At 51.5% G+C, this 66415-nt stretch overlaps 4 protein-coding genes across 4 annotated transcripts in view; 2 read left to right on the top strand and 2 right to left on the bottom strand.

Moving 5' to 3' along the window:
* Positions 1-5860: 5860 nt before the first annotated feature.
* On the bottom strand, positions 5861-10214 carry SLC16A6 (solute carrier family 16 member 6; the record flags this gene model as incomplete). The annotated part of the gene is made up of 5 exons (XM_079544431.1): positions 5861-6156; positions 6747-7574; positions 8614-8742; positions 9298-9441; positions 9980-10214. The coding sequence occupies 5 exons, from the start codon at positions 10212-10214 to the stop codon at positions 5915-5917; spliced, it is 1578 nt and encodes a 525-aa protein (XP_079400557.1). The 3' UTR covers positions 5861-5914.
* Positions 10215-10495: 281 nt separating this feature from the next.
* ARSG (arylsulfatase G) lies at positions 10496-32217 on the top strand (the record flags this gene model as incomplete). Its single annotated transcript, XM_079544255.1, has 13 exons — positions 10496-10899; positions 11087-11115; positions 11756-12028; positions 17533-17659; positions 17830-18017; positions 18987-19098; positions 19424-19561; positions 22075-22259; positions 22867-22947; positions 25658-25766; positions 28900-29020; positions 31542-31632; positions 31883-32217. 13 exons carry the CDS (start codon positions 10496-10498, stop codon positions 32215-32217), a joined length of 2193 nt encoding a protein of 730 aa, XP_079400381.1.
* A 1413-nt stretch (positions 32218-33630) lies between these two features.
* Positions 33631-50796, bottom strand: WIPI1 (WD repeat domain, phosphoinositide interacting 1; the record flags this gene model as incomplete). The annotated part of the gene is made up of 13 exons (XM_079544358.1): positions 33631-33769; positions 37165-37265; positions 37661-37782; positions 39114-39221; positions 39398-39562; positions 39646-39753; positions 40241-40311; positions 40603-40695; positions 41644-41741; positions 45644-45740; positions 48973-49142; positions 49931-50013; positions 50726-50796. 13 exons carry the CDS (start codon positions 50794-50796, stop codon positions 33722-33724), a joined length of 1335 nt encoding a protein of 444 aa, XP_079400484.1. The 3' UTR covers positions 33631-33721.
* An 11095-nt stretch (positions 50797-61891) lies between these two features.
* Positions 61892-66415, top strand: part of PRKAR1A (protein kinase cAMP-dependent type I regulatory subunit alpha) — a gene marked incomplete at its 5' end in the record, with an annotated part of 11620 nt that continues 7096 nt past the window's right edge. Inside the window, one exon of the mRNA XM_079544383.1 lies at positions 61892-62068. Within this exon, the coding sequence (XP_079400509.1) occupies positions 61892-62068 (177 nt within the window). The remainder of the gene's footprint in view (positions 62069-66415) is intronic.

Raw genomic sequence — 66415 nt, forward strand, 5'->3', positions numbered from 1 at the left:
TGATAAAGCCTGGGGTGCATGAGGGAGGGAGATACAAGTGCAGGCAGCATTTTGGTGACTAATGTGTTGCGGTGAGGGCGAGCTCAAAGCCTGAAGGCATGGGCTATTGCAGGAGGAGGGTGAGGGATGTTTCCCAGCAGTCAGGGAGCCTTGCAGTGTTTGGGAAGGGGCAGAGTGCTCAGATCCTAGCAGGGTATGGTCCTCCTGCTCCACATGTGTTGCCAAATGCCAAGTTTCTTGGCATGCACGATGCACAGTTCAGCAAAAGCTGGCTTGTAGCACGCAGCTGCCTTAGTAGAGCAGAGGAGTCCTGCTGTGGGTGCACCCCAACTTCAGCCCAGTCTTTGCTGCTGGATCCTGCCCTGCTCTCCTCTCCGTGCAAACCAAGCAGTCTCTTCCCTTACACCTGCTGCTGGCTTTCTAGGAGAACGCAGAGTGCAGCATTTACTGTGCTAGCTCCTGGCTGCCAGTGCTGAGCCATGAATAACAGTGCCCATGAGAATTGAGGTGTCCCCAGAGCACTGCTGTCTGCAGCCAGGATGTGTGCCCAGGGTGTGCTGACACCAACAGAAAAAGCAGGCATGCGAGGGGAAGGTTTTAAGTGACTTTGCTCAAATGTTGTGTCTGGAAGTGGCTGAAACTCAAACTGGCCTCAGCAGTGGATTTGTCCAGGGGACAGTGTCAGAAATGGATCAGAGGTGACTGAAATGTCTGTGTATTCTTCAGGTGACCTGGGCACCCATCCCTGTGTTACTTAGTCATCAATTTACAGTAACCCCACCGCAGGAAACCTTCCCCCATTGCACACAATGGGGATAAGCAGGGGCTGTGCTGGGGTTGGGGCACCTGCTCAGTGCCCAGGGCAGAGCTGGAGAGTGCTTTGCTCCAGCAGCAGCATTGCATGGGGAGCAATGAGAACCAAAACTCCTCTCCCTGCTGGGGTTGGTTCCCTGTGCCCAACTCCCAAGGTCCTTAGACAAACCATGGCTGTAATTTCTCTGCTTATTCCAGGTCTTTGGATCATTCTGCAGCAGATTATCTCCATGTTGGTGAGCCCTCACCTGGAGCACTGCATCCAGATGTGGAGTCCTCAGCACAGGAGAGACATCAATGGCCAAATGCAAAGCAGCCTTACCTTGTGGTAACTTCACGTGCCCTGTGCTAACTTGTTGTGGTGCTCAAAGCAAAGGGCCGTGGTGAGGGGTGCCAGGCTCTGGCACGAGCTCCCAGCAATGCTCACAGTGCCCAAGGGCTGGGCAGCCCGCAGCAAGCAGCCAGCAGCAGCTGAAGGAGCAAAAGCCATTCACAGCATTAGTGAAAGCTTTGACAAAAAGGAAGCAGGGGGAACTATTGTCTTGTTGGCCTTCTTCTCATAATGTCTGCGTGTAATAAGTCTTTTGGTTACGCTTGTGGCTTCTGTGACAAAGCAGTGATTTAGGGGGCTGTCTTTACAGAGGCAGAGCTTCTCACACAGGCCAAAATGCTGGTGAGTAATATTTTACCACAAATTGTCGTAACTGGGGCTTGACAACTGCTGTAGGAAAGAGGGTGGGGGGTTGTATTTGATTTATTGCATGACTTGCTGCAATTTGCAGGGAAAAAAAAAAAAAAGAGCTTTATGCTAGCGTAGGCTATGGGTTTGCACATCTTGCAAATAAAAGTCTGTGTGAGTGCAGTGGGGAGGGAAAAACTCTGTATATCTGTGCCAGGAACCCCGGAGTTTGCCTCGACCCATAGGAGGTACATAAACTTCAGCTGCCAACAGGGTTCTTTAATTGAGAGCATCTTTGGATGCCTCCTGCAGCAGCACTGCACTAAAGGGAACCGTTCCCTCTCCAGCCCAGAGTCCCCAGGCCCCTGTGGGTCTGTGCTCACAGTGCTGATGGGCAGCGGGCAGATTTCTGTGCAAAGCATCTCTGGCCAAAGGGAAACACGTGCTCTTGGTGCGGTGTTCCAGTGCAAAGGAGGGGTTCTGCCTTTCCGTGTTACCCACTGGTCACCAAGTAGAAAGTAATTCCTCTGCAAACAGCGCTTTTCTCTTTGTTGCTCTTTAAACAAAGCCAGCAGTTACTTGAGCCTCTCTAAAACTGAACTCTGAGACATCTTCAGGGTGAGCTCTAAGGAGGGAGAAGGATTGCTTTTTGTGCTTGCATCAGTGTGAAAATTCAGGTCATGTTTACTATGGGCAGCTGGAAAACAATGATCTCACATGCTAACAACTAACATCTGAAGGGAATCATTAAAACACTTGTGTTGTTTTGTAAGCACCTACTTCACTTTTTTTTTTTCCTCCCCAAACCAGTTTAGCTGTTTTTAAAGACATTTTTCCCTCTGAGTACCTGATGTTAGCTCATCTAAAGCAAGGCCAACAGGTTGCTGTTCCTTTTAGTTTTCAATGGGGGGAAAAAAAGAAAGGGGCTTTCTTTTTAAAGACCTCTATTCCCCCAGATAAGGAACAAGACAGCTTTCTGCTTTAGGATGGACAGACACCTATGGCTGGTGTTTTTTGCCCTCTGCAAGCTGCCCTTGTGTAATTTCCTGTGCTTACATTTGGTTGGCATTGCCCTCGTTGGCAAGATGACTACAGAGCTTATACAATCCCTTCTGAAGGGAGTGTGGAGGCTTGCAGAAGGGAGCTCTTCTCACCCACGCTGTCCTCCTATTTACTGGTTCAAATTGGATATACAGTTACTGAGCAGAAGTGTTTTTGCTCTATTTTACTCTGGTATTAATGCCTTCAGACCAGGATAACAGAGGAGGTCATGGGCCATTAATTTAAACCAGGTGGGAAGAATGACTCAAAATTGTGTGCTGGGAGACGTGTGATAGTGTTACAGCTTTATGTGCTCTTATACCTAAGAGCAGCCTTTGTAAAGCTCTTCTGTTGTTCTTTTGTGGAAGTTGTTGCAAATAATGTTTGTTCACTGCTGTAAACGAGCCAGAGTCAGATCTGGAGACTGATGATCTTCCTGGCACTCTGGTATCTGTGCCGTCTGCTCTGCTTGCACATATTATCATCTCTGCTCTAGAACTTTTGCAACTGGAATGAAAGCAAATTGCAATTAGTGTGTATCAGTGGTGTGATGAGTCTTTCAGCAAGTCGTTAATTTGCAAATTGAATATATGCACTCATTGAAATGATGCAGCATGGCTGTAGTGCTCTTTACAGGGGTTGGCGGTTCTGGGAGCTACAGACTAAGCGAGGGAGGACATAACCTCAACTGGTATAAAGAGAAGTGAGGTTTGAGGGGGAGAAAATTGTCACTTAGTGCAACCACCCTGAAGTTTTTTAGCTTGGTTTCTGATACACAAGCTGTCCAGCCTGGCAAGTAGAAAGCATTCTGCAATTGAGAGAGATGATATAATAATGACATGATTGCCTGCTTCTTGAAGACATGCAGATCACCTCTCTGAGTAGCACCAATTCAATTCCCACTCACACCCAGCAGCAGCAGCAGGAGCGGCTGCTTACAATCAGGCCTGTGCTATAAGGGTTGACAAGAGTACCCTTGAGGTCAGCACTAAGCTACCAGCTTCCAGGCAGCCCATATAGAACGTGGGATTGCCCAAGCTGCAGGGCAGACACACTGCTTCAGCCCCAGGAACAATGTGCAGCAGCACAGCCCTCCTGGTAGGGGAAGCAGCAGCAGCCCTGGGGGGAGAGGGAGGTTCAAAATGAATTCAAAATGAAAAGAAAAAAAAAAAAAAAAAGGTTAAAAAAAAAAAACAAGTTTATTGCAAAAACTCAGTGTTTAGAGTATTTCCAGAGACCAGTAGATACATTACAAACAAATCAGTAAATCCTGCTTTGAGCTCGTTGGCACCTGCCGGGCCGGCACAGCCGTGCTGCCCTGCTGGAGCCGGGACAGAAACGTGCTGTGAGGTCAGTGACAAATGTAGGATTTGAGCTGTATTGGAAACGGTTGTAAAAAACAAACAAACAAACAATAATAATAATAATACAGTAGAACCTCGTAAATCTGCAGAACGGAGAACTTCCACACACACACACAGAACCTGGAGGCCTTATTCCACTTTCAAGCAGAGTTGTAATAGCAAAGTGCTGTAGTGAGGTCTCGTATTACAAAGACTTCAATAACCTTACAATTATAGGCTACAGAACATTTACCAACGTGCTTGAAGTATCATAAATTAACAATAAATAAAAGCACATCGAAACGCGACACATTTGATCATTGACTCACTGACTCACAATGCATGAGTCCTCTGTGAGGGGTCTTCCAGTCCTTGGCGTGAGGTTCTGCTGGGGATGATAAAGTGCTGAGGCACAGAAAGGACACGAGATGCAGCGTGGACGTGACAGCTGCCAGGCAATGGCAATGGGCTGCTGCAGCCAACTGGTTGCACGAGTGCCTGTCTCATTTTTGGACATCTAAGACAGAAAAACAAATCAAGCACCTTCCCAAAGAGGAGTTTAACAGATTGTCCCACATATCTATGGCTGGTAGAACGCACAGACGTGTCAGTGTAGCAGTTAATGCATGATGCCACTTCCACTTAAATGCACAGAAATGCTTTTTTTTCCAAAGCATCGAACCGAAGCAGACTTGTTTTATTGATCCCCCTGAGTTGCCTAGAGGCATTAAGATGCATATAGGTGGGGTAAGCAAGCTTGTGTCACCGTGAGCGGGAGCCTCTCCCCCTAAGACTACATGAACAGCTACTACTTTGTCTTGCACTCCCTTTCACAGATTAAATGCACATGGGCTCCAGTTCGTTTCTCCCTGAAGGCAGCAGCAAAGAAGCCTCTCACCGAGTGTGGGAGGAAGGGGCGCCGCTGGCACCAACCTGCCTTTGCTCAGTGATGTGGCACAGAGCTCTGTGCCCCTAGAGGGGAAATTTTGGGGTACATTCAGACATGGTTGAACACATGCTGGGCCGGATCTTCCCTGCGCAGCGATCTGATCGTGGCAGCACAGCCAGATCTGCTGCCAGCAGCTGAGGCCTTACAGAAAGAGATGCTGAATCTGTAGTTTATTATTATTATCCATCGTCATCTTTTAAATAATTGGGCTACCTAAGAGCTACCTATTAAAAACAACTACGCTGTAAAATTAAGTTTCCTAATGATTTCACAAGCGAGCAATACAATATAGGTATTGAAGAGACTAACGTAAAGACAGCTTCCCACTATGCAGAAGATAATTTTTCCTCTCCAGTTATTTAAAATAACGTCCTTTAACTATCAGAATAAATTAATAAATAGTTAAATTATAAACAGAAAACGAATAGAAAATAGTTAAGAAAAATCAATCAGGAGAAGAAAAATGACCTTATTGTGATACATGTGCAGTAATAACTGGCCATAAAGACATATGGAACCTCCAATTTCCCAGCATTTGTGACATTCAAGTTAATTAGAAGAATAATTGCAACGTTTTAAGCCGCTATCCAGCCTGGCCTCCTCCTCAAATCTGAAACATCAGTCCATATTCTTCCGCAAGAAAATGCAGTTGGCTACTGGTATTGCATGAAATACTCTTCTCTCGTTAGTGTAATTGGTTTCTGGACTGCACAGGGCTTGCAGCATGGGATGGAGACAGTCAGACTGCTCCGCTGGCTTGAGCTGCATGGGCTGGTTCTGCTCTTCAGTTTTTCCACATGGAATCGGTCAAGACAAGCTACAGGTGGTACTGGAAAGCAGGAGTGTGCATCACATCTTCATGCTAGGCAGGAGCTGCTCTTTTGTGGCTTTCTATGGAGCTTTCAGTTGGTTTTAAAAAAAGTTTTTTCTAAGAATAAAAAAAAAAAAAAAAAAAAAAAGTTGTTGATAGCAACTGTTCTGTTCACATTTAAAATTTCACATTCCCTTCAGAATGCAGTTTTAAAATGTGGAGCAGAGTTGACATTTTCCGTAGTCTTACACCAAGGATGCTTGGTAGAGGAGTGGTTTTTAAGCCACGCTGTCAGAGCCTTTTCCTGAATGATCTGCCTTTCCAATGTCCATGTCTATGAAGTCCTCTGGTGAGTCCTGTGTGCCTTCCACCACGCTTCCCTCTGCGCCCGGTGGCTGCTGGTGGCACATCCCAACCTTGCACGGTCTCACCAAGGACAGAAACACAGCACCCATGACCGTGCCAGCAGCACAGGAGTAGAAGGCTGAGCTGTAGTTTTGTGTTCTGTCCACTATGACACCTACAGAAAATAAGTCAGTTAGCCACAGCCTGCCCCCACGCTCTTGCCCATCCCTCCCATAGCGCTTCTAACCCAGGTACCACAGCATCATAATTTGCAAGGAAAGGACACTTAATGACAAATAGATGTTACTTTAAAATTAGCAGTAAAAATGTGTTCTGCAAGTCACTGCTAGGCAAGTCAGAGCATTAGTCACTGCAGTCACTCTAGGACTGCAATACTTTAGGCATCTCTGTCTTATGAGAGAGTCTGTCTTTTGGCTGAGTATGGTAAAAACATGGACAGGGCAAGTCGTGTGCTTCTACCATTCAGTACAGCCTGAAGTGATGCCAGCAGTAGGTGCCTGACAAGATCAGGGTTGCACTGCAGTATTTTTCTCTGCTCTGAGGTTCCTCGGTGGAGACTGCCTCATCTGTGGGACTCTGCAGAGCTGCATTGCAGCAGCCTTCTGGCTCCGAGTCTCCTCATGCTAGCTGCAGGTCTTCAGGGCAGTTCTATGATTAGGGCTGGCAGAAAGCTTTCTAGATGAGCCAGCACCAATATCTGTCAAACACACACACAAAAAAACCACCCCACAATGAAAGTGTTACCTGCAAGGGGTGGCCCAGCCAACCCAGAGAAGCTCTGAATGAAGACATAGACTCCAGCTGCAGAAGACATTCTTGCAATGCCAACCACATCGTCTTCTGCCAGCAGTGGGATGTGTGTGCCCGCCACTGTTCCGAGCATGAACCCAAAAAATATGCTACATGTCATCAACCCCCAGAATTCAGAGGCAAAAGGGAAGGCAAACAGTGCTACGGACAGCAGAACGACACAGATGAGTTCGATGTGGATCTTGCGGATAGGCTCTTTGTTGAGCACCCAGCCAGCTGAAATTCTGCCCAAGACCTCTGCAATCGCCATTGCAGACAGTATGTATGCAGAATGGTCTTTGCTGATGCCAAGGCTGCGGCTCAGGGGAATGACATACAGGGAGGGAGCGAAGAATCCCAGGGTAGCAAACAGGCCAAAGAATGCATAACAGATAAAGCTATAGTCTCTCATCACAGAGAAGTCCAGTAGTTTGGTTTTTGGTTCTGTAGGGGTGCTGTTATTTTCAACAATTATCTGTACATGGTCCTTTGGTTCGTCACTTTTCGGCTCTGCTTTGGTGTTTCCAGGCACATTTTTGGGTGAGGTAGTTATTTCTACTCCTGAGTCAATGGACTCTATTGAGGTGCGTGTTTGCTCATTTTCAAGCATGTACTTTGTCTCTGCAGGCTCTTCTGGAGGCTGCGCCTTCACTGCTTCTTCTTCTTGCTCTCTGATTATCATGGGTCGCAGCAGCGATCCACAGATGACAATGCTCAGCTGCAGTGCCCCAACGAAAAGGAGGCTGTATCTCCAGCCAATCTGCTCCTTCAGATGAGTGTTTACTGAGGAAAGAAAGCAGAAAAAGAGCATCGTTAGAAATCCCTGCAGTTGCACCAAGCAGCTATTTGAGTTTACAGCTAAGGAAGGCTCTGAGCAACCTGACTGAGCTGTAGACGTCCCTGGTCATTGCAGGGGAGTTGGACTAGATGACTTTTAAGGGTCCCTTCCAACTCCAAACACCTTCTGGGTTGTCACTGGGCTGAGGCTATCTTCTGAGGTCCCAGCTAGCTGGGGATGCGCAAGGACAGAGGTGGTGCTATTTTTAGTGAATGAAAGTGAACTCAACATTTGAGTTTCCTCTTACAGCTGACCCCACCCTGAAACCAGCTACTAGAGGAAGCCTGTTAGCCTCGCTCTAAGGTGCATGTAACTGCTTAATTGCAAGCCTTCATCTGCAATCAGCTAAGCTTTGTGATGGGTATTAGCTGGAAGCAAGCATGCACATCAGAAACCCGTCAGAAGTGGGGGGGAAATGACTTCTGAAGCTGTGACACGCTGGTGGGGAGCAGGTGGTGATGGGGACGTGTCACTTTCCTGTGCTTAGGACTGCTCCTAAAGGTTAGTGGGCTTGTGATTCGTACTGCCTTATGTTTTAAATAGCTGAAGTTTCTCGGTCTTATTTTTAGCCTGCGAGATCTATATAGGGAAGCAGCAGGTTGTGTATCAGTGTAGCATGTCCTGTTCTGCCTGGTGATGCTGGGTGAGCTCAGCCCTTTTCCCAGCCCTTGCCAGCACCTGGCTGTGCCTCTTCCCCTCTCCCTGCTGCGGCCTAAGACAGCTGCGAGCTCCCTGCTGTGTCCCCTGTGCTGGGGACGTGGGTATCCTGCAGCACAGCTCCTTGGGACAGGAAAGGGTGTCAGATATGGTTCTCAGCTCTGCAGGATTACTTGCAACCCTGCCTGCAGGACATGAGTACACGAGAACCACCCATGGGCTGCAGCAGCTCACGGGGAGGCCAGCATGCACCGTTTTGTTGGGAGAAAGATCAGAGTAGTGCTGTGCTTTAGGCATGCATGAATTGGTGGTGTTCCGGCACTGTACCTGGTGCAAAGAGGAAGACAGCAAAACATTCCCCTGTAGATGCCACTGCTGTGACCAGCGAACGTCTTTTGTCAAAATACTGTGATAAAATGGTGACAGTCGGGAGGAAAGAGAGGCAGTACCCGAGGCCTGTGAATAAATGCCAAAAATTGCCATAACAACAAGTAAGGGAGGGGGAAACACCGATGCGAGAACACGTTAAGTCAGCTTTCCCCATGGCGAGATTACACAGTATCATTTCGGCCAACTCAGCAAGTCACCCTGGAAAAAAAATCATTGGGGAAACCAGAATGTTATTTTTTTTTAAATTGGAAGAGAGAAAAATAACAAAAGCAAAACCCAAGAAAAAACAAAACGCCCAAAACCCCAAACCTGTTCCCAAACAGCCAGCAGCGTCACTTGGAGGACCCCATCTGCTCAAGGACTCAGCCTGTAGCAATCGCTCCCGTAAGCGAGGCAAGCTCACTGACAGCAGATGTGAGCAGGACACCCAGGCCAGATGGGAACAAGGGAAAAATAACAGGGAGAAAAAGGAGAAGAGAGAACGTGATCCCACGAAGGGCGTTCCTCTGAGCCCAGCAGTCACAGCTCCTGCCCGAGCGTGGCAGCGTTCCCCAGCACAGCTCGCTGGAAGCAGCGGGAGCAAGCCAAGCGTATGGCGGATCTGAGAAGAGGGGAACTCACCAGAAATGATGCCGATGGTGATGTACATGTGAACGACACTGTGGGCAAAGGAGGCTGTGATCATGCCCGTGCTGACCAGCACCCCTCCAGCCATCACGACGAAGCGGTGACCGAAGCGGTTGCTGAGCACCGTCGACAGAGGAGCTGGATGGGAAGAGAGCTGCGGTCAGCACAGGTCAGCAACAACACAACCAGCAGCTCCACCACCAGCCACCTCCTGCAGGCACCCCCATCCCCTCCATGTGACACCTCCCCATCTGCTCGCATAGCGGAGCATCGCTCCTGCAGCAGCACGCAGCTCGTGGCACTGGGATAAGAACCAGCATGGGTGGACAGCCTGGAACAAACCAGCAGGAGCAAATGGGTTTTGGTGAAGCTCGGGTTATATTTTGATCTTTTTCCACCACTGAGTCAGGTTTTGATGTTCTGCTGTCAGAGTTTCGTCTCCTTTGAGAGCTGAGCAGCTGGGCCAAGGGCCACGTCCTTGTGCCATGCAGGAGCTGTAGCTCAGGGAGACCAGGGGGCTGGGACAGCCATTTGGTTGTGTCTCAGAAAACAGCCACAAAGCCTGGAGGCTGCAATTTAACATGGAGCCATTGGGACACAAGTCCCTGATCTCTGGCCTCCACGTGCTGAGTCAGCAGCAGAACTGTACCTTCTGGCTCTTGCCCTTTACTCTTACCTGTGAAGGTCTGCACAAACACACAGATGGATATGATCCACGATATCCTGCTGTTGGTTTCATCAAAGCTTTCCATCAGGTCGTTGAAGAAAACTCCAAATGATTTTATAACGCCGTATGTAAGAGCTTCCACAAAGAAGAAAGCCACAGCAATTGCCCAGCCCCATCCTCCATCAGGCACTTTAGTATAAACATTTGGAGTGGTGCACGGCATTTTTACAGCTTTGACAGTCATTTTTTATCTGGAAAAGAGGAGAGAACAAACCATGCATCAGCTCGAGATGAGTTTTGCTTACCAAGGCACGGCTGAGCAGCTGGCCGGAGCTGCTAGGCAGTCCCCGTGCTGCTGAGGAATTAAATCCAGGAGTTGGGCTGAAGTCCCTCCCCCGACAGTCCCAGAGGGACCATTTCTACCCGCGCCCTTTGAACCAAGGACCAGAAACTCTCCGCTCAGCACCGGGTTGAGCCGTTCCCATCAGCAAAACCCAGCGATCAGCTGCGTTCCAGCACAGCAGGATGGATGCAGTTCGTGAAAGATCCACCGCGGCACCCAGAGGGCTGCCGGGGCTGCACGGCTTCCCGACGGCGCCCGACCTCCCCATCCGCAGCCCTTCGCTGGGCAGTGACGGCCCGCGGCCGCCCGCACCTCGGGGTGCCTCTCGTTCCCCGCAGCGTCGATCAATGACACCGGCACACCGCAGCAAGCCGCTGCTCCTTAAAGCCCTCAAACGTCGCATCGAGCGGCTGTCGGCATTCGGCAACTCCTCGGGAGCACACCTGTACCCCAAAAGCACCGCTGCGGTGCTTTTCAGCACGGCCAGCCCGGCGGCCCAGGCTCAGCTCTGCATCGCAACACCTGCGCTGCCCGTAGGGACGCGGTCCCGGCGCCGCCTGCAGCCGTCACCCGAGAGGGGCCACCGGTGCACGGCATCCCCCCCCCCCCCCCCCCCCCAGGCATTTCCCTCCTCCATTTTACGCTCGGTTGAACCCTGGGCGGCTCCGGCAGCGCTTCCCCATCCCACCGGGGAACTTCTCACCTGGCAGCGAGGCACCCAGCCGTGACAGTGGGTGCCCCGTGGGACCCCCCCCCATCCTTTCCCCCCTCAGCACCCACCGCCACACTGCGGCACCGCCAGGTGGGTCACGGCCGGTGTAGGAGGGGGGGAGGTTTGCCACTAGCATCCTTCCGAGTTAGAAGGGATAAGGGGGAAAAGGTAGGTGGGGGGGGGGGGGGCGCGATGGGGGGGAAAAAAACACGACCACCGCCGTGCGGTGCCCAAAGTTTGTGGGAAGTGCCGCGATCCCTCCCGATGGGCCGGCGCTGGATGCCTGTGTCATGGCACGAGGAGGGGAAGGAAGCACGCTATTAAAGCAAAGAAGAAAAAAAAAAAAAAAAAAAAAAAAAGAAGAAAAAAGAAAAAAAAACAAACAAAAAAAACAACCGTAACGTGCATAAGGTGCGTTTAAAAATTAAAAGAAATTAAGGTGAACCGTGAAGGGGAATAAAAAAAAAAAAAAAAAAAAAAAAAAAAAATTAAAGATGCCGGAGCAGAGGGACGCAGCGTGCCCCCCCCCTCCCTGCATCACTTTCCGAACATTTCAGACCTGGTTTCTGCAGCGCCGGGGCCGCCGGCTAAAAATAAAGGGATGCGGAAAAGGAGGAAAGGAGGAGGGAGAGGGGGGGTGGGGGAAAGGAGGAAAAATATGGATATATCTATATTAAAAAAATATATTATAATAATTTTAAAAAGCCAACCGAGCCCCCCTGTCCCCGAGCCCGGGAGCCACTCACCGGGCGGCGCTGGGTGCTGCGGCGGGGCGAGGAGCGGGGCTACGAGCTGCCCATGCCGGCAGACCCTCGGCGGGGCGGCGACAGGAGGTGCCGAGGTGCCCCGCTGCCCGGCGGCCGCTCGCTGCTCCCGCTGCCCGCGGCGGCGGCTGCTCTGCGCTCGCTCCCAGCCCCTTATATACCGGCTGGAGCCGGTCTCCGCCGGCGGCTCCGCAGCGCCATGTGCGCGCCGGGCCCGGCTCGCCCCAGCGGCGGCGCCGGTACCGCGTGTGCCGCGGAGGGGCGGTGCTGGGAGCGCGCCTCGATGGGGGGGTGCGGAGGGGTGGGGGGAGAGTTGTACGGCCGGGCGGCCCAGCACCTGCTGGCAGAGGACTGTCCCCAGCCCGGCTAATAGCGGCTCCCTGACCCTCGTGCTGCGGGTTCTCCAGCCTTGAGGCTGTTTATGGGCGGCCCCCGACCCTGCTGCTGGGTCTGCAGCCTTGCTTGCCGTCGGGTCCGTAGCCCTGGTACGTGGGGTTCTGCAGCCCTGCTGCTGCGGGGTGGTCCCGGCTCTGGGAGTGGAGGATTCTTGTCTCTCTTTTTTGGGGGTGTCCCAGCCCTGCTGCTGGGTTTCCAGCCCAGTTACTGTGGGGATCCTCAGCCTTGCTGCTGGGGGTTCACAGCCTTGGTACTGGGAGAGACACCAGCCCAGTTGGGTCCATAGTTCTGGTACTGGAGGGTCTGTGACCCTCTTACTGGAGGGGTCCTTGGCCCTATTGCAGGGAAGGTCTGGAGCCCAGGTGCTGGGCGATTCCCAGCCTTGTTACTCTGGGATCTCCAGCTCTACTACTGGGGGGTCCCTGACCGCTTACCAGGAGATCCCCAGCCCTGCTGCTGGATCTGCAGCCATGCTACTAGGAGTCTCCACACCTGGTGCTGGAGGGTCCCTGACCAGGAGAGTCTCCAGGTGTGCTTCTGGAGTCTCCAGCCAATTGCTAATTGGGGCTGGGGTGGTGTGTCCCAGCCGTGGTACTGGGTCATCTCTGGTCCTATTACTGGGGACTCAGCACAAAATGTGATAAAAAGGGTAGAGGGGAGCAGGCAGTGCCTTTGGGGAGCAGCGTTAAGCATTACCAGGAGAAGGTCTGGGTTTACTCCATCACTTCTGCCCGCTGGGGACTTGCAGAACCTGGCGCTAGGTTTGCACTAGGAAGCTAAATGTCCCTTTGTTTGCAGAGTGGTGGGATAGTAGTGTTCTAGAACTTCCAGCTGGGGCTGGAAGGATCCTTCAGGCAGTAGTGCTGCAGTGCCCAGCTCGCCATGCCAGATGTGCCAGGCACAGATGGACTCTGCCCACACTGCGGGGGTGATTTCGGGGCCTCACACGCTTAGGGCTCACAGAGAGGGACTTTTACCCATAGATAACAGTGGAGCACACCATACCCCTGCCCTGTGCTCCTTCCTGCACTGTGCTGGGTGCACTTTGCTGGGACAGCGTGTAACCTGTTGATTCTGGTTTATACAGCTGGAAAAATAACCCAAATGAAACTGCTCCTTCAGTTCCCAACCTCTCAGTAAACCCCAGTGCTTTAGGTTGGGCTGGAGTCCCTTTGCTTTTTTTTCTGTTTTTTTTTTTTTTTTTTTTTTTTTTTTTTAAACAGTGAAGATTGCAGAGGTTGGGCAACAAACTTCTGGGAGGTTGGGTAAAGAAGATACAAGTCCCACCTGGTAACTTAGACACAACCCACAGATTTCTTGCAGCAGCACCAACCCATTGGCCACTCACTGATGCTCCTGTGCTGGCAGGGCAGCTTGGCACTGAGCCTGCTGTCCCAGCTGTGCCATGCCCTGCGGTGCATGGTGAGCACCTCTCACGTTTCTGTTACACAGCCTCACCTTGGCGTTGCCCTCCCCAAGCTGTAATTCAGCCCAGCAGTGACAGCGTGAGCGCTTACGGGACAACAAAACAGGTTGTGCCTCCAAGGGAGAAATAAGAATGCAGATATCTTTGGCATGAAAACAAACGAAGGCGTTCGCTCCTTGGTGTTTCTTGTCAGTAGGTTGCATCTGTCCTTTGGCTTTGCCTTCTCGTTCCTTTCCCTGCTGCTTCCCAAGGATTCGGGGAGTGGTTTGAGGTCTGGAGATGGAGCTCTGCAGAATGCCATGAAAAGCAAAGCCTGACCATGGGCACAACACAGGGGGCGGCTGCTGGGAAGCAGCGGTTCACCCAGCACTGTGCTGCCCATGTGGGGCAGGGACCTGGAGCTCAGTTATTCAGCTCGGGTCTGTCCAGCACTGCTGTGTGTGTGTAATGCTTTTCCTCAAAGACCGAACGGTGAGATGAGTGGAAAACATTCTCCGGTCTCAGGATCTGGCAGAAATCCTAGTTAAGTCTGCTGAAGTATGTTTTTGTCAGTGCTGCTTATTCTGCGAGGGGAGCTTGTATAAACTATTCCAGTCGGAAACCTTTTCCTGGAATGGAGTTCTGACAGCTCAGAACACTGTCAGGACAAGCGTTACCAGGAATGGGCTCTGCTCACACTGCGGAGGCTGAATGGGGCGGTGAAAACGCTCGCACACAAAGCACTGCCTGCCCTTTGCTGCGTTCAAATATGAAAATAAAACACCTGCACGTGGTAAGGTGGAAACAAAACAACCTTTCCCCTTACCAGGCTGTGTCCATCCCAGCAGCCGCATGGCCCCTTGCAGCAGCAGAGCTGCTGTTTGGGTTTCTGCTGTCCTTCTGCATCCCCACGTGCCGTGGCGCTGGGGCACAGCAGCAGAGCACTCTGAGCACCACAGCTGTCACCTGGCTCCACGGGCCTGAAAATGTGAAGGAATGTGAAAAACGTGAAAGTCATCATGCTGGCCCCGAGACTGCAAACTTCTGGTTAATGTGTAATAAATACATGGCAGATCCTCTGGCTGGGGCTCTGTTGCAGGCAGCTGGGAGCTGGTGGTGGCGTCCCTGGGCTCAGCCCCAGAAGCACCTTTTCCTATTCTGCCTTTCCCAGCAGTGTCCTGCAGAGGCTGTGAGGCTTTTCTGAACTGGTTTGTCTGGTTCCACCTTATCCCCCTCTCTTGTTATCTGGCGTGCAAAAGCACACTTTCACTTTGTTACAGCACCCATCTGACAGCCAGCTGAGCTGCCCCGGTGTCACAGCGAGCCGCACAGTGCTGGCAGTGCAGCACCCTGAACCTCAGTGCGGGCTGTCTGGCGAGTGGAGGAGGTCTCAATTCCTGCAGGTAATGCTGGAGGTCAGAGCTGCCCATGGGGACGGTTCCTCTGGCACAAGGGAGGGAAGCGCGTGCCGCGTCGTCACGTCCCACTTTTCCATTTGTCTTTCTTAAACATCTTTTGGAAACGGCTTCTAAAATCGGAGCTCAGATTCCCTGTCTGACAGCAGCGTATAAATTTTGGCCCGGCTGACTTCCCCCTGTAAATTAGAGAGAATAGAATGTCCTTTGAAAACGCTCGTGATTGTTTTTCTTAGCTGTGTTACGCTGGTGTACCTCCCCAAAGCAAACAGGAGCCCCTGCCAAGTTCGGGGTGACTCCGCTATCTGGATGCTCTGAAGGCGTAGGTGTGCCGGCCGTCTGCTGTGACGTGTCGCCCCTGCCAGGCAGTGTGCCAGGAGAGCCCTGCAGCCCTCGTCCTAGCGAGCAGCTTCTGAGACGCCGCATTTTTACATTTGCCCCCCTTGCCTTTTCAGCAGATAGCACGGGGGTTTGATCTGCGCCTTTGCAGCTCAGACGAGGATGGGGTTTGGAGGGCTGTGGGGAGCGGTGCGGGGCAATCCTCAGCACAGGGGGCTGGCTTCTATGGCATGGCTTTCTGGCGAAGCTGCATCCGTCTATGATCAGCACGTCCCCATGGGGGGCTCAGCTTTGTCCCTTTTGGTCCCCCTGAATCGACTGCAGTGGGCGCTGAGGTGTTGGTGGCACTCCCCGTCCCCCTGCCCTGTCAGCATGCTGGCAGCCCTGGCACATCACTCCTGTCCCCAGCCCTTCTGTGCTAAAGCAGCACACTGATGTGGTTTCCCCTGCCATTTCTGGATGGCAGCCCTTTCACCTGCAGGTGGCCTTGCTCCGGTCGCTGTGAGGGGCGGTGGTCCCTGGAAAGGGCTTTGTGCCCACATGGGGAGCAAATCTTTCTAAAACCATTCAGTGCTGGTAGGGAGGAATTGCAAGCACAGCTCCATGTCTCTCTTCTGTTTAGATAGTGTGTGTGAAATCTTACATAGGTTTCTAGATAGATATATTCACCTGGGTCAGTAGTGAAAAGGAGAGCACTGGAGCCTTAACTTCATCCTCTCCAGCCACAGAGCTGCAATGGGGCTGAGGTCCTCCCCACGCCCGGGTGAATTGATGCTTTCAAGCCCTTTTCCTCCCCAAAATCCCAGGGGCTTCTCAAAGAGATTGCAGGCATTTTCTGGTTGTTCTGCAGCTGGGTGTGCAGGGCTGAGCTGTGGCTCAGGGTGCGCGATGGCCCTGTGACACTGCGCCCATGGCTCATCCTGCTGTGCTGCCTGCTGCTCAGCTCACGGAGAGCTGCAGAGCTCTGCTGGGAGCTGATGAGTTAAAGCTCAGGGCCATGAATCATGAATTGAGTTCTGTCCCTAATGCTGTGATGAAAGCCCTGATTCTGCCCATCTGAGCGACAGCCCTAAGCTTTTAAGTCACGCACAGCGAAACCTGCAAATAAATTGTTCTGCCAGCTACGAAACTCTTGGCCTACAGATGGGGCTCATCGTATTCCCTCTCTTGCTTCCTTCTGTCATGTTGTCCTCGTTTGTTTGTGACCATCCCCTCCCTCCTCTCCCTCACACTTTATCTCTGTGACTCTTGTCCTGCTTGGCTGCACGTCCCCATGTGCTCAGGATGCTGGGTTTCGCAGCTGTTGGTTTTTGGATTGTCTGCTCTTGTTGCCTCTTTGCCACTTGGAGACAAATCCTGCCCTAAGCAGCCATCCCAGCTTACAGTTTTCAAGTGCTGCACTTACTTCTCTACGCCTAGAAATGCCAGGGCATTATTGCATTTTTGGTTTGTCTGGATTGCTGCATGATTTCAGCCCTGTGCACCAGGCGGCAGGGCAGCAAGAAATGCAACATCAAAGGCAAAGCCTCAACGCTGGATGAGCCATTCCCTGCAGGCTGTGTCTGTGGAGGGGCTGATTGGGTTAGGGTTAATTAGGTTTAGGATTGGGGTTAGGGAGCTTCTGCAGGTCCTGATGGCTGCTTGTGTCTCTTGCACAGGAGTTCCTGCAGCCGTGACCACCTGAGGAGGCAAAGGATTGCTGATAGTTGCCAGCAGAGCCTCGGTGATTCTTACCCACGTGGGACACTTCAGAGAACTGGGAACAAGGCCTGCTGCCAAACTTGTGCTTGAAACCCTACACAGGAAGAGCCATTTGTCAGATGTCACCCCAACAGGAGCTGCTGAATTCAAGTGCGCTTCTGGAGGAAAAAATAACAATTTAGATATTTACCAGGAAGGAAAGAAAGTTAAAAGTAGAGTGACAGTGACTTCAAAGAGGGTGTCTGACTTGGAAGAATAACACTTTTGCTGGTGCTGGTTTTAGGAGTACCAGCTGTGCCTGTGTTTGAAGGATGGAGCAGGTGTTTCAGCCAGGTCAGTAGCCGAGGTTGTGAAGTGGTGCCTGGCACACAGCCTGGCCTTGGAGGAGCATTTTGGAGAGAACATCACCCCGTTAGCACCATGGGAGCTCCAGCCCCAGGGTCTGTGCTGCTGCTCGCTGTGCTGATGGGGCTCTGTGCTCCCCCAGTGGCACAGGGGAAGCCAAACTTCATCGTCATCCTGGCAGACGATCTGGGCTGGGGGGACCTGGGGGCCAACTGGGCCGAAACGAAGGAGACCCCACATTTGGATGAGTTGGCTGCTGAAGGGACAAGGTAACAGTGCATCCCCACCCTGGGCCTTTCTGAGCATCCCTGGTACCTCTGTCCCGCTTCAGCCCCTTGTTCCTGGGGCTCAGAGGGCTGTGTGTGAGCCGGGAGGGATGAGGCAGGCTCACACTGAGCACATTTTGCAAGCCGAGGTTTATTTTCCATTCATTTTCCAGGTTTGTGGATTTCCACTCGGCTGCCTCCACCTGCTCACCATCCCGCGCCTCTCTGCTCACGGGGCGCCTCGGCCTGCGCAATGGGGTGACCCACAACTTTGCCATCAGCTCGCTGGGCGGCCTGCCCCTCAATGAGACCACGCTGGCTGAGGTGCTGCGGGCAGCAGGCTACAGCACAGCAGCTATAGGTAACACCCACCAGCCACACTGTGGCTGAGATGAAGGTGCCCAAAAAGAACGTGCCACGGATACGTAGGGCAAGTGCCGGCAGCTAAAGGATCGGGTGGGAGAGATTTTGCACTTTCCCCACTCTTTCTGCAATCCCTAATTTTCATATTCGTATTCAAACACAGCCTGAAGTTTGGGCCTGCCCCAGGTTTCCTTGGAATCTGAAGTTGCTTAACCTTTCAATGGGAACGCTGAGTTTTCCTGAGAAAGCATGAGTGTGCAGAGCAACGCTGCCCTCGCACGCCCCGGCTGGGTGTGATGCTGAGTGTGATGCCCCAGGGGCTGGCAGTGCAGGTTGGGATGCTCTGTGCTGCTGGGCCATGGTGCTGGGCACCCTCCTGTGCACACAGTGCGCTGCGACCCGTCTGAAAGTGCATCAGGTGGTGATGAGTCCTCTGCACGTGGAGCTGCCTGTGATCATGTGTGTGTTGGGGTTTCATCAGCACAGAAGCCCTTGCTGTCTCTTCTCCCCCTCTGATATCAGCGTGCGAGGTGCAGCCAAGCCTTGGGACACTGCAGATCAGAGGATGAATCCAATTCTTTGGGATGGGTTAGGAAATTGTCTGTTCTGAACGCAAACACATGAAAGAGCCTTTTAAAGTCGGAGATGGCTGATTTGGATAGACATGAGATACCTTTGGCATTTTTTTCTGGGTTTCTGTAAAAAGAAATCCAGCCAGCACAAACAAGTGGCCTTTCTTGTTGCTAGATTAAAACATCCTGCACTGTGCCTTGTGGGTTTCACTGGTGACGGCAGCGCCCAACGGCTGAGTAACCTCCCAAATGATTTTCTGTGCTTTCCACGCAGGCAAATGGCACCTGGGGCACCATGGCCACCACCACCCCATCTTCCGTGGTAAGGATGTGGTGGAGATGAGATGAGTGCCCAGCGTTTGCTTGGCCCCCACTGACCCCCACCTTGCCTGCAGGGTTCGATTATTACTTCGGGATCCCCTACAGCCATGACATGGGCTGCACAGACACCCCTGGCTACAACGTGCCACCCTGCCCAACGTGCCCACAGCACAGCGCAGCCACCAGGTACATCTCTGGGGGAGACACACCGTGCACGGGGCAGTTTGAATGCTGGGATTTGGGATTTGCAAGCTGCAGTCGGATGAACTGCTCACTGCTATGGTCTCCCTCACGTTCCTTGCAGATGGTGTGGAGAGGTGAAGCATGGGGCCCTGGAGTGGTCTGGCTAGGCAGGGAGCAGTCTGTGCCATGGGGACATCAGCGTTGTCCCCTTTCTGCCACCCTTGGCAGTGCTATTCTACAAATCTGGGTGTACGGTGGGCTCTGTGCCCGCTCCCAGCCATCGCAGTCCTTGCTGCAGTGATGATAACGCAGTGATTTCTTCCTGCAGCCCCAGCAATAAAGACTGCTACACGGATGTAGCCCTTCCTCTCTTTGAGAACCTCACTATCATCCAGCAGCCCGTCAACCTCAGCAGCCTGGCGGAGCGGTACGTGGAGGCGGCAGCACGCTTCATCCGGCAGGCAAGGTGAGGGCACCACACACCAACCCCATCCCCATCCCTCTCCCCACACCAGATCTTGAAGCTGGCAAGCACTTTCTGCTCATGCTGTGGCAGCCAGAATTCACATGCCTAGAACTCACGTGGCAGTGCTGTGCTGGGTGAGCAGATCTGCGGAGACGGAGTCTCCAGGCTTTGTTTTCTGATGTTCTGGGTAAGGAAGGAGCTGCTCCGAGGTCCCACAGGGCTCCCATAGAAGTGTTTTGGCCTTCAGAGAATCACATGCAAAGGGATTTATAAATACAGTCTAACCGCAAAGGTCACGGCCTTTCATCCGGGGGCATCTTCATGGCTGGACATGAACCAGCATCCAGGCTAGCAGTGAAGGGAAGCATCCATCCTCCGCCGTGCTGCTGTCCTTGTGGTGGTGTCACCCAGAGGTGACAGGGGACAGCTGCTGGGCAGCTGTGCTGGGAGGTGCAGGCAGCACCCAAATAAAGGCCTCGGGGTCACCACGTTTCGTGGATGACTTTCCCCTGCGGTGCAGGGAAACACGGAGCCCAGGTTTGCTGCTCCCCGAGGAGCAAAGCACCTCCGGGAAACAGCGGCCCCCGAGCCCTGCCGAAGGGTTTCATAATGCTAATCCCTGTTATTCAAGGATTAGTAGCTGTGACTTTGCAAAACGCCTTTCTGCAGCTCTGTAAGAGGCCGTCTGAGGGACAGTGCCTGCTGCCTGGCACAGCTCAGGGCTGCTTGTGCAGGGGGGTTTGGAAAAGGTCTGTGTGCTGCAGGGGGTAAAGAAATGGGGGAGGCAAAGAGAATAGTGCAAGGAAAGGGCTGTGTCAGGGATCTGGAGAAGTCTGGGCACTGTCTTGGGGTTATCTGCGTTTACAGAGAACAGGATTAAACAGGTGCCTGCCTTTCCTCTCCTTTGATGGTTTATTTCAGTTTTCCTCTGCCTGACTCACTCATTATGGGGCAACGAAAAGAACACAGGATTTGTCATCTCGCTGTTTTTTTAACCAGTCGTGTCAAGGTTGAGCAATTCAGTGAGATTTTGCTCTGGCCAGGACGCTTAGAGCACAACAAACACGGGAGCAAAAGCCAAGGACATTAAGTCTTAAGTTATTGATTAAATGTTTGCTCAGTTTTCAGGAGAGGGGCTGAGCTATGAAATGCAGATGCAAAAGGCGAGCAGGGCTCTCAGTGGGGTGCCAGGATAACGATCCCTGTGCACTGTTTTCCCCGTCTGAGAGTTCCCCTGGAGGTGCATGGGACAAACTCATGCTGGGGCTCTGAGCCTGAGCCAGAGTGGTACGGATAGAATGAGAAAACAGACCTGCCCCTTGAGAGCTGTAATCATAGGCTACACTGGAGCACTGCTGCTGATAAGAAGTGAAGGGGATGCTAAGCATTTTTGCGTGGTGGAGGAGGTTTCTGCTTGAAGCTGGGTGGCTCCTTGCAGGGTAGGGCTCAGGCAGGTTGCTGTGCTCTGCTGGCTCACAGACAGCGGGCGATCACTGGGAGCTGACCATGCTCCCCTGTTTCAGGGTGTCAGAAATCCCACAGGCAATGGTGGGATGTACAGAAAGAGGCAGTGCTTCGCAGTGCCAGTTGCAGAAATGTGCAGCCAGCCCCTCTGTTTCCTAAATCCTAGTGGTTTGCAGGGTGCTGAAAGGACTGAAATCCACGCAGGGTTCCGCCTCTGTGCAATGGGATGGCTGTTGTGGGAAGGGTGAGATTTCTTAGTTTGAGATCCCGAGGTGAGTGATGTGCAGGGGGCAAAGGAAGGAATTGCAGTTCGGTGGGATCCCGGCAGCCCCCATCTCTCTCTGGCCACAGTGGGGCTATGGGGCACCCACACCAGAACATCCCAGGGATCCAGCCCCTCCCCGCCATCCCACCCTTCCCTTCTGAGCTCCCTGAGGAAGAGCAGCCACACTGGAGGAGATAAATATAGCCATAAACAAGAAAACAGGACGTGTCCTCTGGTGATTTAAAAGCAAACAGCCGCCTTGCTGCCTCCCCTCTTGCATAAGGGGAGGAAGGGGAGCATCGATGCGGGGCATTCTGCCCATGGCTGATGTGCCGTAGGACGTGGGAGATGGAGGAAGGGACGAGCTCATCCCGAATGTGGGTGCCCTGGGGAAGGTCAGCACCGGGGGGAGCAGGGGAGAGGAAGCAGCACTGGGGAGGTTTCAGTGGGGAAAGAGTGACTCACGGACAGTGAAGACGTGCTGTCCTGCCGCTTCCTCTCAGCACGGTGCTGGGGCAGGTGCTGCTCACCCAGTGTTGCCCAAGCAGTGATCTGGGAACGTGTCTCACTTGCCTGGGGGCAGGCGGCCTCTGCTTTCATTCCCCACTGTGGTTCTTTGTGTTTTGGGGGCTGAGCGTCCTGCAGGGTGGCAGAGTTTGCCTGCATGAGCTATAGCAAGTTTGCTGCTCCTGCAAGGAAGGGCCACCGCACCACATCCCCTGCTCAGCTGTGACCCCCTGCACCTCACCCCAACCTCACTGACCTCTCCCCTTGTTCCTTTCAGGGACAGCAGCCGTCCCTTCTTCCTCTATCTGGCGCTGGCCCACATGCACGTGCCACTGCAGATCGCCCCACCACGGGACAGGGGCATCTATGGGGCTGCCCTGCGTGAGATGGATGCCCTGGTGGGACGTCTCAAGCACCTGGCTGACAGCTGTGGGAAGGGCAGCACACTGCTGTGGTTCACAGGTAAAGCACTGCAACTGGCCGTGGTGGTGGGTGATGGCTGTGCACCAGCCCCAGTGGCACAAGGAGATGGGACTGGTGTTTTTCCGCAGTCCTTGATGTGCTGTGACAGGAGGACGGGTCAAACATGGGCTGTCACTGTGGGGATGTGGCTCCCATGCTGGCCCTATGGGCAGCAGCTCAGCCAGTGCCCATCCTGCCACCCCCCCACCCCCCTTCCCGGGCATGGCCTGCCTAATTGAACCTCAAATCCACACTCATTAAGAAGCCCAAATCCACTGGCGCTGTGCAGCCTCCCTAATGAGGACACTTTGCTCCTGGCACAGGAACTGCTCTGCAGCTCATTAGTGCCCAGAGCTGGTGACAGCCACCTCTGTGCCCGGCTTTGCTGCAGCCCCTTACCTGGAACCCCCAGAAGTGGGCCCCATCTCTTGGAAATAAGCCTTCAGGAACAAGAGCAGCTCTGCTGCCAGACCCTGCGCTGCTCCTGTTGGTGTAAGGCAGCACCCGGAGGACCACAAGGAGGTGTGGGGGCTGCTTGTCCTCCGCCATCCTGCAGAGTGGAGGTGCCCCTGCTTGCTGCTCATGGGGACATTTCCGTCTCTTGCAGGTGACAACGGCCCTTGGATGCAGAAGTGTGAGCTGGCGGGACGCCTGGGGCCACTGCTGGGGGCCTGGCAGAGGGCACGAGGTGACCTCAAGGGGCTGGGGAGGCTTCCAGGGGGTGTACACAGGGCTGATGCCAGACAGCCCTGCTCTGCCTGCAGGCAGAAAGTGGGGAACGCTTCTCTCTCCTCAGCCTTTCCAGCAACTTCTTGTATTTCAAAGCAGATGTGGTGATCCATCTATTTCTCAGTTTCCCCCTAAAACTACAACCAGGTGGGAACTGTTGCCCCAAACCCTTGGCAAGCTGGTGATCGGTGGCCGCTGCTTTCATCCCTTTGATGCAGCAGCTCCTGAGGTTCTCCAGCTCCTGGGACCTGCAGGTGATGGAGCATTCAGTTTCTGCCCTCCATCCACTCGGGTCTCAGTGCCCCTACACCCCCTGCCCGGCTCCCTGAAGCCCAGCCTAGCGGGAGTTGTATTTTCTTTCTAACTTCTTGTTTTGTTTTGTTTTTATTATTATTATTATTTCCTCCTTTTCCGGCCAAGCCATCTGGTTGGTGGGTTTCTTTCAGCCGGAGCGGCCAGAAACATGCATGAGTCAGGCATTTCCCACTTCTGCTTGTATTACGCACTGTAAATGCGGCGGGTTATGTTTCCCCGTTCGCTCGGGGTCAGTGCGGGAGGGGAGCAGCGGGGGGGACACGGAGGCAGCTCCGTTTTCTTTCCTCATCTGCTTCCTGACACCTACCCGGGGGAGGAAGCCGCTGCCGGTGCTGTGTGAGCACGGCTGCGAGGCTGGCAGCCGCTGGCTCCCCCCGCTCCCTTTTCCGGTTCCCAGGGTCCTTCCTTCGGGTGCTCCAACCCTGGGAAGAAATCGTAACCTTCATTTTCTTAGTAAACAAGCCCTGCCGACGACCTGGGTTTCTCTTGAGCAACCAATGGTCACAAGCTGGAGCAGATGGTACGGGCAATGCGGCGTTCGGGAACAAACCTACAAAAACACGGCCCCTTTCCAGCATCTCGCTGCCCGCATGCAGCCCTGCCAAAACAACCCTGCCCTGGGGAGTAGGGGATGCTGGAGGAGGGTGGGCTGCCCATAGCCACCAGCTGGCGGTCAGATAGCCTCCTGCTGGGCATCTTCCCCTCCCCACGCCGGGAAGGACAGAGAGGAAGGGGAGGAACTGTTGCTCAGGGTTATATACATTTCGCAGAGCTTGGCGTTTCCTTTTAGGGTCCAACCCAAATTCCAGGAATGTTTTCCACTTGCTTCGGTGCAGTTGGCCGTTGCACGCAGAGCACAGCAGACACAAGTGCTGGGCCCCCAGCTCCAAGTTGAGGGCAGAGCTTCCCTTCCCTCCCCAGAAGCGTCCTGCCCACCCGTAAAACCCAACCCCATCCCTTGTTCCCAAGAGCCCAGGAAGGGACACACTTGTCTTGGGATGATTATGTTCAGAGCCAAGTTTGGAGGTCTGCAATCCCACTGAGGAATGGGGACGCAGTGATTTTTGTCCCTGCGTGGGAATGCTCAGCTCTGCGTTCCTGGAAAGCAGCCTCAGCATGGTTGCATTATCCCTGCTCCGGAGAAAAATCCTTGCTTGGGTCTGGGGTGCTGCAGCCCAGTTCAGTGCTGAATGTGGGAACATGAGCTCATACACGGGCAGTGCAGACTCCCAACCTGCTCCACAGCCGTAGCAGGCAGGCTGCAGGGAAGCAGGAGCACGGCGTCTGTCCCAGGGCTGCTCTGGCTGTGGACAGACGGACAGGTTTGCTGCCCTGCTCCCGCTGCCCTCAGGCTGCTCGCTGTGCAGCAAATCCCTTGAAACGTAGGTGCAATACTGTGAGGCTTATTTAATGCTTGTTATAATTGATATCATTTCCTTTGGGAGCTGAACACCCAGGAGGCATGGTGCACCTCAAAGCGCCGTGCCTGGCCGTGGGGTCCCGCAGCAGGAACATCCCCTGGCTGTTGCCTCTGCCAAAGGAAATGTCTGCGGGCACGCGCCGTTGCCATGTGCACACTGAAAGCCAGGCAGACAAAGGGCAGCGGCCACTTGGGAGCTCTGTACAGCGAATGGGGCTGGGATGTTCCCTTCACCCCATGCCCAACCTCTTCCCCACGGCTGCTTGGGGCCCTTGGTGCTGCAGCAGAGGCAGCAGCTCCGTGGCATCCACCAGCAGCCCCGTCATGCGGCTCAGCACATTTTTTTATTGCTCATCCCCACTTACATCCTCAGCCCCTCTCTGTGCTGCTCAGCCCTCAGCTGCAGGCAGGGCCTGGTGACTCTCCCACCTCTGTGCTTCCCAGACTTTGTGTCAAGGAAGCAAGGAAAAGGGTTAATTGGTCAGCAGGTGGGATTGCTGCAGGGTCAGCAGCGGGGATGTATTTTTAATGAGACTGGGGACCACTGATGTGCTGTCAGGTACTGCACCCTGTGCACACACACGTGGGCACGGCTGGGAGCCCCCAGAACTAATCCCTGCATTCGCTACCTGCCCTAAGCCAGGAGGTGGATTCAGTATTCAGTTCCATTTCTCATCACTTAACTGCTGGAGTAGATGTGAAACCAAAGGCAATGCCAAGCTGAGCCCCTTTCCCACCCTCTCCCTATTTCTTGTAACAACTCCTTCAGCTCTTCTCATTCCCCTGACCCAGCTCCAACCGCTGCCACCTTCCTCCCTTTGGGTGCTCTGTGTCCCAGGGCACTCCTGCTCCTGAAGCAGCTCTGGGTCAGAGGATCCCCGCCGCTTCACAGCTCCCATGCAGGGGATGCTGAGCACTCTGCTCTCTCTTGCAGGAGGCAGCCCTGCCAAGCAAACCACCTGGGAAGGAGGGCACCGGGTGCCAGCACTGGTGTACTGGCCTGGCCACGTCCCTGCCGAGCGGAGCAGCCGCGCCATGCTGAGGTAGGGATGGTTTGGGAAATGGGGTGGGCTGTGCCTGTGCCACAGCTCGCTGCGCTTCGTGCCGTGGGTCTGCAAGGTCACGCTGCCACACGTGCTGACAGCCCCAGAGCCATGTGGTTATCTGGGTCCTGGCAGCACGGGGCCCTGGTTGGGCATTGCCTGCGTTGTGAGTGACGCCGCACTTTTGTCCTCTCCCCATAGACTTTAATGCTTCAGCAAATAGGAGTTGAAAGCTCTTTTTGTGCGGCTGGTGGATCCGCGTTAGCAGCTGCGGGGCTCCGTGCTTCTCTTCCCCTCGGTGGCTGAGTGCCTCCCGATAATTAAAAGATGACGATGTTCTCTCTCTCCACCGAGAAGCAGGCTTAGGCTTTGTGGTTTGCAAATGGCTTAATGTGAAGGAGGGTGCGGTTGTGGGAAAGGCTGTCCGGAGGGACAGTGCTGGCAGTCAGAGCAGCCCCGCTCCAAGGTAGTCCTGAGCTGCTCCTGCACATGGGTGAGAGCAGAGGGGACAGACATGGTGGGGATGGTGGCACTGCAGGGACTGGCACAGAGAAAGCCGTATGGCAGCAATGCTGCCGCTCTCCTGGCAGCTCTCTTTGCAGTTCTTGCAGCACTTGCATCCCTCCTTGCAGCAAACAGCTCTGGGATTTCTGTAAGGCTGATGGTTGCAGGCATGCACTGGAGTTCTGATGCTTGCTGATTGATGAGTGCACTATCAGGCAAGCATGGGGTTCCACCTGCAAATCCCTCCCTACATGGGGAACTCCAGCCTGCGTCCCCCTGCACCAAACAGCCCCAGGGGACCCGGTTATCTCCCACTCCTTATCTCCTGCATTTCCCAGATCCAGTCCAGCAGGTTGGGCGGCTGTAAATGCAGACAGCTGCCAGCACCGGGCTATGCTGCATACACTGCTTGCTCACGCAGGGGCTCCACCATTTCCCAGGGGTTTCCTCAGCTCTTTATCATTATTACTTTGTACTCTTCTGAAGACAAAGCTGCGACGCTGGGTCCGTTTATGCCCACACATTGGCTGCAGAGCTGTGCAGTTCCAGCCACGTGTGGTTGCTGTGCCGGTTGGCTGTGGTCACCTCGGTGCTGATGTCCCTGCACTGAGCCTCATTGCACCTCGGGGCTCCTCCAGGAAGCACAGCCCATCCTGCTTTTCACCACTGCTGACCCAGCTGCACAGCTTTGCTTATTCAGAAATGCCTACAGGGGAGCCTGCCTCCACCGTGGAAATTCAAAGCCAACAGCCCAGGGAGGTTTCGTAAAGTTCAGGCGTGTGATACAAACCAACCCAGGGCAGGGAGCTGCCAGCTGTGGGCTGGAGCTGTGCTGGCACCCAGCCGACCCGGCTGTGCAGCTGGAGCTGTGCAGCACGGTGGGGCTGTGGGGATCACTGCAATGGGACACGGGGCTCCTGGGGACCTCAGCAGGGGTCCCACCCTAATGCTTCTGAGTTGAGCAGGTTCGTTCATCCTGTCCTGGAGAGAGGTGACCTCTGCTAGCCTGCTCGCGAGGCTGGGCAAGGGCAGGCATCACCTGCGTCCTCCTGCCCTGGGGTTAGGAAGTGCTGGCAGTGATTACAGCTTGACTTGGGAGAAAGCTCCCCAGCCCGGCCCTCCTTCTGCCCAGGGCTGTGTGGCATCACCTCTCTTCGTTACCTCCCTGCTGGGTGAGAGGAGGTGAGCGTGGCCGGCGGCTGGGGAGGCAGCAGCTGGAGCTGCATAGACTTGCACCCGCGCACCGCGCCCTGCACCACGCTGCTTCATCGGCTCTTCTTAATTACAGCTAATGGTGGGAGCCTCCTGCCATGCCCCACACCCTGCAGGGTGCTGAGGAAGTGGGTCAGTGGAGTGGCCAAGAAGTGAGCAGAGCGCAGTGCTCGGCGCTGGGAGGGACGGGGCTGCTGCTGCGAGTGCTGAGCTCAAGCTGGGGATTTGGGAGCCTGTCCGTACCCATGGAGCCCTTGCTAAGTGCTGAAAAATGCCTTCTTTCATCCCAGTGTGTTGCTTGCACCTGTCTGACTCTGTCCCAGTCCTTCTTGCTTTGCCCTTTTTGCGAGCTCTCATGGTTTCCAGGGGGGTCCAGGTGCTGATTTAGGGTAATTGCACATGGGATGGGTACAGACACATCACAGTGCTGGGGTTGCACCCTGTGGGTGCTGAGCACCGCAGCAGCGATGTGGGGCAGCCCCGTGCAGAGCTCAGTGTGATCCTGCAGGGATGCACTCCAGCTCTGCACAGTGGGGAGCCGAGGATTTTGGTGCCTCCTGGCTGCTCCGGCCGTCTCCACGAGAGCTGCATAGCCGGGGCTGCCTTTCAGCTCTCCTCAGCATTGTTTGTTCTTATTTGTCCTCTCCGTCTCTTAGCAGCTAAATTAAAACTCATTGAATGGGAGAAACAGGGGCCCTAAAGTCCTGGGCTGTTTGCTCTCTCTGCTCACGCAACAGCCTGTGTGCACCGGGCGAGGGGCCCTGCTCCTGCAGTGGGACTGCTGCTGCGCCCTGGGCTGCTCAGCTGGGGGATGCTGGGACTCAGAGCTCCTGGTAGGGTGCAGGGTGCACGGTGCAAGCATCACCGCAGCCGAGCCAGCCGCCCAGGGAGCACAGCACTGCCGTGTGTCACTTGCCCAGGAGGGAGGTGTGCCTTGCAGCAGGACGTGCCTTTGCTCGACTTGCTTGCCTTCCGTGTCAGCACTGGCAGTGAGAGGGCACCGGGTCACCCATGCAACCAAGATCCAGCCCTGAGAGATTTTTTGTGGCGGAGGCCCCTGAAAAGAGAGGATTATGGTGGAAATGCTGACAGGCATTTTGGTATAAGTGCACAAAATAGCACCGCTCTCATTTTCCATTCTGGCTGCTATGGCTCGTGCTGTGCGAGGCAAAAGCGAGACCACATTTTCCTGGGGCTGCGGGATCTGCTGGGATTGGCGTAAAAAGTCCCTGTGCTAGCACTTTCTGTGCTGGGTGACCCGGGGCCTTCCCCATGTGCCTGGGGGGATGACGTGGCGGGGGCTGCACCCTGCTCTGCTGTAGGGAAGCAGCCAGGGCCCCCCAAGCAAAGGATAGCGGGTGCAGGTGGGGCTGGGGGCTTTGCTCTGTACTCTGATGGAACCTGCTTCTTTCCCCAGCACCCTGGACGTCTTCCCCACACTGGTGGCCCTGGCTGGAGCCACACTTCCCCCAAACAGGCGCTTTGATGGCATGGACGTGTCCCCGGTTCTCTTTGGGCTGTCAGACGTGGGACACAAGGTAAGGAGAGCCCCATCCTGGGGATGTCCTCAGATCTAAAGGGGGGCTGCAAGAAGGAAAGGGACAGAATCTGTAGTGGAGTCTGTTGTGATGGGAAAGGGGGAAATGGTTTCAAACCGGAGCATCGTCCCTTCTGTGTCCCCATGGGCACAGCACGGCGCTGCTCCTTCCTGGTCACCAGAGGTGCACAGGCATGGGAAACAAAGGATCCCTGGGGCTCAGACCTCCTTCTATCTACTTTATTGATCTTGACAGATAGAGATGTAATTAAGCACTCCTTCTCTGAGCTCCTTGGCTCGGAAACGTGCCTGTTATTGATGTTTGAGAGGGGCAGGCAGCCCCGTGCCCTGCAGCTCTCTGCCCCTGCAACAATAGGAGCTGCTGACGGCTCCTTTAGGCATGAGAAACGCAGCTACCAGAACGAGAAGTACGGCAATATATTTTTCTCAGAATTTTACAAGTTTTTCACTGAACCGAATAAAAAGAAGTTTGGCTTTAAAGCAGACCCACAGATAGAGCCTGGTTTTGCTTTTCAACTCGGCTCTCCTGTGAGCACCACGTTCCTGCTCCCAGCAGGAATCTTGGATCTGCTAGCTGCGTCCATCAGGGTTTTGGTATTTAGTTCGTATTTATGGAACCCTCTACTGAACTGTGAGATAAACCGTGGGAGCGGATGGGACGTGGCTCAGGGATTAACCCTCTTCTTGCAGAGGCACAGCAGCGTGGGGCAGCCCTCACCATCCCTTACTGCATACTTGGGACCAGGAGGCGATCCCCCAAACCCGGGCTGAGCCCCCAGCTGCTGCCCCGCTGCTCTCGGGGGTGTTGTGCTGCTGTCAGAGCCCTGCCTGTCCTAGCTGCTCTGTCCCAGGAGGGTTTGTCCCTGCCCAGCCCTGCAGACAAGTGCAGTGAGCATCTCCCCCTGCACCGCTCGTCTGCGCTCATCCCCTCGCGGCTCAGCAGCGGGAGCGCGGCGCTTTCATCTCTTAATGGCAAAACCACCTTTGATGTCGCAGGGTTTTCCTTGACACAAATCCTCCCAGAGCAGTTCCTCTTCTCACCCGCTCGCTGGATCCACGCACGCTGCTGACAGCTGCTTTCCCACTCAGGCGGGTGGGGGCTGAGCTCGCGGTGCGGCCGTAACCTTGCTTGTGTCCCAGCCCGGCTCAGCACCGGCACAACCTGTGACGGAGCTGGGCAGCAGCCAAGGCCCTGTTTTGAGCAAAGGCTATTTACAGTAAAAATAAACACATCACACGAAATGTATCAAGGGTACGAGTGTCACACAAATACGCTCTTTCCATTAGCGTAATGTAGAGGGCTGTGCTCCTCCTCCCCACGCACGGCTCACTTGTGAAAACAGCCCGGAGCTCTACGTGCGGATGGAGGGTTTTCTGGGGAGAGGGTTTGTCTTTCTTTTTCCTATTTCTTCTTTTTGTTTTTAATAACAAAGTCACCTGGCTGCAAACCTTGGGAATGTTTCCTGAAAGGGCTCAGCTGAAGCAAACTCTTTTTGTGTGCAGTCAGTCCTCATGGGTTTTCTTAATGCTGGGGCTCCAGGAGGCAGGTCGGGGTGTGAGCAAGCTTGCTGTTTGTTTCGGTGCTCTGCAGCCATACAGCACCATCCAGCCCATGCTGCTCAAGTTAAAGGGGACAAGCAAAGCTGAGCTGTAAAGCTGGAAGCGGACAGATAGGTTCAGTTCTTAATAGTTTGGCTTCAGGCACCCTAAAATAATGCTGATTTCTGCTTTGGAGCCACCTGCTTCTTCCAGAGGGGTGCCAATGTGAGCGGATGGCAGTACGGATTTCCTCCTTGCAGCAGACGTACACCACACCACCTCCTCAGCTCAGATTTTTTTTTTCCCCATAAAATACCGTTTTAAAACTAAATTTCAGATGGCATTTTTGCCTCTCATGCCTTGCAACTGAGGGCAGTAGAGGAAACTGAGAGGCATGGGAAGTTCCCCCCGAATCGTGGCCCTGCTGGGGGTGCCGGGCAGAGCAATCGGTGCCGCCGGACACCTGCTAGGTCATTACAGTGCTGATCAGCTGTGAACACTGTTACTAAACTTGGCACCGCAGCTGCCTACAACTTCGGCAGATGTTTCTAATTTTTAGCACAGTGGAAATTTCTTGAATCACTTTTAAATTCAATTCCCAGGGAGGAAACCTCTGGTGACTCATCACTCAGCGAAGCCATTGGCTTTGCTGCAGATCTGATCAGAGGGACGCGCACCGTCCAGCTCACTTGTCTCCTCACTGCCATGTGCCAAGGCATCAAGTGTCCTAAATACCAAAGAGCAGAGACTCGACCCACCCCTCCCTCCTTCCCTTCTTCCTCACCCTGACTCCATTTGCGGGCACAGCAGGCAGAACTCGGGTTGAAGCTGCAGCTCCTGGGCTGAGCAGTGCCTCTAAATGTGTGCTTTTATTGGGAAGGTGACCCCGTGCTGGGAGATCTTGGGACAGAGCAGGTTTTGTCTGCAGTGGGCTGTGTTGCTGTGTTGTGTTCTTCCTTCAGATGCTGCTTCACCCCAACAGCGGGGCAGCAGGGAAGGACGGGGCGGTCGAGGCGCTGCGGCTGGCTCAGTACAAGGCGTTCTACACCACAGGTAGGGCAGCTGCTTTACAGAGCCTAAAGTCAGGACAACAACTTCTGGAGTTCTCAGTTCCTTGCCAGGGATGGGTGAAAACCAAATCAGATTAACACCAACAACAGCAACCCCAGCAAGGAGTGTGTGCGTGTCACAGCCCTAGCAAAGTGCTCCCAAAGCCACTATGGTGGCAAAGGGCCGACACGGAGGTGATACCTGGGCAGCAGTGAGTAGCCTGGCACTGCACTGTTTCTCTTTTCCTCCCTAGGAGGGGCGAAGGCTTGTGATGGAAGCATTGGGCTAGAAGAGCATCACTGGCCACCACTCATTTTCAACTTGGATCGCGATATCCAGGAGCAGGAGCCTTTGGACGTGGCATCCAGGGAGTATCAGGCAGTGCTGCCTGCAATCAGCAGGGCTTATGCCCAGGCCCTGGAGGATATTGCAACAGACAACATCACGGTTGCAGACTACTCCAAGGACCCGGCAGCGGTGCCCTGCTGCAGCACACAGCACGAGGCCTGCCGGTGCCACACAGCCACATCTCACACAGCCTCGCTGCACCAGCGCACGGACAGAAGAGCAACACGGCTTTGTGTGTAAGCAAATCATTGCTCAAGCTGCTTCTCTTCCAATCCCGGTTTCTGTGAATGGGACTGCTGTTCATGCTGGCTGCAGGCTTGAGGTTGGCCCAGAGGGCAGGGATGGAGGCTGCAGCTCCCCGTGCTCTGCGCCTTGCACAGAGCCTTCCCTCGGCTGTGTGTGAGGGAGCAGACAGAGGGTCCCATTTGCTGCAGCTCTATGCAGAGCAGCACTGTCCCCTGGCTGGAGCAGTCACTGCAGCACCTGGTGGCTCTGGGCTTTTTGCAGGGCTACACGTCCCTGACATCTTGTTAGATGGGATGCTTGGTGTGTCCTGCAGCTGCTGTGCACTGCATAGCGGAGGCCAGAGATTGTCTTGGGAGAAGTATCTGAGTCCTGATATTTTGAAAGGCTTTGTGTAAACAGGTGTGCAATGCAGAACTGGAGGAACTGCTCCCTGTCAACTGTGTATATGCATCTTCTAGGGAGCTCAGAGAGAGGGTCCCAAGGTGTCCAGGCAGCCCAGTGCTGCAGGCAGACTCAGCTCCTACCAACCCTGATGCGATGCTGCAGGGCTGGGCGAGGCTCTTGTGGGACATTTGTGGGCACATGCAAAAGCCTGAGGAGCTGCAGAGGCAAAACTGAAGTTGCAACTGAAACTCAAAAACCACCAGGATTTCCCAGCAACTGAGTGAGGGTTTTCTGAAACACATTTGGACTCCAAATTACGCACCCAGGTCTTTCTTTGGACAAGCCGTAAGTGGCTTGTCTCAAGCAAAGCAAGGTGTTACACCAGCCACTGGGAGTTGTAATTACGGGCAGCACTGCTGAAATTAGAGGGGCTGCCCAACCGTTTGCAATTAGCACTGGCCCACAGCCTCCCACAGCAGCGCAGTGTGGCTTTGGCTGGGCTGGGCTGGGTCCGGATGGTGCCGGAGCCACCAACCTCTCAGCAGAGCCCCAAACCCACTTGCTAAAGCTTAATCAAGACTGACATCTTTAGGGCCCCACAAAGAACAGCAGGAGCACGGGCAGCGAGCTGCCAGGGACGGACTGTGACTTTATTCTGTCTTTAGCTGTAGCAAATCGCATCTTTTCTTGTGTCACTGCAAAAATACTTTGCTTGGGTAAAATAGTATGTACTGTACAAAGACATAAGTTTAATATATCTTCCTATAAGTACATTTATACACATAAAACAGCATAAATTAGAAACGGGTAAAACAGGTATATAAAATCCTGGTTACATACAGATCTGATTAAATTAGCATTTACAATGTGGTTCTAACATATGGTTTGTTAAATATAGCAACGTGCATACAGTACATGGACACCCCACCCAGACAAGGATTAAAAACAAGGGGTGAGCAGGACCAGCTATTCACTCACACGTACTCTGGCTAAAAGCAGTGGCCCACCTTGGATTTTTTAGTCTTCTTGAAGACTCACAAATCTGTTCTTCGAGATTCCTGGCTGCTCCAAAGCACTTCCCAGCAGCTGTCCTACACACGGATGTTTGCTTCCATCATGACCTCTTCGCTTTGCCCGACTGACCTCCACGGCACAAGATTATCTACCAAAATCAAAACAGAACAGCCTTACTTTTCCCAGCAACAGGGTGTGTTTCGAGTTGGTTTTACGTACATGGGAGGAGAAGGGGAGGGATGTCCTGCAGTGTTTTAATTTCCACTCAAAGGCAGATTTGTTAGAGGTTTATTTATTTACTCCCCCCCCCTCCCCAAATTTAAAGCCTTGGGAACTGGAACCAGCTGCCTTGGTGCTGTGTCCTTCCTGGGGTGGGCATGGCACTGAGTGCAGCCCTGCTTGCAGGACTGGGGTCACTCTGGATGAGCTGTGTTTGCCCCACCAGCTCCCCTAGAAGTTCAGCTTTGACACAGTAGGAGAATGGAACGCAGTGTGCATCGCTGGGGACTGCAGATGGAACCCAGATTGAATTATAGAATTAGAGGATGATTGACTCATTAAGATCGAAAAGGAGCACCAAGATCCCCAAGCCCAACCTGCTCCCACTGTGCCCACTGACCACATCCCTCAGTGCCACATCTGCACTGTTCTAGAACCCCTGCAGGGATGGGGACTCCCCCACCTCCCTGGGCAGCTGTGCCAACGTCTGACTGCGCTTTCAGATAAGAAGTTGTTCCTAATATCCAACCTGAACAAGGCAAGGCAAAACCAATCCTAAGTATCGCCAAAACCATTTAGTCATAAAGCAGCCAGAAAGAGGAAAGTGGGAGCAGCAAAGACTTTGAAACACTTCACATGAGCTACTGATGTATGAACACATGCCACATGCACCATCTGGCTTCATTCTTACTGAATCCTATGGAACTTCTTATGTGGAACCTCACAGCCCTACCCTGTGGTGCCTGCTGAGGCTGAGCAGCCAGCAGTGAACACACACCAACGTTTCTGACATTGCTAGAAGCTTCAGTGACACCAATGAACCTGCAGAGAGGTGGCAACTGCTTGGTGAGAATGGCAGGGACCATCCCAACTGCCTGCAGCCACAGCTGGGCTCCTCTTCCCACGACGCCATCCAATTGCTCAGTTCAGGGTGCAGTGCTGCTTCCTTGAGCCCATCTGAGGCACAGCATCTTCTCTTCACCTTCTCCTTCAGCCTGCTGTCCATCTCAATAATGCCAGAGTACCTTCTGCAGAAGATCACAGTTACTCCAGAGCCCCTAGGAGACCTGAGAGCATTTAATCCAGCCCATCAGTGTAAGCAAGACACATAATTGAACTTGCTTAACCTCTTGCTACAGGATACTTCAGCAGGGCTGGCATCATCAGCAGCAATAGCCACATTCATTCTTATTGAGGTGTTTTTACAAGCCCTCCTTGTGCTTCTCTCTTCTCTGACCTGTCCCTCCTTCCATTTAATGAAGAAGCAGTTTTCTACCATCAGCCACAGATTGTGCATTAGACCGAAGCTGCATTTCCTTGTTATTAACAGCTGAGCCTCTGAAGTCTTGCTCACCAGCACTTGAGGTCAGGGGAAGGCAAACCATTTCAAAATGGAGAGGATCCGCTGGGTCTCAGCATTGCTGTTCCTCCTCAGAAGTACGTCTGAGTTCAAAGCTGTGCTCGTGGGCTGTGGGTAAATATTCCATTTTGTCACAAGTTTTGAGGTTTTTAAATGTCTTTTTGTTGCACATTGGAAAACAAACAAAACCCTTCCCATGTTTCCGCAAAACAGAACGCTGTCAAAACATTTTTCTTGGATAAGGTCAGTTTTCTTCTCCCTCCTTCTCTGCACAGAAGTGACCGATCCCTGAAACCCCTCTTGGACGAGTCACCAAACTGCTCAGCGCTGAGAAAACAGCGAAGCTGAGTGAAATTCAGAACATCAAAACATCCCAACCAAGTTTCCCTATGCAGCACACAGCGGGAGCCAGCGCCAGCGAGCAGAGCAGATGCAAAACACATCACCGTCAGCAATGGAGGGCAAAGCTGAAGTCCTGACTGTACGCACTTTATCTGGAAGCTCCAATTGCTAAGCTGCCGTATCAGGGAGCGTTTCTGGAAAGCTCCTTCCCTCTCACACCACCTCCTCCCTAACGTTACACATGTAAGTTGCTCCGTCAGGTTAATTACAGCACAGGATTTTGACAGATCAAAGTCCATTTAATAAAACCCCTGCCTGTACAGCAGGGGTTTGGGGCTGGTTTTTACAGCGCAGTCCCAGCAGGCAGGCTCATTCAGGAGCAGCGTGGTTCCTGCTTGCTGGCATTTGCATGGCCCCAAACCACATGCTCAAAGAGCAGGTTCGTCAGAAGGAAGCAAAGGATTTCTCTCTGGCTGTGCTGCTCCTCAGACATTCCTTGCAGCTGCTCTGCGGCCCAAAGGCTTTGACCAGATGGGAGACACTGAAATGTCCTCCTTGGGGGATGGAGAGGGAGAAATAGAAACTCTCATGCTCCGTCTCCAACAAGCTGTGGCACAGGTAAAGAGAATCGGTCTGAGATTTATGTGACTTGAAGAGCTGCGTTTAGGCAGAGTTTCAAAGGGAGGCACGAATTAGTCATCTTTTATATAAATAACTCTTTGCATCACTTAATTTGAAAGTGCCTTACAGAGGAGGTCAGCCCCAGCATATGGAACAAATCCTGGGATCCCAATGAAATTTTTGCTTCCTCCTTCTTCAGGCAAATCTCCAACAGCAGGATATGTGAAAGTGGAGTAAGGAATTCCAAAGTCTGCCAAGTCTACAGCTTGAAATCCATTACAATATTCTGCTGTATTAATGCATTACTATCATGAAGATGCTGCTGATTACAGCCAGATCACAGCAGTGTAAGCAATATCTGCCCAATTAGGGGTCAAGCATTTAACACAGTAAATGCTTATATAACAGGAAGAAGAGTGGGAGAGACACTGCCAGGCTTAAGTTAGATTTTATAAAGCCAGTATGTTCTTCCAACAGTAACTGAGAAAGTGCCACTTAAAAAAACAAAACAATGGCTTAAAAATCTGTTTTGCTTTGTTTCTTTTTCTGGAAATGAGATATTTCCAGAGGGCTGATGAGGTTCAGGTATGTTCCAGTTGTTTTCCATAAGCTAATACAACTGATTGAAAATCCAACAGGGAAAACTAAGTTTTTATTTCTAAATGATGGCATGGTTCAAATTAAAGCTATTCCTGATAATACTAGAAATCTGAGCAAGGCACAAAGGTCAGGTCTGGATCTGAACTCCGTTCTGCATCTGAACTTCATTCTGCTCATTTGTTCAGGTCTCTCTCTAACTATGAGGCTGATAACCTTGCCCCATCCCAGCTGCCATGTAGCAGGGGTGTGATGTTCCTGGCACTCTCCCTATACCTGAATTAGTTATTCTAAGCTTCACAGCTAACTGGGACAAGGTCAGGGCAACAGAATTTCTTCTGTCAGAGGTTAATACTTCTTAGCATTGGGGTTGAATTGCTGTTTTAGGGGTCCTGAATGCTCACAGGAGGAAACTCATTCTCATCGTCGAGACACACTGGTCCAGTTGCAAACTCATGCTCTGGGATAACCTCTCCTCGCAGGGCACCACCATCCTCCGAATAACCTGCAGAAGTGGAAATGCAAAGCACTGCTGATAAATGGGTGCTATGAGGCTGGAAACAAACAGCTGCAACGCTGTTATCATTGTTTTAACACATCCTGATTTCTCTGGCATTTGGCAGAGCACTTGGGGGCAGCAGAAGGGAAAGGTATCACAATCAACACTACCTATCAGGAGTGGACTGCAGCTTCCTGGCAATGGGCAGAGAGCAGAAAATAACTGACCCATTCCCAATAGAATGAACTGGGTGAGCTGCAGAAGGCCCTGCTGCCCCAGTGTGCCTTGCACATGGACTGTTTATGGTTAGAGTGAACATCTGATTGTTCAGAGACTTCCCACTTTGCTACAGGGGCTGTCTTGCTTTCTTTGCTCCAAGAAAGGGCAGGTGTGGTGCTTACCTGGCATGGTCGAAGTTGAAGGCACTGTACTTTGTCTGGCTACAGTTGCTGCATAAGATTGAGGTAATGGAGGCTGAAGGTCATTTTCTTTGTTCTCCTCCATTTTTCCTGAGCCGAGCAGACTGATTGTACAGGAGCAAAAGAGGGAAGAAGAGTTAGTTCTGATCCCATTCATTCCTCCCCCAGCACTAGCTGAGACACACATTTGCACTCGTGTCTCCTTGAGGCACATCACCCAACTGAAGAGCTGGAAGGTGCCCAGGCTAATGCCAAGTAGGGACTGGAACTAGATGGTCTGTAAAGGTGCCTTCTATCCCAAACCATCCTACAGTTCTATGATTTGTAACACTGCATCGAAACTTTGACTGCAGCCCTAACAGCGCTGCAGAAGAGGAGATCATTGTGCTCTCCAAATGAAGCAGGGGGATGCAGAAGATAGGGAAAGCAGTACTTCAGCTAGAGGACAATGCTGGCATGAGAATAGAAGGGAACAGATTGACCACAAAAGCTTTAGGTTACAAAGGCAAACAGTGTTTCTAATCATGGAGGGGGCTCTAAAGGGCTTCCAACAGGAGTGGACTAGATGGGAAAAGCAGCGCTGGCTAGTTTCGGACGGAGCCTGAGCAGAGATATAGTATGATGTAATGTAACTCATGACCCAAGGGCCCTTTTCAGTCCTCTGATGCTAAAAGAGGAACCCACATACAACGCAGGGCTGCCAGCTCCGGACAGCCACAGCACAATGGGAGCACGGGAGGGGGGTCAGCAGTGTCTGAAGGAGTTGGGAGGCCGGCGGCCGGAGCACGCTGGACAGCGCAGCTTTGAAGCGCTTTTGTTTTGCGGCTTTTAAAAATCTGTTGGCATTTTCCTGGCTGCCAGCCACGTCCTGGCTTACAGCGCATGTTACATCGCACCCCACCCCAAAGGCTTCACATCTGGAGCCAAGCAGCCCAGATGCGGGGTTACGTGCTTCATCAAATTGGCATACAAACGGAACGGCAGCACGGAAGGCTCTGCTGAGGCGCTGCGTGCCTGCAGGCGTGCGTGTGTGTGAGGTTTTGTTGACGGAAGCTCCCAGAGCTGCTCCACACGATCGCAGCCCCACAATTGGCTCTGAGAACCCGCTGATGCCTGGGAGAAGTGCTGTGCTCTCTGCCACCCTCGGGTCTGATGGAGGCATCTCCTCAAGCCCACCTCTGCCATTTAGGCTACGTCCCACAGCTGCCTGAGATGTGCCTGCTTTCTTCTGCACGTTGCCCCACGTCCCTGCCGCTGACGCAGTCTTCACCGATGTCTGCTAGATCAAGCAGCTCAAATCACAACTCAGTTCCAATGTTCTTGCTCCTACCATTCCATGTTGTGCTTGCAGGTAAAATTTCCCTTTCTTAGTTTTTAAGGATCAGCATTTATCTCAAATGTGTAGGGAACATCAGTGCGCTGGAGGGGCATTTACCTGTGTTTCTGAATTAGGACACACACTCCTCCATCTTGTGGGTCCAAGTTGTAGATATAGAGATGTCCATCAGATGTAGTCACCAGCAGTCGGGGCAGCTTCTGAATCCTAAGGAGAAAAGCATCACGAGTTCAAACACAACAGCTGCATGCACACACTGGCAACAAACATAGCCTGTGTGCTCTGCAGGGTGCAAGGTGACAAGCACAGCAGTGGATGTAAGCATCCATAGCTGTGTCTGCCTGAAGGCTGGTTGGCAGTGGGACACAGATGTCAGTACATACGTGGAGAGGGCACAGATGTTCCTTTGTCCAGAGATGTTGAGGCGGACAGTGGCAAAGGCTCGATCTTGGTTCATCATGCCCGACACCTGGGCAGGGAGGTAGTTGGTGGCAGCCTGGAACATTTTTCCCATGTATCCACTCCAGGTTGGTGGCTCTTCTGGCCGGCTGAGGGGAGACAAACAGAGCTGTACAGGCAGATGTTCAAAATGGACACTCTTGGAGCAGGTTAGCTCAGGTTACTCCCTCACCTGTCAGTGAGATGCTCCAGTTTAAAGATGTGCACTGTCTCTGTGTTACTCGAAGCACACAGGAACTGGGAATCCATGCTGAACACCAGAGAGCTGATATTCACATACCTAGGGCCAAGCACAGACCATTCACTACTTGGCACCCCACTGCATGGGAACTGCAAGGTATTGCTCACAGAGGACAGTGAGAGAGAAGACCCAGCCCACCCCTGCCATCAAGACTTGGGCTCTGTGCAAGTGGCTTAGCAGTTTCAAAACACCTCCTTTGAGAAGAATTAGGATGATAGCTCTGAAGACTTCATTATTTCAAGTAAGAAACAAAAAATGGACAGAGAAGATGGACTGAATCCACCTCTGTTCTCTGTGATTGCTCTGTTCTGTGACACACTGAATGGAATTGCTAAGCTTGCTGGAGGCAGCTGGGTGCAGCTCGGCTGTCTGGCACAATGACATTTCTATCTGATATGCTCACTCTTGTTTTCTTTCTGCAAAAGATGCCAAAGCTGCCAGGATCTGACGGTGCTCTGTCCCTATGTTTACATTTCTGCTCCAGGAGCCCTCTGTGTACTTGTCACTGATAGAAGCATGAACTGACCTTTTCATCCCTCGACGGAATTCATAGAGCTTTTGCCCACCAGGAATGGAAAATACACGAATGACTGTGCCCTGCAAAAAATGCAGATGGGAAGATCACACAGGAGCAGGGCAAAGAGCACAAGACCTGACACCAAGGAAACTCAGAATGTGTAGAGGCTCTGTTTGGGTCAATACAGGCACAATATGCTGGCCTCCTATAAGTCAGTTACCTGAGTGCCCCTTCCTGGGAAACTGTGTTTAAAAAGGGGCCACCCCAACATCCCCCTGTCCCTCCATTCCATGCTCCAAGGCTGGCTGTGCTCCTCTGCCAGCCACAGGCTGGCAATGGCAAGGAGGTTGCTCCCAGCAGTGCTCACTCACTTTTTCAGAAGCACTCGCCAGCTTCGACCCGGTGGAGTTGAAGGTTAGGGCAGCCAGAGGCCCATCGTGGGCAGCAATCGTGCAGGCTGTTTTCTGTAGGACAGAGGGTGATGTGAGAGTAAAGAGACACACTGCTTCTCAAACTGCGTAAGCACAGGGCGTTCTTGCCTCATGCCCTAGGCAGAACTGCCCATGTGTATTCAAGGGACTGTACTGCACTTCTGGTATCCCTCCAACAGTCCCTGCCCTGCCTCGAGCTCACTCTCCACCTGCTACAGGCACTGTGCTTATCAAAAGCTCCTCCTGGACACAGATGTCCTCAGCTCCTTGCCCCTCAAGCAGGCTGCAGGCTCGCAGCCGTGCCTCCAAAGCCTGGCATTTCTTTGTGCCTTGGCTGTACAGCAGATACTGCTGTGGCCCCACTGCCTGTGGGGAGCCCTGGCTCCTGCTAGCATTTCCCCACAGCAGCAGTGTGTTTTCCCCATATGTGCTCTGCTCTCCTCTGCTGTAGATCTTCAGCTCCTGCTGCATGTACAGAGCAGCAGCCTTATGTAATCCAAAGCCCTGGCATAAACCGCAGGTAAGCACAACCCTGCTCCTAACCAGGGGCAAATTTCCTGAGGAGGATGTGAGCACCTCGTCCTCCACACGGCTCGGGGTTCAGCATCCCTTGCAGCCTGTGGCACGGCAAAGCAGCTGCCCACATCCTACGCCTGGTGCAGCTCAAAGCTCTATGAGCCACCCAGCTCACATCACTCCTTCTGGGCTTGAGGCTGAAGCTCGCTGAGCCCTGTCTGTGCCAACCTCGAGCATGGGTCACTATCCAGTACTGGGAAATGGATGTTCTGATCTCAAAGAGGCTGTCTGCTTTGTGCGATGTCCAGGCAAACGGGATAGGGAATGTGCCTGCCCCAGGCAAATATTCCTTGCAGCGCAGCAGAGTGCATTTATTCATCTTTCCCCAAGGCCCTGTTGGCTCTGCTGTGGTTCTGTTTGTTTTCAGTCCCTGCCGGTATCCAAATGGGCGAGCTTCACACTTACCAAAGTATTTCCGTCGTAAAGTGCGATCTCTCCGCTGGTTGCGCTGCCGGGATAAGCCAAGTAGGAGTTGGCGTGGTTGATCGAGAGAGCGCACAGACCTGGCAGGGCAAGAAGGACACAGCTGAGGTTGTTTGCTGGTGGAGCAAAGAAAGCAGAAACGTGGCCATGGACACCGCAGGGGTTCGGGTGCTGTCACATTTTGGGATGGTGTCCGGTACCGGGTGTGCGCCAGCTGGATGCTGGCAACGCCTCAGCCGTGGGGACACCTGCTGGTACGGGACAGTATGGCTCCTGCACCCCGCCACGGCCTCCCCAAACCCTGACCTGAGAGAGCCCCTGTCCTGCTGAAGCTCTTCCCTTCTTCTCCTTAATCACGTCCTTTGAGAAGGCAAGAATGTAGGGACCAAAGGACCGTTGGTCTCAGGGCCAACAGGGCTCCTGTCCCGGCATATCTGGACAACTGCAGATGTAAGGAGGGCTAAGAGCACAGCTGGAGCTCTGAGCTGCAGCCATGGGGCCGGGCAATGCCACTTCCTTCCCTGATAGGAAAAAGGAAGCAGAGGGAGATAAAGCAAATGCCACAGTTGTGCAGGGAGGTTCTGGAAGATGAGGAACTTGAGCTGAGCTGAATTTTACCCACACGAGGATTTCTTCCCTTTAACAAGCATCTGTTTTTACGCCAACATGAGAATAAAGTCGCCCAAACATCCCCTTTCAAGTGAGCAGGAATTGCAGGAAACAACAGGGATGGATGAGTGTGTGTGTAGGGCTGTCCATCCGCCTGTCCCCCCGGTGACCCAGGAACGGAGCACCTCTTCCTGCCTCTCATTTCTGCTGCTGGCTGAGGATCATCGCAATGGATCATGTCACACATAGCAATGGATCTCACTTGCTTCCTGCCCCGTGTCTGCGTGCTCCCAGTCATCCCAGCACTCAGCCGGGGGCTCAGCACGACCCCAGCTTCCTGGCTGCCACCCAGGGGTCCCACGTCCCCCACGTGGGGAGGAAGCTGCAGGGTTAAAGGCTGCAGGGCTGTGCTCCTCACTGCCCAAACAGGACACACGCACACGGGCACAAATGCGCACAGACACGCGCACGGACATTGCAAGCTGTCATGTCAGGACACTGCTCTGGCCCCGGCCCAGCAGTAGGGAAGAATCAGCTGAAGATCTTGTTTTAGGTCATTGTTTATAACTAAACAAAGAGACCGCAGCACAGCCAGGAGCTTCAGGATGGGCCAGAGGCCCCTGAGGTCCACTCCCTATCAATGAGAAGCATTTACATCGTGCCAAGGACTGTGTGCGCTGCAGGGAAGTGGAGCAGAGGCAGCAGAGGTGATGGCACCCAAGAAAGGCAGGCTAGGGGAACGTAGACAGCTCTGAGACTGCTGAAAAGAGCAACTGTGTGTCTGAGGAGGGTCTTCCTCAGCCCAGACAGCACCGGGGGTCGGTGTAACTCCTTCTAGTGAGGGCCTAGGGAAGGCTGCAGCTCAACAAAGCAAGCTCTGAGCCGGCCGGTGTGAGTCACCCTCTTTCTCTGCTATGCGCCTGTCTGGGAGAAGCAAATGGGAAACCAGGCCAGGGGAAAACACAGATGTGAGTGTACTGAGCTGACCTCAGGGACGTACAAAGAACACAGAGCACAAGCCATACGGCAGCCTTTGAAAATGCTCTTCTGGTCCTGGCACCTGGCAGCCTAGCAAGGGTCAGTGGGCATGGCTCAGTACAGCATCTCTGTAGCTGCCACATCACAGGGGGCTTCCTCTGGTAGCGTGGAGAAACACCTACAGCATGGGAGAAACTTGGTTTTGCTGCCAGGGCACCAAGTCCAGTGGCGTCTTGGAGTTCAAGGGAATCACCTCAAGTATTTTCCAAAGCTGCAGTTGTTTCCTCAGATCAGCCCTCACAGTGTCTACATGTCTGCATGTGTCTGCATGTCTACAAGCACAACAACCCCAGTGCATATCCTGCCTCTGATACGAGTCACCGCACAGCCTCCCTGGGGCTCTCCTGCCCTCCCTGGAGCAGTTTGGTCTGGGACTCCCAGAGGACAAGAGCCACCAGTGCTCTCCTGAACAGCAAGCATGCTGATGGTGACAGACAGCCCCGCTCTGCAGAGCCGTGCTTCCCAGGGGCTTTGCTTCATGCACGAGCAATCAGCCTGGCTCGTGTGCTTGCCTGGAGCTGAAAGCTCACGACTAAGCAGTGTGGTTTCCTCTCAGGAGAGAAATTCACTCCTTATTTGAGCATGCATGAAAAACAACAGACTCGCCCACCCCGGGCATTTTCCTCTCCTGCATGGAGGAGGCTGGCCAGACATTACCGAGCGGCAGCCCGCGGCGCGTGCGATCATCCTGGAAAGGCTGCGCACATCGCCCCGCAGGAAGCATCGCTTCTCCTGGCATGTGTGTGCGAGGGGAGCCCGAGGTCACTGCACTTCCCTCAGCCGTGTGACAGCAGCATGGGCTGCTCGACCTGCAGTCCCTCCTGTGCGGCCCAAGCTGAAGGAAAGCGATGAGCTGGGAGCTGAGTCCTGCACAGCGCCAGGCAGCGACCCTGCAGTGACTGCCCCATGGGTGTGCAGCAGATCCCCAGATCCCTGCTCTGAAAAGGAGCAGTAGGCTGGGCCTGCATTGGCCTCCTGGACACGCTGGCTTTGGGGTCAGGCTTGGGAGCCAAGCTTGGGGGACGAAGGGAGCACACGTGTCACAGCGCTTGTCACTGAGCTCATTTCAATGACAGCTGCTGTGGTGAAAGGGTTTTAGAAAATTAAGCCTGCATGAAGTCCTACGATCCGCAGCAGCCTAGTCCTGTCCCAGTGACTGCTGATTGCTGTTGCTTTTAAACCGTGACCTGATCAGAACAGCTCCAGGCCCGGAATATCCCCTTCCTGCGTGCTGCTGCTGGGCTTTCTCAGGAAGGTTTTAAACTTTAATTATATTTGCAGTATTTAGTATGTTTAATCTACGCGAGGAAGCCATCTGTTAAGACCTGAAGTAGGTCAGGGGAGAAGCCAGAACAGCATCCCTTGAAAGCCCAGAAGCCAGGCATGAGCACATCAATAACTTCACAACCAACCGCCCTTGGAAGGCTGCTGCGGTCTGCGACCGGGATGTCACAGCTCCATCCGGCAGCGCTGCCGCGGGCGCTCAGCCAGGCTTCCCTGCTCACTGCTAAAAACTCCTCCTCTCCATCAGCAGGATTCACCCCACACTGCAGGGAAAATCTGTTGCGCAGCCACCTGCCCTGCCCTGCGGGTTTCTCCTGCGTGTGGAACAATACCAGGTGGCAGCCCAAGCTCGGGGGAACTCCCTGGCAGGGCTGGCTCAGAGGCACGGTGGAATCAGCACTGTGCCTGGCTGTTTTCTGTCCCAGGTGCTCTATGCAACACTGCTCGCTCTGGGAGCTGCTCTGAGCAGCTAATTGATCACAGGAGCCGCCTGCCTGGCGGAGCAGCGTGCCTGTGGTGTGAAGCAGGTCTGCAGGGATTGCCAAGGTGTGCCTGCCTCCACAGCTGACTCACGCTGGCAGCAGGGAAGCAGGGCCCCTTTGTCCTGAGGGAAAGCACTGTGGGACTCTGACACAGGGCACGCTGAAGGCAGGGGTTGGGAGCCCCACAGGGAGAACACGCAGTTGCCCTGTATATGGAGGGGAGTTTGAAGTCCTGGCCTGCCTTACAGCTTTGGTCTTGTAACAGGGAACAAAGCTGTGCTCCAGCAAGCCGTGAGCTGCATGGGTATCCCTTCCAGGATGGGAAGGGACTGAACTTAACTGGAACCGTGCTGCTGTCTTTGAAGCATTTACTCAGGACAGAGCAGGGTTTCTTCTCTCATCAGCCTGACTGACTGTCTCCATACATTTCTGGTTCCCCAATGCTGAATTAATCATGCTGCTAAGAATACACACACCACAGGCTGGTCTGAATTCTAAAACAAATACTGTGGCTATGGAAAGCTCCTGCAAAGCTCACCTCTCCCTTACGCACAGATTCCTTTGCTTACCTGTTGTATTTGGGGGCGTATCCAGGATAGTCTTCAAGAGCTTCATGTCCTTTATGTTATGGATGTAAATTGACTCCTCCAGGCAAACAACCAGCCTCTGCAAGGACACAGGTACAGAGCCTCACCAGCACTGCTCCCATACTTGGCACACTCAAATATTGCTGCTGGAAAAACTCAGCAGGGATTTTGCTGTAATGCTGCAGAAAAATGACCTCTTCTGCTTCTACATCCCCTCCCTCTGGACACCCTTTGATTTTGGATGGCTCTGCTTCTGAGAATTGACTGCATCTGGTTTTGCCTTAGAAAGCACATAAAACATGGTAACAACATCTCTGTTACTCTACAAACTGATCTTCCACATCCCTAGCCCTAAGAACACAAAGACGGACCTTGGTTATACCCTTGCCATGGGTCTTGGTTAGCATCTATTTCTACCCCAACTTCTCTTTGCAGTTCTTTTCACAGCAAACTACTGTGATCATGAAGACCAGGGAACAGAGAGGCTGCTAGTCCTGCTTGTTAGCCTGCCTGCAGATGGGATTTCCTGCCCTTGCCCTGACTTTTTCCCAAATTGGAAGCAAGCAACTACGTGGTGGGCCTCCCACTACTGCTAAAGCTAATGTGTCAGCATAAGCAGGCAAGACTGTGCTTCATGTGCCCAAAGTTGTGAGGCAGAATTGCTTAAAACTGGGCTAGGAACAGTTTGTTCAGGGATAGTCACAGAGGTTGGTGCTTCACACCTAGTGTTTGCACCATCTTGGCAGACAGGCAGGGTATTTCCAAGCTTATATGCTTGCACCTCTTCTGTTGAACTCATCAGCAACAAACACCCACCCAGCAGGAGGCAGCTGTGGAACAAGGAGCTGCCAAACCGCAGGCAGGAAAGACAGAAAGGAAAAAGGAAGCCTAATATTGTCACTTTAGCACTGGGCCATCATTTCTGTGATTGCTTTGCTCTGTGTCTCAGCATGGTCCAGATCTCTATGAGTTTCTGCAGAGGCATTTTACATAGAGGCTTTTTGGGGACCAGGCTTTGGATTTGACTGGAGGGCTGTGCTTTCTGACCCTGGGTATGCACAGCTCCACCTACATTAGTGCCATGTGTCCAGAAGCTCTGAAAACATCCCAATAAAAGTGTGAGGCCAGACTGTGCCCAAGCTCCTATAGCTGAAGCACCCAAATCCATGTACAGGATGTACAGAGCCTCCACCTCCTTAGAAATGAGGCCACTTATTTAGTATCTAAATATGGAGTTTAGTTACTAACTTGAAAACACCCACATTAGAAAATCTTTGCCTTGCTCCACCATTACTCTCAGATCAAACTCCTTCCCACTTCTATTCCTGCTAACCACAGCATCTGGGGCTGTGTCACAGCCATTTTGCATTTCCAGGAAGACTTTGCCTTTTCTACAGTAACAGCCATCAACTTGCTAGCAGGGACTGTCAGAGTCATATTTATACAGCTGATTTCAGCAAAGCCACCACGTACTTTCCCAGAACTGCAGAACGCACTGCTGTTGATGTACAGGTGAAGGGAAATACTCCAGATGATAGTAAAGCAGCAAGCCAGAGCTGTAGCAAGAGATGCTGGTGCTGATGGGGACAAAATCCAGGAAAGCACAAGAGGGGTGGTGGGAAGTGAAGAGGTAAAAGAAGCCTGGGTGAGTTCAGTGGGAGCTGGAGAGGGCTGGTTCTCTGCCTCCTGTGCAGCCCCAGCTGACATCAGTGCAAAACCTGCTGAGATGAGGAATGAGTTTTATCCTCACTGTGCAAAGAGCCTCGCAGAAGGTGCCTGGTGCTGCGATTGCTGCACACCATTCAAGGCACTGCATCTCACGTTTCTCTTCAGAACTGAAGTCTGACACAAACCGAGTGGGGTGGCTGAGTTGTATGTCGAGGACTTCAGATGTGTTGGATGTGGATACAGTCAGAAAAAAACTATCCAATGTCTCAAAAAAAATCAGCAGGGTTTTAGCACAGTGACTGAGAACCCAGGGAGACTGCAGGGGAGATTCTGACTGGTCTCACAGTACAGCCTCACTCTCTGCTCTGAGACACGCCGTGACCTAGGTTAATGTGTATGTGAGTTATAATGGAGCCTGAAACAAAGAATTCCAGTGGATCAGCAACATCCAAGGGGCTCTCTTGTTTGCACAAGGATTTTTCACAGACAGATCAAGTCAGAACACGCGCTGTTTGAGTTCTGTTCCTGTTTTATTTACTACCATTTTCCTGTGTTAACAGCTTATGTGAGATTTGGCCTTATATAGATTTTTAACATCATCTTCATGCAGTCACTGGAGCAGCACACGGGAAATATCCTCGACTTGTTTTACTCACATGCTTGTCTCCTAGAAATGCTAAGCAGAACCTCTCAGTTTCTTTTTATACATCTATCTGCAATTCAAAGGAAGTTCTTATTTTGCTGCTTTCATCGTAAGCTTAAGTGAAAAAAATCCATTTAGGACAGATTTAATTGTAGTACAGGAACTTCTGGTCAAATACAGCCTTACTGGAAAGTCAACCCTGCATTTCCTTATGGGAGAGCCTTACTGCAGGTCCCACTGTTGCTAAGTGAGGAGAAGCTGATTACATACAATTACCCAGACTGCTTATTTCTTCATCGTCAAATGTCTTTAGCTTCTTATGGCACATGCTTTGAAAATAATTATGGATAAAAGAAAGATGATTTTAAATCTTCCAACAGGGCTCAGAGCTGCATAAGGCTACATCAGTTCAGAGGCTAACAGTCTAAAAGCCTCCTTCCAAATGGCCTGAACGTTTTCTACTCCTTTAAAAATAAAACACAGTCCCTAGCAGTACTTGAGAAGCAGCCTTTTGCCTCCATCATGGGGTTCACATTACTCCTGGCTTTTGTTACAAACTCTGACAGTCTCATCTGCATAAAGATGGCAAAGGTGGTCCTGGATTCAGGATGTGGAATCCAGGGGAGGGAGAAAGATGAAGAAAAGGTGTTTGTTTGATTTTTTATTTTGTGCAGAACTGCATGCTGAGTAGGCCAGAAGGCAAACAACAACAAGCCTTTGTGTAACTGCTAAGAAAACAAGGACTCTGAAGTGGTTATGGCAGATGATACCCACAGCCACCCTCCTCCTTTCTCAACGGTAACCAGGACTGAGGTGGAGCTGGTAGAAGAGAACATGGGCCTATCCCTCCAAACCCTCTGCAGAAACACTGTACAAACCCAGGCTGCTGCTACTGTGCTGAACAGCAGGGTGCCAGATGGACTCTGGTCTGTGTAGAGTCAGCACCAGTAAAGAGCCAGAGTGGGACAACTCTGGCTAACCCATTTCCCCAGCTCCTTACCTGACGATTCAGCCGGATAGACAGGATGTTACTGGAATAGCTATAGTTGCAGATCTCTGTCCCTTTCTTGAAGTGGTAGACATTCATTTGCTGTGGCTTGGCATGACTGACCACAACCACAAGGCTGCTGGAGAACAGACGCTCCACGATGTAAACATCTGGGATTTCATCTGGGCACAGAAGGAAAGCAAGACAGTCTTTAGCTTGGTTTATGGTTGGTTTGTTTGCAGTGACAAGTGAAGCTCAATTCGGGAAGAAATGGGGTTAGGCTCAGGGCTAAGAAGTTCAACATCAGCTTCTATTAAGAATTCCTCATAGCAGGCACAAAGCAGGAAGGGCTTAATGAACCCTCTCCTGAAGGCAGAATGCTGTCATGCCCTCCTGGGCAGAGCCCTCCAGCTGTAAGCAATCTTTGGGGTGGGATATAAAAAAGGAAGAGCTCATTCCTATACAAGGAGATGAGAGCTAGTTTGGTCAGGGACCTTTCTAGAGGCAGCGAGTGAATGGCCAGGACTTACCAAGGTAAGGCATGGCTGTGTGTAACTCACTGTCCATTCTGCATGGTATCTTATTTCTCCTAGCCTTCTTGGGACATGGGAATGCTGACACATTTACTCTTCCCATTGCTGAGGTGAACAGTGGTGTAGTATGTCTTGCAGTGACCATGTTTGGGCTTTTACGTTGGAAAGGCACCATTACAATGACACTTTTGGACATTTACTTAAATAACTAGGAACTGTGACTGATAGTGGCTCAGGAGTTTTTTCCACAGCTGCAGTTGGCTTTAAAGGCTGCCACGCACAGGGCATTAACCAGAGCTGTTTCTGTCCTGATAAGTGAGCAGCAGAAATAGATGCCATTGCTGCGAGACCAGTAAGAAGAATCACTCCCTCAAAACAAACCAGATTGCAGTAACATAGCTAAAGCCTGTGCCAACACTCAGGGAGTGGAGACTTACTGCTTTCGTGGACCTGGTCCAGTTGCTCCACGGAACTTAAGGAGAAAAGCCTGTATCCAGTTGTGGTTCCAATTGCAAGGGAGCTGCAAAGATAAGACAAAAGCCCACGGGTTTAGATCCAGTAGTGCATTTACAGCAAGGAGTCCCTGCAGATAAAAGGAATGGGTAATTTCATCATACGGCGGTCTGAGAAGGCACAGCGTCCTCTCAGCCAGCTACATACAACAAAGCCAAGCATCCTGCTTTCCATCTGAAGATGCTGCAGCCTGCAAAGCATCCATGTGCAACAGTGTCACCCATGGGATTCTGTGGCTGCTGGGAGGACAGTCACCTCTCTGCCTGCAGACAGGGCCCACGGGACACACGGGACACACCTGCTGCATTACACAGGGCCTTTCTGAACCCAGGAGTGGCTCTGCCTGTGCTGAGGGTTGCAGGCACGCAGCACAACTGTGCCAAGGGCTGGCTCTGCTCAGACACCAAGCATTAACATCCCGGCCTTCAGCGAGCAGCTGCACGGAATCCCCGTGCTGGCAGCTGCGGGCTCACGTCAGCAGCACTGCGCTGCTCTTTGTTTGGGCACGGGAGGCTGACAGCACCTCCACGGGAACGTCTGCAAACCTGACTGGAGCTTCCAGCCCAGCGGTGCTCGCTGTGCCACCGGGAACGGCTCTCAGCGCTGGGCTGCGGAGGGGCAGGCCGCAATTCAGAGCCGGGGGAAGCTCTGTTCTCTCTCCCTTCCCCCTTTCCCCCCCCCCCCCGGGCCGATCTCGATCTCCCCTCCGCCCCGCTTACGTGCAGTCCTGGTTGTAAGAGAAGCAGCTGAGCGCCGCCGGCCCCCCCGGGGCTTCGGCTGCGGCCTCCATGGAGCGGGCGCGGCGGCTCGGCCCGCTCCGGCCCCCGCCGCGCCGCCGCCTCCCCCGCGCCGGCCCCGGTTCCGCGGTGCTGGCGGTTCGAGGCGGTGCCGCTTCCCATTGGTCCGCGGTCTTATCGAGGAACCGCCCTATCGGTGGATTGGCTTGGATTTAGACCTATCGCCGTTGGGAAGACGGGGAGGCTCCGCCCACAGGAGGAGAAGGGCCGGTTGCTATTGGCTGGCGGAGGGAACAGCCGTGCGTGACCACGCGGTGGTGTTATGGTTGCATCAGACGGGGCCCGGCCGCTGCCGGGGGGGCGCAGCGGGAGGAGCGGCGCCGCTGCTGTCCGGGCTGGGAGGGGAGCGGCTCTGAGCTCAAAAAGGGCGATTCAGGTCTCCCGAAATTTCTCACCGGGAGGGCGATGAGGCGCTGGCGTTGCTGCCCAGAGAAGTGTGGGTGCTCCGTGCCTGGAGGGGCGCTGGGCAGTGTGAGCTGCTGGAGGAACGCAGCCCAGGGCGGGCGTAGGAAGTGGGTGGGCTGTGAGACCCCTTCCAAGCCGGCCGTTCTGCGGTCAGATGGGGATTGTGCAGGGACGGCCGTGGCAGCGTGGGGTGCCTGGAAGACTCGCGTCGGGTGCTGGGAAGATCGGTCACTGGGGGGGCAGGGCAGGATCGCTGGATCGGCCTCCGGAGCTTTCCGGCTGAGCAAAGCCGAGGTTGACCTGACCTGGGCGGTAATCCTCCTCGTCCCGGAGGCTGTGCCCTGAGTGCTGCGATAAATAAGACAAAGGAGGTGCTGTGCTGGATGGACAAGGTGCCGAAGCATGCGAGGAGTAAGGGAAAAGAAAAAAACAACTTGTGGTTATGCTTGTTCTCATTGATTGCAAAATAAGACAGTCCTCCTTTCAGAGAGATTCTTTCTCCCCGCATTTCAGCCTCTGTAGCTGAATAGGGCTTTGAAGAGGCTTTTAGATCTTCTCAAAATCTGTGGTCTAAACTTAGTGCGTTTGTGCAGATAACAGCCTTGTTCATGGGACTGATGCTACCTTGTGAGGTCAAATCTACCCGTAAAAGTACAAAAAAAAAAAGAAAAAAAGAAGTAAAGCCAATTTCTAAATGACAAATGTTCCAGAAGTCAGTACAATGACATTAACAGTGCACAGAAACACAGGGGCAGAGCCTGCAAACCCCCTAATTAGATGAGTAATCCTCATGTGAGTGCTGAAGTCATTGGCCCTAGATCACTTTGGTGTACACCACAGGACTTTTGGAAAAAAAGATCTGCATGCAATACCATCCAAATGAGGCAGATTCCGTGTGGACACATACATCTGCCTAGATTAATCCCCCTTTGCATCACTGGGGCCTTTAAGTGCTCATCATATTCCCCTGTTTTGAAATTTAAGACCTGCAACTGTGAAGATGATTGATTTCAGGAAGAAGCATGAAAACAAACAGCTTTGAAACAGCATTAGCCTGTAGTGAGGCTGACAGCAGACTGTCCCTAGGCCATAGAGCATAAGAACTGCACTGCAAAGCCAGCAGGGGAATGATTTTCAATTTACAATGTTTTGGGGGAAAAAACATCTTCTATTCGTAGGGGCCTCGTGGGGAGCACTAATAAAAGCTAGAAACAAAAAACCTGTTTTTGAATGTGCTGAGACTGTCCCTGTGAGTTCAGCATAGTTTGATTTTGAAATAGTGAAATCAAAGTGAAAGCAGGGTTGGGGATTAGGAAGAAGTTAAACAGGGTGCCTTGTGCTTCAAAACCAGTTGCTGTGCAATTGCTGTAGTTGGATGTTTGCTGCTTGGGTAATCAGGCAAACTACCATGAGCTGGTTTTAAAATGAAGTTTAGATAAAGCAGAGCCACAGAAGCATCTGAGACTTGGGCAACACCATTAGTTTTGCAGCTTGACTGATGCAACCACATTGGTCAATCTTCCTTTCAGCTGGCTGCCTTCAATGGCTATTTAATCAACAGGGCTGGGAGAGAAACTGCTCTAGTCCTCTGCTGCAGTGCAAAAAAACCTCTGGTGGCCTTTGGGTGTTCTTGAGCACTGCTGTGCCACAGCAGTGGTGGTGGCTGTGAGGAGCTGCTTCTCTGGCTGGAATAGTTTTTATGTGTTGGTAAAGCCAAATCTCCCAGGATCTCCAGGATATCCAACAGATTGGGGCACAGGGGCTGTAGGCACAGAATAGAAATTGAGGTGCTAACTGAGGAAGCTTTTCTGGGAAAGAGATGAAGTGTCTCCCATATCTCAAATGTGAAAAAATAGCTCATCTCTGGCTTTTAAAGTACAGACTTAGAAGGAGGCTGCAGGTAGGGGCGAGAGGCTGAATTTCTTCTTGGGATCTGATGATATGTCACACCTGGGGAAGACAGTCAAGCAGAGACAGCAGTGTAATGCCAGCCACCAGCAGGAAGCCCTCACTCTGATGCATGCTTTGCTGGGAAGAATACATCAGGAGCTGGCTTTCCTTCCCTCATGGGCCTGAGACTGCAGTAGCTCTGTTTCACGTGCAGTAGTTTTTGATACTAACAATCTCAACTCATTATCTCTAAAACCAGTCCAGAGTGCAGCTAATGAATTCTGCTCGATTTTCAATGAAGGAAACTTTGTATGACAGATGTTGGTTTGCGTTCTGCAGCCCACATGTACGTATTTAAGCTTTAAAGATGAGATGCAGGTGAAGAAGCATGGAAACCAGCTTCCAGAAGGATCCTCCCAGCCAGGGCATTCTGCACGCTGCCGTTTGACACAAGGAGGGTTAGGTACCTTTGGTATTTTCCAGGTTTCCCCTGGCTTAGTATTTAAATTCCAGCCAAGCTCTCCTCTATCAGACGGATAAAAGCCAGCTACTGATGGTTATACCTGGTCTTTGTGTGAAATCTGCTGCGCAAAAGAAATCTTGGCATGGGATCTTGCATTAGGTTATCAGCCTTACCCAGTGGTATCACGATCATCAATGCAAAGGAGGAAGAAGACATTGCAGTGCAGCCTTCAGAGGTGTGATCAGCATGAACTGTGCAGCAGCAAAGCAGCAGCCTGAGCTGCTCTGCGATCTGCAGGCAATAAATGCTGCCATCTGGTGCCCCGTGTCCAGCCACACACTTGTTGGTGCTGGGAACGTCAGCACACAGCAATCTGTGCGTTTCTGTTAAATGGAGAGAACAGCATTTGCTTAATATTTGGATTATCTAACGATCTACCTGTACCTCCATTAGCTTTTAGTATTTATTTAAGGAAAAGCCACTGACTTCACAGAATCAAGTAGTCCTGCTAGTAAGACCTTGCATGTAGGAATATGGAAAGTATACCTTGCATTCTCCTGTTGCCTTGATGAATTAATGTCAGGACATCTATTGTTTTTTCTCTTCTTGATTGGTTCAAATCCTTTGTTTGATGTTGTGACATCAGATGTAAAAATGGGCAGTACAGAGAGAAGCAGCAGCAATGGGCAGCACATCTTTGTGACAGCAATCAAACAGAATGTATCTTCTGCAAATGTGGCTGGTCAGATTCTAACCTGGAGCTGGGGGCTGGGGAGGGGTGGAGGGGTCACCCAGTGGAAGCGTGGCTGCCAGGTGCATGCAGGATGTTTTGTTGCTGCCAGTGCATCACATTGCTTTAGATTGAAGGGCTACAATTATAAAAACCAAGGAGGCTCTATCACATTGCTGGCGCACACAGCGCATGCCAAGCAAGCCTTCACTGACATTTCAAAGCCCTATTGTTTTTAAAGTGGGTTCTGTCCATCTGGGAAACTTTTCTATTATCTTGTGGGGAGGGAGCAGCATGTAGGGCAGAGGAGGGAGGCACAAACTTACATCAGCAGTCACTCGGCTCTGTAGCTGGTTTGTTAGATGTCTGTCCAGGCATTGTTCAGATGTCAGTCCAGACCAAGAATAGTGGATGTGGCCGACAGCACGACGTGTTTGCTTTGCCACCTGCTTTCAGAGAAAAGCCCATAAGTAAAGGGCTGTTTGGAATCTTTTGGTGTGTATTTAGCTTGCAACAAAACCTTGCCTCAGACGATGCTCCAAGAGGGAGCTGCCCCAGACAGCTTATACATTAGAAGCAAGGGATCTGAGGATCCGTCCCAACAGAACTATTTGCATTTTGCTGCAAAACAAACAGGGGGTTACTGTTTGACGTGCATTCCCGGAAAAGAAGTCAACTGCAGCCACACACTATTTCATTGCTCTTTGATTCAGTGTGCGTCAGAGAGACCGTCCGAGCTGGGAATCACATCTGCCAGCTGCTTGAGCAGTTCATGAACTATTGAAGGTGCCCAGATGTTGTAGAAAGTTAACAATGCAAATGAAAGGAGGGTTGCATACAAACTGCTGCTCCTCTTTCCCACCTCCTCCCCTCTCCCTGGAGGACTGACCCTCACAAGCTCTTTTTTTTTTTGCAGCGTTTCAGTCTGGTTTTTTTATCTCCCAGCTCTCATAAGGCAGCACAGCACTCTGAGCAGGCTCTGTTTCCCCATCTCCAGTCACATCTGAGAGTCCTTGAAGTCCTTCAGACACCTAGGCAAGGAGTTTCCGTAAATGCTGTCAAGACATGCCTTTATGAGTTAATCTAGTAATTCTTGCCCCACTGTTGAGGTGCAGTTTAACTCCTCTCCTAGATGCAGCTCCATAGGTCAGGAAAGTGAAGTTCAAGTTGAACGTGGTTGAGTGGTAGATAGGACACAATAATCTGTGTTTGAATTTAATCGAGGTTTCACAGCTTTTTCAGTCTAATTGAACTCATCCTTCAATAAGCACTACGTGACACACCTCAGCTAATCAATCATGCCACCCCAGCTGCATTGCCTCCCTCATGCTGCTGAGCTGCTCAGCATTCACTCAGGAGGTAAAACGTTCCCAGCATTGCCTCTTGGGTGCTGGAAGCCTTCCAGCTGGAGCCACGCTGAGTGTGCTACAGGCTGTGCTGTAGCAGGCACGTCTTGCAGATGGAAACAGATTCCCTGACTGGCCTATCTTTAAGATCTGGGCACTTCAGGGCATTTCTTTTTTTCCTTGGCTCTTGCTTACTGTGTTTTGAGACTTACCAGTCATTTTCTTCTTCAAAGTAACATATGGAAATGATTTGAGAACTGCCGCTCAGAGCAAACTTGTTTTGCAATGGGGACCATTTCACACAGCTGTCTGCCCAGTTGATGTGTGGCAGGAGCAAAGAAGGGTTCCATGCACCATCCAGGGTCCAGGAGGGCTTTATCCCACAGCACAGAACACGACAGGGTTAGAGCAGGAAGCTCAGGTGGTAGCTGTCAGATGGCATGGATTTTGATCATAGTAATTCCTTGTTCTGTTCTTTTATGACCTAAATGATTTCTCTTTCATGTGGCAAAGTTACAGATGTTGATACCAGATCTACTTACTTATCCAGAGGCTCAGACTGTGTGGCAAACAGAGCACATTGCTGTGCACTGTGGTGGGCACCAATTTTCTCTCCTTGCGTACCAGTAAATTGAAGTGTCACACTGAGAGCTGTCAAGTTCATGTATACAGTCAACTCCAGAGTTTGGCCTTGGACATAGAAGCCCCCAAATAGTCTCCTGTTAAGCGGGATTAAGGTTTTTTTTCTGCCATTTCTAATCTATGGGTCTTCCTATTAATCACACTGCATCATCTGAGTGGGAGATGATGTGCAGCAGCAATAGACAATTACTTTCTATGCTCATTAAAACTTGAACTAAATTACCAGAAGATATATCCAAAGTACACAGCACAAACTCTACCTCTGACATTGCCAGGGTCCACAGTGAGCTCACAAGTTTTTCTTCTGCCGAGTTTGATTTCTGCTGGATGTGAATTTCAGAGCTGTTGGGACTGATGGCTGTTACTCTTGATAGAAGAAACCTTCCTGTATCACCAAAGCTTTTTCATTCCCTGCACCAAGGTGGTGCACACAGCAGTCTCTGGGACCAAGTGTTGTACGTTGGGCTGTGCTTCTTTGGATCCTGTTTGACACATTTACATCACTTATGTGATTTAACATGTAGACCTGAGAGGTGGGTGACGTTAGCCTGCTCTAATCAGAGAGTTGTTTGATTCATTTGCTTTCAGTCCCAGTGTCTTGTCTGAGATGATGGTACCTCATGGGCAGAAAGGACACTAAGTTGGGATGGTATCATTAGTGGAACTCCCTGCTGTTACAACTACATTCCAGATACCCACAGGCCTTGTCAATTCTGCTACCATGAAGAACCTATCAGGAACCTATTTTCTTCTTCTATACATGCAGCAGGGATAGACTTCTTCTGTGCCCTTATTTCTCATTGTGGCTTATCTTCCCTTCCTCAACCTCCCTACTCACTGCCCCACTGTCAGACTGCAGTTCTTCATGGAGATATTTTTCCTTGCCTAGTGATCCAGTGACTCTTCAGCCACTTCACCTTCAAGCTGCTCTTATGCTCCTCTAGCACTTCTCATAGCCTCTCCCTGTGCCATCCTGTTCCATCTGCAGTTTTCTTACCCAGCAGCCTTGGCCCAGCCTTCCTTCCCTTTAGCAGTTCTGTTGTGCTGCTCTGCTCTCATCTGCTTCCTAATGCTGCAATGCTTTATGCTCACAGGATAATACTGAGTCAGTATCTCTGTGGGGTTTACAGGATTGCATGGTGGTAAAAAGTGTAGAAAGCCTTGCTTTTTTTCCTTCCCACTGACCATTCTCAGCTTCTATTACTGTTGAACACCATGTTGATAAACAGCACCATAAAAATTAAAGTCATAAATTTAGCCTTTGTAAGAACTTCTGGGAAGCTTTGTTAAAAAGCAAACAAATTATCTCTAGGGATAGTTCAGATGTTTCTCACAGACAAATTTATTGGTCTTTTATGAGACCAGGAATATGTGATCCTACATGACTTAACGCAGAATGGAGGTAAACAAAATGCCTAAGAATGACGATGTGCCGTTCTCACTCCATCAGTGAAGGAAGTGTGATGACCTTGAAGAGGGGTGCTGGTTTTAATCGTGAAAATGGTGCAGCTGACTCCTTCATTATGAAGATGAAGCAGAAGTGGCTAACTACATGAACTGAAGAGCAGCGGAGTGGTCTTACAGCTCCAGGTCCTCCAAGGTACCGGGTAGCCAACTCCTCTAAATTTGCAGGGCCCTCAGTATCTTTGTATATTCCGGGCCATGGATTCCTACACAACCACAGTGTCTGTCCTTTTAACTCTTGGCTTGGGAGAGCATGTAAAATAATAGTAACTGCTGTTTGAAGCCAGATGTAGGTTTGACATAACTACTGAGTCCTGTGAATGCCAACCAAGGATGAACTTGGCCTATGGCACTTGCCTTTGCTATTTCCTTCCAAAAAGAACAAACTTCAGGCAGTGTTTCTTGGTTTAAAAATGACAGTAATCAGACTCCTAAAATCCAGTAAGTCCTATCTGCAGCTTTCTGCAAGTCTGTGCAGTGGCACAGGATGATTCACAGCCCTGCCTGGGGAGCCGTCTCCCCCAGTCCATTCTCAGACTCCGACGGTGTTTACCAGTCTAGGAAAATGAGTGTCCCACCAGGAGGACATGTGATGGTCACCATCACTGAAGTCACTGCTGTGCCAACCCGTGGTTCTTGCTGTTGGGGTTAGAGCCGGGACTGACTTCTGGATTTGTCTACAAATTAGATCATACAGTGGTGCGTTAGGACAGCGTCTCTTACAGGATAGGAGATGAAACTGAATCAGAAAAATGATTCAATGGAATTCTTATTAAATACAACGAGACACAGTGAGTGCAGCTCTGTGAAATCACAGGCTCACCTTCCCCCTGTGCCCCATGGCTTGCTGGCTCCGTCACTCTCTCAGCAGTCTGGGCAGCTCTTCTCTGCTCTTCAGCAGCCACAGCCTCAAACAATTGTTTCATGAGAAACTCTAATGCATGAAATAGTGGGAACTGAAAGCTGTGGGAACAATGCTGATGGTAATGCAAGTTATTTACTGAGGAACGTTTATTATGTAATTAGACAGTTAACGCTACGGTTTCACTGCAATTCAACCCAGACTAAATGGCAGAGCCTTTTGTTTTTTTCTTCTGTCTTTAACGCACTAAGAATTAACACACGGCTGCATACAAACATGAGAAGCATGATTTAACTTCCCAAGGTAAGTCTGTGCAGGCTCCCAGCGAAGGATTTGCACACCATTAACAAGAGGAACCGCAGGTTGGCTCCCTTTAAAGCCTGTCCTGCTCCCTTCATCACACTGCTGCATTGCCACGTGAACTCTGGCTCAGCAGAGGATTGCACCAAGGTTAAGCTGTGCAGCAAACTCGTTCTCTAACGCTGCAGAACAGGTTTAACACACGGAGAGATCTTTGTTCCAGATGGGACCGGGAAGGCAGCAGGACTTGTCAGAACAGCACTGCACACACACTGACGGGCCCTCAGCGCTGGGACAATCTCGGTGTTTATTGTAAGACTTTTGGTTCAGCGCCGTACCATTCGGCGCCCCGGCTGCCCCGTTATCCCGTTAGCTCCTCGTGCGGCAGGCCAAAGCACGTCTCCCCATGCTGTACCGAGCGGCACGTCACCCCAGCCGCGCTCTTAACCCGCACCACCTGTGCGACTCCGCCCTAACGCCAGGCCGCGCTCGCAGCTCCGCCCGCACTGACACAGCGCTTCCCGCCCACAGGGCGGCCCCAGCCTTAACGCCAGCCAGGCCCGCTCCCCTCAGCGGCGCATCTTAAAGGCGCAGTGGCGAACGCCTTATCTCCTAGCGTAGCACAGAACGGCGCTGTCCCTTTAAGGTTACCGCGGCGACGGCTCCGGGTGAGAGCGAGGCGCATTTACGTCACGCCGAGCGCTGATTGGTCGAATCCGTCGGTTTCCGGTGGGAGCCGCTGCCGTCTGTGAGGCCGAGGCGGGGCGGGGGCGCTGAGGGCCCGGCAGAGCCGCCCGCGCCAGGTGAGCGCCGGGTGCGGCCTGGGGGGACACGGCGGGAACGGCCGCGGTGCGGTGGGGCCGAGCGGGGGAAGCTCGCGGGCTTTGGGGGCGGGCCCGGCCGTAGGGAGCGGCCCAGTGGCCGGTAGCGAAGCCCGGCTGTTCCCGAGGCTGTAGGCCCCGCAGTTGAGGCTGCGCTGTGAGGGGCCGCGCGGGGCTCAGGCGCTGGAAACGAAAGCGTTCAAACGATAAAAAGGAAGAAAAGGAAATCCACGCGGTGGGGGAGTTCGCTCCCAGACCTGCGGGGTGGGGCCTGGGGGGGCGGGGGGCTGTGTGAGCAGCGAGCGGGCCCCCCCCCCGCGGCCACGGCTTCTCTGGGGCTCCTCGTTAGCGCTGACCTTCAGCGCGCTGTTATGGGAGCGAAAGGAGCAGCAGGAGGAAGGCTTCCTTCAGTCGTTTCGAGGCCGTGCTCAGTGTCTGTGCGGTGTGTAACGTGGCTGCCCGGGGCTGTAACCTGTTGGAAGCGTTTTCGGCTCTGTGTTAGCTCTGTGCCTCCTGTAATCCCAGCACAATTCCAAGAGGTGCGGTGTTATACCGCCTATTGCTGCTTATGAAGCATGCGGTGTCGCAGCTCGGTGACATGGCATCTCAACATTGCTTCGTCTGAATCCTTTTTTTCCTTTCCCCCTTCTCTTCCTAAAGCTGATCCTGAGATCAACGCTTCTCACTCAGTAGTCCTAAGCTGTTGCAGCTGTCTCTGAGCCAGGTAACTTTCTTTATATTTCATCAAGAATGCCCTGAGGAACCAGGATTTCCCAGCAATTTCTTTAGCTATTTTATGAAGAAGAAAAAAAAAAGACTCAACATTGATTTTATAAACACATGCATATATGTATAAATATATTAACATAATTTTATAACATGAAAGATAAAAGAGATCAGACTTGATACTGTTTTTTCAAAGCCTTGCAACTGGTACTGTGATTCCAAACTCTCATTAAAGCCTGACAGTGTGGCAGGTATGCCTCAGGGTGCCCTCCTGATAATCCACAGCTGGAGAGGTATTTGGGGGGTTGTAGTGTATTCATGAAGGTAGTTATAAAACAATTTAAATAAGGTACTTTTTTAAGATAAATGTTTCTAATTCCCCAGTTGCTACTGATGGGCATTTGGTGAGCTGGCTTTGGTTTGACCTTAGCACGTTTCACTTCCGAATACTTGCAGTGCTTGCCTCTCACGTTCCCACTTTCTGCCCACTGTTCTCCTGATCATCACCACCTGACCCCTGGTTTCAACTGGGATAGAGTTAATCTTCACAGTAGCTGATATGGTGTTATATTTTGGGTTTGGGAGGAAACCAGTGTTGATAGCACACCAGTGTTACAGCCGTTACTGAGCAGTGCTTACACTGAGCAGAGGCTGTTTCAGCATCTCAAGCTACCAAGCCACTGAGGGGCTGGGAGGAGACAGAACCAGGACAGCTGCCCCACCTGGCTGAAGTGATGCTCTGTACCACGTGGTGTCATGCTCAGCAATAAAACTGGGGGAGTTGGCTGGAGGGGCAGCTGCTGCTTGGGGACAGACTGGGCATCGTGCAGCAGGCAGTGAGCAATTGCATTGTGCATCACTTGTTTTGTGGTTTTTGTTTGCTTTGTTGTTTTTTTCCCCTCTCCCCTTTCATTTCTGTCACATTAAACTGTCTTTATCTCAATCCACAAGTTTTACTTCCCCTTCCCCCATCCCAATGGAGAAGGGGAGCAAGTAGCGGTGTCGTGCTTCAGCTTAAACCAGAGCACCCCATACAGACCATACGATGTTGTTTATGAAGTGATTCTTCAATCTGAAAAACAAATAGTAGGTTTAATCATCAGAAAGTTCAGATAAGAACCTTCCCTGACATTGAGTGCTCGCAGGGCTTGAATTGTTGAGGTTTCTTCAGTTCAATCAGATGCACTTCTTCTGCCTGTGTATATGGAGCACTCAGTTCTTATTTCTTCTAAATGACTTCTACTAAATAAGTTCGTAGTTTTTTCTTTCACACTTTAGCTTTGTTACTGATCTTAGATATGAAGATGACTTTATCCAGTGATGTCAGTAAGGTGATAATGCAGCGTGATTTTCCTTGAAGCAATGTAACATCTGACTATGCTGGGCAGCACCATCTGCTTTTCCGCTAGTTCTTTAACCTTCTCTTTTTCTTTTCAGCAATGGCAACTTCCAGCAGCAGCAGCAGTGAGGAGGAGCGCAGTCTTCGGGAATGTGAGCTTTATGTCCAAAAACACAACATCCAGCAGCTTCTGAAAGATTGCATTGTGCAGCTGTGCACAGTGAGACCTGACCGACCCATGGGATTCCTGAGAGAATACTTTGAAAGACTAGAGAAGGTAAAAATAAGCACTGGGAGTGAAGGAGAGCGGATCAGCTGAAATTTGTACTGCTCAACTTGATTTAGTGGCTGAGCTTCCAGTTTGGCCCATGTTTGTGTTGGCTGTTTGGAGCTGGGCCTGATGCTTTTGGAGAACGAATGGCATTTTCTGTAGTGTTTGCCAGTGGCTTGTGGTATGAGAGCACCTCTTGCCTTACTTGCTTTGTTGTGACAGAACTAAACTGGCAAGGAGACTCATCCACCTGGGATGCACATGTGATCCCAATCTAGTGTTTACTCATAGAAGCTGACAGATAGGACACATGATCCTGTCTGTGGTCAGATGGTAACTGTGCTGCGTGACCCTGGTAGCTGCTGGCGATGCACGTTTGGTTTCTTCTGTTGAGGCAAAGTGATTGCAAAGATTCAGGTACAAAACAGCAGCAGGCCAGTGGTAGTTATCCAGGCCTAGCTGAAATCAAATGGAAGCACTTATTTTCCTGATTTCTAAGACAGCAAGCCTGTTTTCTTCATTCTGTTGGGAACTGAGTGTTAGTGTTTTGCTTTGTTGTGCCTCTCACTTGTCCTGAAGACCTCTTTCTGTGATCCTGGGAATGAAGAGAGTTTTCATTTCAGTGCTTGTATTTGAATCAACTTAACATTAATTTGAACACTTCATTGAATATAACAATATCTTAAGCTGAAAGAAAGTAATATGCTGTGAAAAACAGAGTTTTTAAAGGCTAATGCAGAAGAAAGATTAGCTGTAACCACTGTACTCAGCACAGCTTGTTGGTAATTAACATGGCTGTGACCTTGCACAGCAGTCACTTGCAGGTGCTGCAATCCATCTTACATGGGAACTGTATCTTTGTCCTTTTTTATTTTTAATTCTGGGTAGTTATTAATTGCTGAAATAAATAATAATAATGCTGTAGAGAGTGTAGGTATGTGTAGTGGAAGTAGTCTTCTAATGGAAGTGCTTGTGATAGGTACTAGAAAGTGATCATATGTTGCAGACGTACCTCCTGTGGCTTGCTGTGTGCTTGAGGAGCAATTTGCTTGTTAGGTGCACAAGAACTCTGTGGTATTTCTTCTTATTGTTATTGTGTGTAACATAACATCTTGAGTATGTTCTCTTTCAAAATCCCAGCAGCAGCCCAGATTGCAGTCCTAAAAATCCTTAGTCCCCACCTTCTACCATGCCAGCTTTCCTGCCTTGTATTCTTGGGTTTCTGATACTGATATATGGTGCAGTTTGGGGTATCAATGCTTGTGGTAATGTTGCTTTAAAAACTATCAAAGAAAACTGTTCTGCAGTTAGGAGGTAGAACTTAGAATAAGCTGTAAGCAGAGGCATGAAGGGACGCAAAACAAGCATTTCAATCCTGTTCTGATGTTCATTGTGCAATAATTAGTTCTAAAGATAATTTGTCTATAAGGTCAGAGCTAGGCTTGCTATCTCTCTCATGTGTATTTTGGAGACGAACAACTTTCTTTTTTTCTGGTGCAGAGAGGCTGTCCATGCTCTCCATCAGCCTACAAGGAAGCTGAAAATAAAACTGGTTAGATAACGATTCTCCCCTGAAATTACTCTTAGAATTTTGTTTAAGGCCTCTTGTTAGGAGCAGTTTTGGCATGGGTTACATGTGCCAACTCATGCAGCTATAGCTGCTGGTGGAACTGTAGCCTTCTTGTATTGTTGAATATAAAAATTGCTACGTCTTTCTTGAGGTAGTTTCACAGTTCAGTCTGATAACAGTGGCTGTGCTACTGTTATTAACCAGCTCTAACCTGGTACTTAGCACCAGTCCAGCAAAACTGTGTGAAACAACATGTTTTCCAGGAGTGACATCTGTTCTATCTGTTCTGTCCTTATGAAAGCAGAGCAACTTTCCCATCTAATTTTCAAGTGTTGCGCTGAATGTAACTGAGGTTGAGATGGAGTGTTTTAAAGCTTTGATTGAGGCCAGCTTCTGGAGGAACCCCATCTGAAAATGAAGTGTGGGTTCTATTTTCTCTCCTGACAAGTCATGTCTTCCACCAGGCTGATTCACTGTCACGTTACTCCCATGCATCGAAGATGTTTAAATTTGCTGTTGAATTATTGCTCGGAAACATTAAAATTACTGCCTCTGTAGTTGCAGTAGGAATTCACGTGTCCTTTTCAGCTATGAAAACTTTCGTGTGAATTTTATCACTATGCTCAGATAAAATAACATGCATACAATCGGTCTGTGGTGCACTATGGCTGCTGTTGGCTTTGCTTTGCAAACGGGGCTGATAACACAAGCGCACACTGACAGCTGATAGCTAGCTGGTGCTGAGCTTGGCTGGGTTCTGCAGTGGAAGCTGTGGAAACTTAATGCAGAGATTGGTATTGCAGCCTGCTTGGTGGATTTGCTGCACGTGTGTTGGGCTTTGTGCAAAACTGAAATTGGGAAGCTGAAGATTGTTGTCTAAGTACTGTGCCTGTTCCCCATCATCTGGCCTGCCTCCACGAATGCATACCGAAATATCCTTCAAGTTTAAGTGAGTTGTTTTGGAGGGAAAAAAGGGATGGTGGAGAGCTGATATAAATGAAGTTAACCAGAAGAAATCAACTATTTCTGGTGTCATGGGATGCTCCATCCCTGCAGTCATTCAAGGCCAGGCTGGATGTGGCTCTGGGCAGCCTGGTCTGGTGGTTGGTGACCCTGCACACAGCAGGGGTTGAAACTGGATGATTATTGTGGTCCTTTTCAACCCATTCTATGATTCTAATGACAACTACCAGATACTAGAGTGTATAGTGCCCAAAATAATTCTGAAATCATAGTGGTCTTCAGTAGCTGAAAGAATTCAAACATGATGATAAGAAGCTGTTATCCTAATGCTTTTTTTTTTTTTTTTTTTTTTTTTTTTTTTACTACTCATAAGTGATAATGCAAATGGACTTAAAAATGATTTCTTATCTGTCAGGATCAATGGAATGTACAATTGTGGTCACTGACAGTAAAATCTGCGTGAGCTGCTCTGTCAGCTGAGAGGTCAGGTTGAACATTTGGATGCAATAAGTAGGCTGGCTTTAGTAATAATCCATGTTGTGGTTATAGGGGCTTTTCTTCAGTATTTGCTTTAATTCGAAGAGCTTCTAAACTTGAACAAATATGTTTCCTCACTCTGGTTAGATTCTAAGGTACCTGAAAGGAGCAGCTGTGACTTTTTGGTCAGGGCCTGGTGTAATTTATCTCCAATCAAGTGGTGTAATATAACACAGCATCAGAAATGATAGAAGGTATATTTTAAAAACATGAATACATGGAAAGCTTCTGTAATGGAACCAGTGAGATCCCAGCTTGTCCCTTCCGAATGGCGCAGAGCTGTCCTGCAGTAACGTGGACGTGGTGATTTGTCTTGTAGGGGCAGTCCTGTCCCTGGGTGTTTCAGCAGAACGTCCAGACTAGCTGCAACACTTGAATCTTTTATCTTAGCCACGTGTAACCTTTGCATGTCCACATGGCCTACAGTAACAGGCTTGTTGTTAATGTAACAGCATTAAGTCTCAGAGCAGGCAGGAGTCAGCAGCTATTTTCTCTCCGTGTGCAGCACTGTGATGTGCAGCTCCCTCCCTCAGTGCTGCCGAAGTGCTTCTGCCTCTGGCATTTGCAGGGTCTGTGTATCCTGTGTGATACTGGAAACGTCACGGCAGCTGATGTTTGCTTTCTAAATAAGTGCCAAGGCTTTAAATATTCCTTGCCCCAGCAGTTGGAAATGTGGCACTATTTTGTTAATGAACACAGAGCAGGAAGCGCGGGGCGGTTTGACGGATCGCTGCTCTTTGGCTATCTGAGAAGTACAAAATGTAAACTCGCTGTAATGGTTAGCTGAGGTCCCTTTCCCCAAAGTGGTGGAGTTACACATGGCCTCTGCGTACCTCCGGAGTGGATCGTGGCAGCCAGGCTGCCTGACCAGGCTGGGGGGGGAAGGGTTTATCAAGGACGTGGGGACAAGCCCAGCTTTTATGTGCCTGGAGTCCTCAAAGAACAGATGGCTCCTTGTTCTGTTCAAACGTGTCCCCAAACCCTCTTGCCTTATGGCAGGGAGAAAGTCATTTGAGCTGTTATGACTCAAATGTTTTGGCTGTGAGGTTGGCTTTTTTTTTTTTCTTCGTTAAGTAAGGTGAATTTTCTGGTATGTGAAAGGATCGAATCATAGCATTGATGCGGCTAGAATTCACTTTATTCCAAGCGTGCTGGCTTTCCCCAGTCTTAGTACAACACAACCCAGGAAGCAGCTGTGGGAAATAAGGAACATGTGTAGCATTGTACTCAGCTGGCAGATCTGTGGTTTGAGGGAAGATACCGTTTGGCCCTTAGCATCCTTT

The sequence above is a fragment of the Tetrao urogallus genome (genome assembly GCF_951394365.1).
Source record: "Tetrao urogallus genome assembly, chromosome: 18".
Lineage (NCBI taxonomy): Eukaryota > Metazoa > Chordata > Aves > Galliformes > Phasianidae > Tetrao > Tetrao urogallus.